The sequence below is a fragment of the Centroberyx gerrardi genome, chromosome 22 (assembly GCF_048128805.1).
Source record: "Centroberyx gerrardi isolate f3 chromosome 22, fCenGer3.hap1.cur.20231027, whole genome shotgun sequence".
In the NCBI taxonomy this organism is placed as follows: domain Eukaryota; kingdom Metazoa; phylum Chordata; class Actinopteri; order Beryciformes; family Berycidae; genus Centroberyx; species Centroberyx gerrardi.
Window position 1 is genome coordinate 12,016,401 of NC_136018.1, and position 60,948 is coordinate 12,077,348.

General features: G+C 44.4%; 1 protein-coding gene across 3 annotated transcripts; it reads right to left on the bottom strand.

Annotated features, from left to right (window-relative positions):
* Nucleotides 1-26,677: 26,677 nt before the first annotated feature.
* On the bottom strand, nt 26,678-60,578 carry eya1 (EYA transcriptional coactivator and phosphatase 1). 3 transcript variants are annotated; one of them, XM_071923972.2, is made up of 16 exons: nt 60,439-60,578; nt 58,001-58,078; nt 55,838-55,904; nt 55,314-55,456; nt 54,283-54,405; nt 49,671-49,753; nt 48,856-49,042; nt 48,051-48,193; nt 47,209-47,292; nt 43,463-43,552; nt 33,156-33,214; nt 32,848-33,008; nt 32,503-32,617; nt 32,039-32,160; nt 31,056-31,156; nt 26,678-29,030 (listed from the first exon to the last, which is right to left on the bottom strand). In XM_071923972.2, the coding sequence occupies exons 1-16, from the start codon at nt 60,560-60,562 to the stop codon at nt 28,950-28,952; spliced, it is 1,761 nt and encodes a 586-aa protein (XP_071780073.1). In that variant the 5' UTR covers nt 60,563-60,578; the 3' UTR covers nt 26,678-28,949. The 3 variants fall into 3 exon arrangements, with proteins under 3 accessions (XP_071780073.1, XP_071780072.1, XP_071780077.2); XM_071923971.2 differs by having other exon boundaries at nt 55,314-55,459; XM_071923976.2 differs by lacking the exon at nt 58,001-58,078 and having other exon boundaries at nt 55,314-55,459.
* Between the last annotated feature and the right edge of the window lie 370 nt (nt 60,579-60,948).

Below are 60,948 nucleotides of genomic sequence, written 5' to 3' on the forward strand. Positions count from 1 at the left end.
CTCTTCTGAGATGGACAAAATGACAGGGCCGATCAATTGCGGAAAATATTTCGGGAACTTTGGAATAAGTGTGAGCGCCTGTGGCCCACGGGGCCGTTCAACAAAAGATTCAAGGCCTTATTGTTGTTGCGCGGCATTATGGTGGCAGCGCATAGCGTGACAGCGCCCTGACAGCAGCTCCTTTCAGATTTAATGCTGAGCGACGTATTGCTGATAATCATGAACAGATTGAGATCGTCCATGTTGCTCATATTAGAGAATACTGCAGTTGGCATGGGAGATAGACAAGGAAACGTACTGCTTTATGGAAAATCACTGGTATTATGATTTTCATTCCTACAGTGCTTGATTTAGTTGATGGGAAGCGCCCTCCCCTAAAATGAAATATTGCTGTCTGTTTTAACCAGAATGAGCTTGTTTCAATAACACTGGTAGGAGCAGTTTTGGATGTGGATCTTTTACTGTGTGTTGACTTCAAATGAGTTTCCTATAAAAACATACAACTGTGTCACAGTAAACCAAGAATTCCCTGGCTGATGGACTATGTTTGACTCAGGACCTCAAGTCATTAGAAAATAATGTATTTCCTGAAATTCCCAAGTGAATATAATCAATGTTACAGAAAAAACATGCCAGTCCACAGTTTACTTGTTATGTGTCAGTGTACGTATTTGGCACCCGCTCTCCCTAACATTCTGCCCTGTCGGTGAAGCGTGCCCATGGATCTCTTTCCTCATTGTTATTAAGTGCCTCGTATCCTTTCCCTGGTCTTAACCGTGATGACAATGCTTTCCAAATCCCAATCATTTAGAATCCTGTAAACAGACCACCGCTTTCATGTGAGCACAAACTACACAGTGAATACCCTCTAATAGCGCATATCAATTGCTATTAGGACCAGAGGAAAAAAAAAAAAAGAAGAAGAAAAAAACAGGGGGGTCCGATTATCCCCGAGTCTCTAACAGGCCAAATAAATAGTACCATGTGAGTGATTTGGCCCAGATGGACACTCGAGTCCCTGGGAGTTAGAGCGGTCCAAAAAACCATCAGGGTTTAGGAGGGAAGTCGGGGTACCTGCCCTACCTCAGCATCCCCTCATCATTAAGAGCTTAGTGTCCCAAATGGATTTTACAGTCGCTGCTCCGGGACGCGCGCCGGCATGGAGGCCAGGAGCTGCTCTAGGCTGCACATTCCCAATGAAAAACACTTGTGGAGTCAGTGGTGAACATATAGGCAGAACATATAGCCTGCACACTGCCTTTTGAATGCGGGACAGCGCTGGTGGTGTATTACATCACTATCCTTTGAAGAGGTGGGCGATGCCAGTTTGAAGTTCAGCGTAAACACAATATTCCATTGAAACATCCAGCAGAATGATTTGTGCTGTAGAATGCAGCTCCTGGCAAGCTTCCCATCAGGGCAACGTCTGTCCCTACTGTCTGCCTCATTTGTGTGTGTAAATAAGCCTGAGCCACCACACTGGGCTCTGGCACAGCAGCCAGTGGCCATGGAAATGAGCCACAGTGTGTCAACAGAGTCTCAGAGCAGTTTAGATCGACTTGCTCGTCCCGGTTCATTTGGGATTTGTTGTGCCATGGTGACAATGCTTCCGACCCCCTGACTTGACGGGTTGTTGTTGTAACATTTATCTGTCCGTCTGTCTTGTCAGTTTGCCTGCCTGCCTCTCTCTCTCTCAATTCAATTCAATTCAATTCAAGGTGCTTTATTGGCATGACAGTTCACAAACAAACAATATTGCCAAAGCATGTAACAAGAGATTAATCATCAATAAAATTATTAAATAACAAAAATAAATACATAAATAAATGATAAAATAAAAAATAAAAACAAAAAAAAAAAAAAAAAAAAAAAAAAAAAAAAAAGATAATAATTAAGTAACAGAAAAATAATTATATCCCCTCCTATTTATTATTGTGTGTGTGTGTGTGTGTGTGTGTGTGTGTGTGTGTGTGTGTGTGTGTGTGTAGGTCAGTGTGCTAGCTTGGAGCTTCTTGGAATTCACTAAAATGTATCATCAGCCAGCAAGCAAGCAGCCCACGTCTTTCTGCCCGTCAGTCACGGTGACCTCTAAACATGAAATTTATGTAATTTGATATCATATACAGAAGAAGCAGTGACCCCACTTAGCCACCGGCCTTCTGTCACAGTGTAGCAGGGAGTGTAGAGAAGCCAAGTGAGTCCAGAGAAACTGTGCCCTGCTTCCTATTCATGGGCCTGTATGTCTAAATGCAGCAGCACATGGAAATGGTTGCAGTGGAGCTGACCCCAAGCTGCCCAGTCGGTCCTGTTTGTGAGAGATGGAGCCTGTCTTTTATCAGTCCCCATTAGAGGGGACAGGGGTCCGGTGTGTGTGTGTGTGTGTGCGCGTGTGTGTGTGTGTGTGTCTTGTTTGAGCAGCCACATTAATCTCCATGAGTGAACGCTAGCAGGTGTTAACCTATGTCACTCCTAATCGCCATGGCAACAGAGTCATGGCACCTGGAGGTGTCCGTTGAAGCAGTGACATGTTTTGGTCATCACCTCACCCACCCCCGCAACACACACACACACACACACACACACACACACACACACACACACACACACACATATTTATGACAACAGGCGGACACTGGAAGATGTAAGTAAAACATGGAGGATATGAGTATGTGTGTAGATGTGTGTGTGTGTGTGTGTGTGTGTGTGTATACAGACAGACAGATGATTATGTGTGTCTGTGATTACATGAGGCACTGGTAATTCATTTTTATTAGTGACATCTTAATAAGCCTGCATTTATTGAATATTACGCAAGTATTTATTAAGTAAAAGAACAAAGCTATCAGATTGAAGCGGGCTTCTCTTAAAATAATAAGCAACTAAATACAAGAACAGCATCATTTTCTTCAAGGGCACCATCTATTTATCCCCTGTAGGCCCTTAAGCACAAGATGAGACTATCTTTTGGGATCAACTTCAACATGTCTTCCTTACAGTGTAATCATTTCAGCTGAGGTCAAGTACTGATGGTTTTCGGGGAGAGCTCGCTTAATGCACCCTTAAGTCCTCTGGCTCTTTGACTACGTTCGTCTGGCAGACAGAAGAAAGCGATGGCTTTTGGAGGAAATGCTTGAGGATGACTTTGGGGCTGGAATGCAGTGCGCCGCGCTCCCAGAAGGCCGTGGTGCAGAGGCCCCGGCGCGGGTGCCACACGCCGTGATTGCCAGTGGTCACCGCTGAGCCCCGACCCTACAGCTCCAGACTCTATGCATTATTCTGGGTTCAGATGTCAGAATATTTGGCCCTCTCCATCAGCCAACCCCCCTGCACCTCCACCCCCTCATCCCCTTCTCTCACCATTCTGTTTGGAGAGAGATTAGAAGACGTAGAAGGGTGTAGGCAAGTGAAAGTCAGATAAGCACATTCAGATCAGAGAGAGAAAATGAAAAAATAAGAGAGAGAGTATGACGAAAAGTGATCTTGCAAGTTAAACCGCCCTAGACTGAGAGCCGTGTTGCAGCAGTGTTGTTTACCCTCTGAAGGAGGTGATGGTGAAGCAAAACGCAGCTAGCTAATGCTGGGTGGCAGCTCTCTGAGGCCGGGCCCCCTGGGCTTTCTGTTGGCTGGCCCAGCTGTCATCTTTCTAATGATTTCTTTATTTTGCAGGAAGAGCTTGTCGCCAGGGGAAACGCGCCACTTCCGGCATGGGGAAACCCGACGCTGGGCCAGGCTGACGCTGGAACCCGCTACGTCTGCAGCCACATCGCTAGGGACCCGCACACCCTTTCATCCCGCCTGTGTTTCTTTGCTTTCTTTCTCCCTCTATCCACACAGTCATCAGTATCACCCTTTCTTTTAGAGCTCACCCTTGTCCTCAGGGGGGTTAACTTTACTTCTTAATAGAAATAGTTTTCTTTTGACTTCTAAATGATTATTTAGCATTTCTGTTAGTAGCACATAATTGTGACTGTGCAAATATGTCTCTGATACACTGATAAGATGTAATTACTCTCTAGAAATGTTCCCATAATTTAGCCCAAATTTTCTTCAGCTAGGGATATATTCTGGGTACTATACATTTAATGAGTTAGGAGTATGTTCAAACTTTAAGTAATGGAGTATGTCATCACACTGGACAATCTGCATGCCTCCACTTTAAAAATTCCTGGGGGGAAATAACCATAAATTGATTTGTTAGAAAATCAACAGAATAAAAGACTGAATGATCAAAGAATGATTTCTTTATTTTGCACATGTATGATTGCTGAAAAGGAATATCTCCGTCTTGACAAATTCAAATATATGATTAACCATGACTGAATTGTTTTTCCCCCTTTTGTGGAGGGGGTTGTTGTGAGTTCATGGCAGATACACATACCAATTTCTCTCATAATCGGCTACATTAAAACGTCAGTATGTTATTGACCACATTTGAACTTTATGATTGATTTTGTAATGTATCTGAAATCCATTAGTGAGTTCGGTCTGGCCGGTGGAATCGGGGTGAGCGGGGTTACGGGCCCGCAATGACTGATCTCACCCTAGTGAAGCTCCTCTCTCCGGGGCGGGGAGGGGGGGGGGGCACATGCGGATCCCCTGAGCGCTCGCTCTCCCCAGCCCTCCGTCAGAAACCTTGAGAGGGCCTTGAAGAAAAGAAAATCAGCCCTCCTCCCTCCTCCTCCCACCCTCCTCCCTCCTCCTAGCCGAGCATAATCAGCCCCAGCCTCCCAATCATGAAACCCAAGTTGAGCGCGACTTACAGCCGTTCCCTGTGTTTCTCTCCAGGCCCCTGCTGCTGATTGTTCCAGAAACAACAGATGGAAATTGTGAGCGTAAACATGTAAATATTGCAGGAGTCATGGCTGAGAGCAGCGCGGAGCAGAGGTCTTCTCCGCCATCACAGGGAAGCTATTACAACATGAAACGGAGCAAAGCCTTCAGAAAACAACCACTTTGTGTCAGAAATGATAGCTGTCAGGATCCAACACACAGAAGCATAAACACACACACACACAAACACACATAGTCCAACCAAACCAACATAAAAGAGAGATTGAAATCAAGCCTATGTGGATGGTTTTGGCTGAGTCAGTTTTTGGTTGATTGAATCTGATGAACTTCTATGACTAAATGGTACAATTGCGTTGCGAACTAGACAATGATATTAAAAGTGAAACTATGGGGATGAGTAATTCAAAATCAGCAGAAAGAGTCTGATAATATATTTCTCAATTAAAAACATTATCAGAACAAAAAAAACATGGTTTAATGTATCTTAAAACAATTAACTGTAATGCGTACAAACTCCATCTAACAGAAAAACAACGACATAAGCTAACACAAAGGCAACAGATCTATCTTCTAGTGTGTCTGTGTGGTGTGTGTGTGTGTGCTCATGTGCATGTGTGTGTGTCCTGTATTTAAAATTACTTGTATTTTGATAGATCTTAATTGTGGTATAACAATCTATATAGGAGCACCTGAAAGTCAAAGCATGCAGCACAGTTGAAATGTAAACATTTTGTGAGACTGATTGGTATCCAAACCACAGGACCGTTACCTGTCAAGACTGAGCAGTACTTACTAACTTGATGAGACGTGTGTGTGTGTGTGTGTGTGTGTATATGTGTGTGTGTGTGTGTGTGTGTGTATGTGTGTCTGAATTTGTGTGTATGTACATGATTATATATGGTTGAAACAGAGGCCTGCTCGAGACACTGAAAAGCTCTGGTTAAAATCAGAGAGTGTGCACTGCTGCAGACTGACAATACCATCAGACAATCTAAACTCCTTGATTTGATTTCTGACAACACAGACAAAAGCAGTGTTGCAGTCACAGAGAGTAAGCTTCGATGAACCAGACAAATGTTTTTTCAACTTCATGTGATCATGAACTTGGCATTTGAACCTGAAACCGATACGTATATGTATATATAAAATGTCTTGCCATTTAAATATCCATGTGCATGCGTATATATCTCCTATTTTAAAGTGCAGAAAATCTACATTCATAATTTGTAAAATGTGTAATCATAAAAAGTCACATAAATTCATACGAATTATAAATTCCTAATTTTTTGGGTGCACTCTATTTATATATCTCCCAGTTAAGTGCAAAAGCTATTATGCAGAGAGGTTTGGAAAGCGGTCCTCCATATTAACAAACAGCACAGCATCAACAGCCTAATTTGTAGTGTTATTGGAATGTAATTGAGGTTTTTATGTCAATAACATGAGTCTATTGCAGATTTGGAATCCAGAAATCTTACTGGGTAGCTTGCCAAACCTTATCCAGCTAACTCCCTTATTTTTTGGTGAGGCTGAAATCTCCTCCTATCTGTATGGAGCTTGCTAGATAGCATTGATATTGTGTGGATTGGGAGCTGGGAGGCCTGCCCCAGGTCCACCATTAAAGCCCAATGATTGACAGCTGGGCCCAGCCTGGTAACTCTGCTGGGGGCTCAACACCATGGGGAGGCTGCCATTGATACCCGTTGTGTAATTTTCTATTGGCAGGTGGGTGATGGCTGTGATTAAATCTGGGCTTTAGCCCCTGCCATCAGCATTATTGTGTCGGGATTCCCCGAGTCCCTGCTCTCCGGATCCTCTGTCACATTCTGTCATGCCAGCTTTGGGCCCTGCCAGCTGGCCCCGTGGCATGGCATAACACAGACTTAGCTAGCCCCAGAAGGGCCCCCGGCTATGCTATTCTCTATCTCTCTCTATCTCTCTCTATCTCTATCTCTCTCTTTCTCTGTCTCTCTCTCTCTCTCACACACACACACAATCTCTCTCTCCCCTTCTCACTTTCTTTCTCTCTCTCCTCCTTCCTTCCCATCCTCCGTCCCCCTCTATCCCACCCACCATTCGGAGCCCCACGCTGTCATCCAACAACTCAGTTTTGTTTATTTTAGCCTTTCTACCGTTCCTATGTGCTCCGGATCTGTCCATCATGCCTTGCAGATCAGCTGGGTACAGCCACTGCTGGCGGAGGAGGGTCAGACCAGGTTTACGATGCAATACGTGTGGGTGAGCTATGTGGGTGTTAGTGATTACTGCTAAATGTCTGGGACATTCAGGCTTGGTCTGGGGAGGCACTTGGTAGGCAGAGAGCGGGACAGCGGCTAAAGGTCAGACGTGCTAAAACAGAGAAGTTTCCTATTGGTGTCTGACTGGTGTGTTTGTTTTAGGGCAAGGAGACAGAAGAGCCATAACTGCTCTCATCGGCTTTTTGCTGAGGCCACTTTAGCTCACACACATAATTGGGAGGTTTCAGTGTGAGTTTGAATCATCTTTGGGCCGCCAACATAATAATTACCCTATTTGCCCTCCAAACACTGACAAATTATTCTGAGGTAATCTGACCTTTTTTGAAAGTGCAAACATGGCCCATTCAGTGATCAAATATACTCACCATGACAGAAATTTGAATACAAAATAAGCACAACAATCAATACTTATGGGCACTTGTGGGGTACAGCCAACTTTCTAGTAATCCTACCAGTCTCTCTTAATGCCTGTTAGCATTATAGTGTTATTATGATTTTATAGTCTGCTCACAGTGTCGAAAGCCAAAATGTCAAAATTGACATGGCTTACATTATAGGAACTTCAGCTTACTCTACTGTTACAGAGTCGCTTTAGATGTGAGCATGAGCTAAATGCCTGAAATGTAAATGTAAAGGAACAACACCACAAGCTAACAAAAATACAAAATAGATGATTAAATTTGGTTCACCAGTGACCTAAAAACATGTGGCTTGGATGGGAATCTATCTGCTGAGGATGAATATATATCCTGCTAGTGTGTTTTTTCCTGTTTTCATTTTCACTTCTCCATGTGTATCCATAAACCAAACATCTCTCAGAAGAAGAAGAAGAAGAGAATCTCAGGTATCTGACCAGACCGCCATAGCAAATATAATATGCACTCTTACAGTAAAACATAAACATGCACATATACATGCACGCACATGTGCATATTCCAAAATATATTTGAATATTCAATTTTGGCTTTTTTAAACAGTATTATTAACATGAATGTACATATTAATAAATATATCCATTTCATAAATATATTTAAGGATATATTTACATATAAGCTTTACTTCTTGGTATTTATCAGACTAATGTGCACTAATATGCGCGTACATATGCGTGCATGTGTGTGTGTTATTTCTTAAATTTACGTTAGGATATTATATTTCTGCACGGGTCAGCTTTCTTTCATTTTGTCTCGTGACAGTGGTAGTTTACCGATTCAAAATTAGCCTCCGACACATGTCAGGTGCGTACAGTATATCATCATGCAGCGACCTCTTGAATAACACGCCTCATGCTGCGAATGTGTCAATATTATGAAGTGCTGTCATCTGATCTAATGGGGTCTATGTCAGGGGACAAACCCAGACAGACCCTGTCACCCTGCCTATTCCTGGCTATTGTTTTAACAAAAATGTTTACCCATGTGCAATTTGTTCAATGCCTTATTTGTGACCGGAGATATATCTGATTACATCTTTCCTACCATAGGAATGTGGCTTAGTTGAGCGCTCTAGCTCTGTTGACAGGAGCATTTTCCTTCATTTTTGTACATTCAAAGAGGGCGATCTTATTCTGTCAACTCAAAGTCAAGGCCACAGAGTGAAATGTATTATAAGCCTTGCCAATCTATCCCGCGCCTGTCTTCTGAGCAACATGTAATGCAATGAGTGGTCTTGGAACGCAGCGTCTCTGGCAGAATTTGGGAAAATTGGTCTGCAACCAAGAAGTGTGTGTGTGCTTGTGTGTGTGCATCCACGCCCTTTATGGCTGTGTACAGTGCATTTTCATTTATGTGTGCACGTGTGTGTACACCGCTGTGACGCCTGTGAAAAGCAACAAATGCCAAAACACACAAGAGACATTGGATGTGTGCTTGGAGAGGGCCTGCCTGCCTAATTTCAACACTGCCGACGTTTACAAAGGCTTGGAAAAATAGATGTTGAAAATCATCATTATTACCACTTGTTTTTATTTCATCTGCTGCAGTACAGTATCTGCCATTGATGTTGCCTACATCTGACTCTCTTCGTTGTTTACCTTTAGTATCTATATCTGTTTACCTTGGGTGTGGGGGATTCCTTTGGGTGCTTATAATGATTTAGCCGATGACCTCATCCAGTATACACACTTGTCATTTGAACTGAGAAGTAAGCTTTGAATTGGTTCTAAGAGCACATTTTGGTAGACGTTTCTTTTTTAAGTGGATGTAAATGATATATTTTCTCACATAGTTGAAAAGTCTCGGAGCAAGGCGAGTTGTCACAGAGGTAGCCAGCTCAGCGGTCGGCCCCGCTGGTAGACATGCACACTGGCACTGCGCTCATCGCAGAAGGTAATATTGTCAAGTGGAAGGGTCTATGTGTGCCACATGAGCATACCGATGATGTGACACACGCTTCGCCCATGATCTTCACGACAACTGACACTAATCCAGACGCATCAGACAATCCGATTCATCATTTATTTAACTGGTGCAATAGCGCTGTTCAATATCCTATCCGCGTGCGATTCACATACTAACACACGCAGACTCACACACCGGCTGTGTCTGGGACTCAGCGTATCCCTATGGTATAAGCCACATTAAAGGTGAGTGTTGTTATTCTGCCTTCAGTCCTGCTAGACTCATCAGTTATCCTCTATGGCCTCCAGGACGTCTGCCATCCCCTCCCTCCCCCTGTTTGTTTTAGGAAAAATCCCACTCTGAAAGTGGGAGTACGGTGTGGGTGCGACTGACAAAAAAGTAAAAACACATCTTTCATGTCTAAATAAATCTGACAAAGAAATGCTTTATGAACTGCCACCTAAAGGTAGTCCTAAAAGCCGTGGTGAGCAAAGTGGCCATAACGTTTAATCCAATTGGCTTCCTAGCTCCAAAACCGTCTTAGCAGATGGTAGGCTGTAATATGAAAGTTATTCACCCACTCACTACGGCGGTGCGTCTGTTATATCACCATGTCCTGTTATTCTTTATGGCTTCCATAGGCACTAAAGAGGAGAGAAGTTATTTTCTTTTCATTACTTCTCTCTCTTGGGGGACTGGGAGACTTGGTCCAGCTCTTCCCCTTCAGTCCAGAAATTCTTTTCAATTAAAGGCCTATCCTACCAGATGGTAGAGACATTAGGCCAGCGCTCTGTGGATGGGCCGCCCCTGCAACCAGTGGACAGCCATTTCATTTACCAGGCAGTAAATCTTAAGGCACCTAATGCCCCACAGCACAGGCCGCCAGCACCCCACAACACACACCAGCCAAGGCGAAGTGTTGTGCGTTATGCTGAACTTTTACCGTCGCGCTGCCTCGCTCTCTCTGTCACACATGTATTGTCTTTTTCCACGGAAGGGGGCCGATCAATTAAAAGGATGAGGTCTAAAAAAAGGGCCATTTGTAAAATGGACGTCCTCTAAGAACCTGGGCCGAAACAGCGGCAGAGAGCATTGGAAGCGTGAATAATTTATCCCGAAACCCTATCACAGCGTTTGTATCAGTTTCCATCATAAAGCTTGGCGAGGGAGAGGGGGTGGAGGAGAATACATCAGCCTGTGTGACAGGCTCTGCAGGGAGGGTACAGTAGAGGGTCTCCTGGGCAGCCACATACACATAAATCCACTCTCTGTCATAGGGGAGGAGGGAGGAGGAGGAGGAGGAGGAGGAGGAGGAGGAGAGGAACTGGCACAATCAGAGTGTGGCACAAGGACCTGGGTGGGTCCAGACCTCAATATGCCTTCTGCTATTCGGTCACAACCTCGTACCTTCAGAAAGACACATTTACAGGAATTAAGAAAAACGATCTTCCTTCACATAGACAGCGATGGATTTTTTGGATGGGTTTCACGACTGCTGGGGTCATAAAACTTGCTCAATGTATAAAAGACCACATAAAATTTCAATTCTACCAAAAGCATGAAGATCATCAAAATTTACACACTTTTTTACATGACAGCAACAATTTACAGTGTAGTCTATTTGACTTTATGGTGGCATTTGAAAGCACAAGAGCAACCAGGTAATGGCAATTATAGTATTTTGGTGCTGAAAATATCTTGGTTTGATTAATTGGGATCATTGTAAAAAGCATAATAACTTCCCAGAAGCTACTAGCAAAAATATGCACACTGACACTTAGCATGCAGGCGAAATAAAAAAAGCTCCTGGGATCATGATTCATTCATTTCGGTCTTAATCTAGACTTTGTGGATGGTACAGTACTTCAGCTGTATAAAAGGAGTTCATAGACACCACATACTTTCCTCAGTCTGGGGAATTGGGATGAACTTCAGCGTCATGAGCTACATGCAGGGCGGAGGAGGGCGTCTCTCATTGCTCTCTCTGTTTCCCTTTGTGTTTTCACTGACATGATGAAAAGATCGTTTTCCATTTGGGAGCGAATCTGCTCTGGAGCAACGTCTGATTCCATAATACATATACCAGACACTGATTGCTTATCAAAGGAAATTGCCCAGCATGTTAAATTTCGCATATGTTTTTCTCTATTACTTTAGCTTGTTTGAAATACGAGTGTATGATGAGAACCAGAGATGCTCCATGGGCAGAAGTGCAGAAAGACAAGGGAGGCATGTGCACAGAAACACATGAGAAACACATGGATGTGTTCTTTAATAACAAAACAAACACAAAACTCCCACACCTTCTCCTCCTTCACCTGTCAGACGCGGGACAAAGGGGAAAAGGCAAAGAAAGATGGGAAACGGGAGAGAGTTTTGACCCTAAAGGAAAATAGTGATCTATTGTGAGGAAAAGATGTAGAGGTATATTGTTTCTTGTAGCCTGTACACCTGATTTTATGGTAATGTGTGTGAAGGCCAGCTATTGTGTAAATACTGTCTCCACTGTTTCCTGTACATAAATGCAGATTTGATATTCGATATCTGATATCTGACAAATATAGATGGGCTCTCCTGTGTGTTGAAACACATTTACATGCTACTTTCGGTGATTTATATCTTTCTATATATCTATTATAGGTCTGCATTGGAACACAGGGAAAATTGAAATTATATAATATATTTACTTTGGGAAAACAGATTTAATTTTTTATTTTTATTTTGATGAAGGACATCATAGCCCATTTGCTACCTATTTCCCGTCCCGTTTTGAGCCTTGTAAAAGCAGAGCTCCTGGTGAGTGAGTGAGTGAAAAGCAGCTAGTCGGCGCTCACCTCGCCTCTGTGCTGGCCAGTAATCACAGCCCATAACTCCCACTGTTCCCAGCTGCTGGGGAAGAGGAGCTGGGGACCGACTGGCTGCTACCGCCAGCAGGCTCACCGCTCACCGCTCACCGCTCACCGCGTCTGAACCCCGGGCCAAACCTCCCCCTGTCCCAGCGGAAGGTGCCATTTTCTGCAAGAGTGAGTGAACGTCTCGTTTCGGGCTGAGAAGGCAGCTTGTTAGGCTGCTCTCTCTTTACCCCGGCCGCTCCCCGTCCAACTGGAACTCGGGGATATTGGAGGAAATCCCGCAGAGTTGAAATGAGACTCAGTCAAAACAAAGGCTCCTGTCAGGGCCGGAGCACACAACTATTTTCACACATTGTTCTACCTGGTGAAGGTGTTCTACAAATTTACATTCAGTTTAGTTATTACATAGATGGGTGGATGGGGACTAAGTTAGTTTGAAGAAACAATCTACAACATTTTTATAAATAAATGTCTGTTTTGCTACTCTGTATCACCGACTGATATAACATAATAGTGATTCAACCGGTATCAAGTTCATAAAAGCTTTTACATTTGCTGCTCTAAACTCTCAGTGTCTGGTAGGTCTTTCCGGGAAAAATCCTCTGGCGCACAGGAAGCGATGCGTTTTCCATTCCCGACAACAGCGGTTTGTTTGGATTAAATAGAAGAATAACTGGGTAGTTAGCTTGAGCAGCGATAGCCACCATGACTGAACAGACAAAGAAAAGAGCGACACCTACAGAAACCCAAACTTCATCAACAGGAAATCCAAGGAAAAAGACGTCACAGTACTGGACACACTGTTTGATTGACAGGTGATTTCTGAGAAGTGCAGTGCAGAAACACCACAGCAGTGAGCGCTTAACACCAAAGATGTTGCCAAAATAAAAACAAAGTATCTTGCAGATTATTACTTGAAGTTTAAAAGAAAGCACTGAATTACATATTTGTTAATCTAGCATCATCTCCTTGTTTTTCTCATCATAAAATCCTATATAATGCCATATAAAACAGAGCTACTGTATGAGACTCTCATTTTGTGGATCACTGGCTCGTATTCATCCCGGTCAGTGCAGGAACACCAGGTTTGTTACATCAGGCATGGCTACTGTATGACTCCTGCTTTGTCCATCGCTTGTCCCAATCTGTCCTGGTCGATGTAACATATGAGAATGGTCTTTTTTTTTTCTTTCAGACAGAGGGGTTTGAGGGTGAAGTGTCATTTTACTCAGCATCCATAAATAGAACGTGTGGAGCATATCCCCCGTGGAGGTGAATGCATATCATGTTAGCAGGGCTGAGTAGGTGCTAACCTGCTGCTGGCAACCTCCACACTAAACAATACTTGTTACAGAGAAACACAGAAATTGGATCACTGTTGTGTGAAAAGTGAACTAATGTTATGTGGAGTAAAACACTAGAAAGTGTAACGCAATCTAAGGCGTATTGTTGTTAAGTGCTGGTTCCCTTGACAGAATTACATTTCAAGTAATTGAATAACAGAAGAAATGCTAAGATGTCTTTAGATTGTATAATGCAATATATAAATGATTAAAAATTAGGTAAAATACTCACCCTAGATGATGTGAAAAACAGCAAAACATGTTATCTGTCAATTCAAATTCCTTAGGCAAGATTTTCACCAACTTTAAATTGAATGAATATGTTGTGATGGTTTTGTGCTTTCATATATTTTTCATCAGCGGTGGAGTTGCCAAGATCTACAGTAAATCTCGAGTTGGGTTTGGGCGTGCCTGGCACACACAGCGCGCCATCTAGATTCAATTTTTGATGCCGTATTAGCTACAGTTGTGTGTTCAAAATGCTAATATGGGGCAACATTTTTGTGTTCTGGAGTGACAGTTTCCCTGGAAGATTAGGGTTCAATAGAAGGAGGTTGGTTGAAAGAGAATTAAAAGGTAAACGTCTTTGTGGTAACTAAATCTTACAAATGCACTAAAGCAGTGCCAAGGTTAAATCTGTTACAAATTATCTGATCCGGTCTCTCCTTAACAGGCTTAATCATCAGACCCTCGACTGGAGAACGGGCGATGTGGTGACGTGTTTTACAATGTGTAACAATAGGGCGCATTAAGACCATGTCAATTACAGAAACCTCAACGTAGCTATTAACACGGAGCAGACACGCCACCATTTTAAGGCCTGACACCATGCACGCCCTCGACTTCACCTGCGCTGGCATCGGAAAATCTGTGCAAAACCCAAAAAATATCCCGGGGCATCGAACAAGCCGCCTGAGAAACCACTAACAAGTCTGCTTCCTTCCGAAACACCCTCCTCCGCCCAGTAAAAGTCTCCGAGCCGTGCCAGCGACATAAAGAAGACGTGATAGCTAATATAGTCTTGGCTACCTCGGCGTGCCCTGCAGCCACAGGCCTATTGTTGTCGTGCTCTTTTGAAGCCTGGGAAAAATATCAAAGTGTTACAGGCTGACAGAGCTTTGAACAGTTAGATTTTGGCTCGGTGACAAGAAAACCTTAGACAACAAGCGAGAGGTGGAGTGAGGGAGGGAGAGAAAGAGAGAGAGTCTGACAGACAGAGAGATAGGGGGAATGAGAGAAAGATAGCGGAGTGTGTGTGTGTGTGTGTGTGTTGGGTGATTTTGGCTTTCCCAACCTGTGACTGGTGGGGCGAGGAGCAGTGAGGGGAGAGACTTGGACCTACAGGCCCCAGGTATTACTGTCCTGAAACATGACAGCTTGACAAGGCAGCTTCCATTTAAAGCTTTACAGGAAGGAGCAGGCTGCTCACAAGTCCTGGCACATGAGTGCACTGCTGGAGAGATACACATGCAAACATGCTGTGTAGACACACACACACACACAGGGGCACAACACACACACACACACACACACACACACGGACACACGCTCAGGAATGTGCGTCAGTCTGAAAAGCGCAGCGTTAGAAGGTGGATTCGGACTCAGTGTGTAGAACAACGGAGCAGACAGGATGCCAAAGACTTCCAATCATCCCATTTCCACAAGGAATGAGCCTGTCAAACTGGTATCCTCTATCTGACAGACGGAGAGAGAGAGGGAGAGGAAGAGAGAGAGAGAGAGAGAGAGAGAGAGAGAGAGAGAGAGAGAGAGGGAGAGAGAATGTCTGGCCTAGCTGCAGCCTGTGCTGCTCCCCTGTTCCCAGCCAATGCAGGAAATGAAGAAATAGGATCACATCAAAATATGCAAGCCCTATCATCCCCAGCACACCTTTCCAAAGCCCATAGACAAGCCAACATAGGATTTAGGAGATTAACCTTTTGCCAGATGAAACAATTCTATGGAGTTTATTAAGAAATGTGTTTTAAAGATGAGCAAAAAATGCACTGATGATTAAAGCAAAACAAGTCATATTTTTAGAGCTGTCTGTCTGGAAGACTTGCCAGCCAATACAAACGTCCCCTTACAAGGAATTATGAAGCGATAATTAAACTATCAAGCCACAGAAGAGCTGGTGCACACACTGTGTATTGTTTTTTATGGTTTCAGAGCATAAATATTGTACATCACAAGCAATGGATGCAGTGCAGGTACCAATGCATGTGATGCCATACATGGAATTTCTATTATACTGTAGCTACAATCACTAAATAGTCTGTTTACTGTCTGAATGCAGGCTAAAAACACATTGAACTATATTATTGAAGTCTAAAAAATATAGAATTCTGTTTCAAAGGAGTAAAATGTGAAATTTACCCATCTGAGCTTAAGAGAAAATGCCGGTGTTTTTCCAGATTGTTTTCCAATGTGAAAACTTTGAAACTTCAAACTCACTTCACCTTCGTCTACTCATTGGATCCCAAATATTTTGTTCAAAACTCCATCAAGTGTCTTGCTGACAAACATCCTCAACAAGTAGAAGTGATAATCCATCCTTACACAATCTTTGGTGTCGCTGTATGCAGAGAATATAAGAAATATAAGAAATAGCTTTTCAAGAATACGTAGTGTTTGAGTCAAAGTGTACTGCAGGAACAGTATGGTTTGCATTGGGCATGATAGTTGTAATAACCTTCATTTCACACATCTGCAGACGTGACCGCATGTGACTGCACTTACTTGTTCCTTCCTCTTGTTGCCAGTACTGACAAAAACAACATAACAGCCAAGTTTCCTTGAAAATGTGGACAATGTTTAGTAAACAAAGGACAGTGGTAGGAACATTTTTGTGACACATCAAAGGAAAAGCTTGCATGCATCTGAATTAAGCGACAATTCTAGACAGCTGATCTCATGTCAGCTCACTGGGAAATAATTTACAGCAGCCTAAGTTGCTGCTGACTAATGATGGAGGGATGAAATAATGGGATGTCCTGACAAAAAAACAATGCAACGGGAGATGGCCTGTGGATAGAAAATAAGATGCAAAGGGGCCATTTGTGAATTCTCATTGAGTGTAATGATATAATATTCCGAGGCAGAGGACAAGACATGGACAAAGCAAGAGAGAGAGAGAGAGAGAGAGAGAGAGAGAGAGAGAGGTGCTGGGTGGGCGGCAGAGAGATATAAGAAGAAAGAGAGAAAATTGTGAGAAGAGGAAGCTTGCATGCGGTGGTTTTGGAGCAGGTGGGGCTGCTTCCCTCCTAGTGGGCAGTGATTACTCTTGGCTGAGGTCCACCCACCCTGCAGCTAGCAAAACATTATCTGTGGCTCGGTAAATTCCCTTTTATTTGAATTTTCTTGTTTTTTTCCAGGCCCAGAGTCGCTGTGGTTCCGTGACAGGAACCCTTAGTGCGCGCACACTTCGAAGGCCCGACAGTTTAAAACATGTCTTCATAAATCCTGCTGTGGTTTATAAGTTTGAGTGCGTTGTATGATGTTATGGAGGGGAAAGTACATTTCCACAGTGTAAACATATGTGTGATGTTGTAGATCATCCGTGTTATAATCAAGGAGCAAAACACCGGCCCCTGATTAATTTACTGCTCAATAACAAACACACTGCTCTAAACATTGGCTCGATATTATTAGTCAGTCCACACACACACACACACACACACACACACACACACACACACAGAACATTTATCATTATGCATAAATGTTCTCTCTCACTCTAAATGAATTGTTAATTTTTTGAGCCACAGTGTCCCAAACCTTTTTTAATAGTCTTGCTAAAAAAGACTTGAGCATTATTCATGCCTTTTTTTTTTTTATTTTTTTTTTTACCATAACTATTTAGAAACGACCATTGCTCCTGGCATATACTTTCAAAGGGGAAAACAAAAGAAAACACAGACATGGGTATCAGCTGGGGTTGATTCCTCTCCTCTTTTTTTTTTTCCTCTTTTCCCTTCCCTCTCTTCATAGAGACGTGCAGAGCTCATAAAGAGGCCGAGAGAGAGGATCTGGGTGATGTAATTTGCTCTTCGCGTCAGCGAGGAGCAGCCCGGTGATTTAGAGGGAGTGCGCTGAAGACATGACAGAGACTAATTGCTTTCATTAATCACGTTTTGCAGGGCCCATTCCGAGGTAAACTAATTGAAATCCTCTTACCTGTCAGGGCGCCAACCATTGTGCACTGGCAGGAGTCACGCAGGGAGGGAGGGGGGTGGGGGTGGGGGGGCTGGGGGGGGGGGTGTAAAGGTGCAGGGGGAGAGTGCAGGAGAAGGAACAGGCAGGAAATGAAGCTTTAACTACAAATAAACCATGTCTTTGTCTAGACAAATCTCTTTTCAAGCCGTAATGCTCTCTGAAATGTGTTAATGTCATGTAAAGTCTTTCAGGGGGCTGCGGAGCTGAGGAGAAGCCAAGCGCAAATGTGGCTTGGGAAGAAAGGCTCTTTTCCGGCATAAAATACCAAATCAAATTATTCCCCTGGCCCAGCTGCCAGTGGCGTCGGGGAGAGAGGGGCTTTAGGCCTTAATACCTTTGTGTGTGACAGGGGCCATTACTGAGGCCCCTTTATGGTGGAGCACAACAGAGACATCAGAACAGACAGACGGGGGGAAGAGAGAGGGAGACAGGCAGAGGGAGACAGACAGGCAGGCAGGCAGGCAGCGGAGAGGCTAGTGGCTTCACTGGAGAGCATGTGAAGCAGATTGTATGAATCGATCACTCCAACCTGGAGCGGATGGGAAGGAAGCCTGCTCACTGTACTGCAGCTACAGTAAGAGCAGTGATACTGATAGCAAAGAGACTTAAACAACTTGTGAATATAGATTATGGAATATGTTATGATACGGTAGGTATGATTTATTCCACCTTCTATCCCATTCTCTGTCTCATTTCTGTATCACAAAAAAGACAGACAACTTTAACCCGAAAATAATCTAAAATCTTTACTCTGGCCTATGATTGATTTCTCTCTGTCTCTCTTTCTCTTTGTCTTTCTTTTTTCTTTTTTCCCCCCTTTGCTCACTCTGTCATTTGGTCATTTGGTGTATAGGTCTTTTATATTTGCTCATTCTAAAGCACTTGCGCTACTTTTGTGGAACGGTCGGTGGTATGAAAGTGAATGGTTATTATAATAGAGTTATATAGGTTTGTGATTATAGTGAGTGGCGTTCTTTACACTACTTGAAAAGGCGAGGGGAAGATCAGCATTCAGCAACACTATAATTACATGACCTGGGAGTCACATATAATCCACACATACCTTTCCACCTCAGATATATACCTCACTGCTAATCAGCCAGGATTTAGATTTAAAGAAGTGGTCTTTTTTGTAGTCTCACCTGCATATACATACACACACACACACACACACACACAGACACACACACACCTCTTTTTGGCAGTGGTATTCAGGAGTTGCATAGGGGACAAATCCAAAAGTGATTGCCGTGTGAAAGGCCCTCCTCCTGCCTTGAGAGTGCGTCTCCAGTTACGAGGTCACAGACAATTAGAGAGAGAGGATCAGACAGCCCCACTGTTGTCATGGTGCTGCGGAGTGACTCTCTGTCTCTACACACACACACACACACACACACACACACACACATACACACACACACATGCATACATGCACAAATAAACTCAGTGATACAGTACAGGAAACATACACTGACATCCCATTCATTATCACACATACACTCCTCATTCACATGCGTACAAACACACACAAGCATATGCACTTGCTGACAGGCACACACATGCACATCTGCACACACACACACACACACACACACACACATACACAGACACACACATAAAGACAACTCACTGCCTGGGATTGCCGTCAGCTAACACCTTGCACTTCCTCTTCCCTCCTCCCTCCAAGTCAGACAAACACTGCCTCGGGCTTCGAAAGCAGACATTTTCGGGGAGGCGAAAATGTAATTTAAGGTTCAGGAATGAATTTATTTGCCAGAAAAATATTATCTGTCGATCTGCAGGGTGTTCACTGCTTCCTGAACACCACTTGTCACTGCAGTGCCTTCCCTTGTGGTATAGTGAGGAGAAGGGCCTGCAGGGACACAGGCCGACTCCAGATCTTATCGCCGCTACCATCCCATATTAGGTTACATCCATTTTTTAATTTAGCATACTGGGAGACAAGTCAGCATTCACAATGAGCCTTTTATGATCCGTGTCAACTCGGTGCCAGAGACGAGTATTTCGCTTCATCGCTCCGCGCATTAACGAACAAACAGCGGTCCAATCCCCTCCGCTTAGTTTAATCAGACCAGGTCTGACCAGTGGCCACCGGTCACGTTTGATATGAATGAGGCATCTTAGTTGCCAAAAAAAAGAATAAAAGTCACTGCGGCAAAAGTGACTGGCCTTGATGAATTGTAGGGGAATATACTGTATAGTGTATAGTCTTTGAGTTTATTGTGATTTCTTTACCAGGAGCTCATTTCATCCCATTATAACTTCAGCCTGGCTTCAGAAAATAAGCAATGTCAATCAGTGGAGTTTTATATCATGATAGTTTGGCATACAGAATGTGTGTGTTTGTCTAATGTGATTACAGATTCAGTGGAGCCACAACAGATCACCTGAGTTTTCGCTGAAATGGACTGAAGAGAATTATTATGACTGCCTCCTCTCTGCCCTGTGGCATTATGTGACACCAAAGGATATGGATATATTTAAAGAAGAATTGTTCAATATTGATACATTGATTTCCTGATATTACCTCGCTTATTTGTGAGCAGGTCAGTCTTAATGTACTGATCATGTTTGATGCTCCAGTCAGACTTGTGTGAACTCTAAATCTCAATGTTTTGAACTTTTCACTTCGTCACACATGCACACTATGCGTTACACTTCTGAACTCTCTCTCTCTCTCTCTCTCTCTCTCTCTCTCTCTCTCTCTCTCTCTCTCTCTCTCTCTCTCTCTCTCTCCATACAGTAACAGTAATAGGCCTAGTAGCTTTTTGTCAGGAATAATATCCTTCTGGTAGGCTAAGTGCTGATGTGAATTGGCATGGGCTGTGTAGCTAAGTCCTGAACAGCTCATGAACTAGCTGAAACAATTAACATAGTGAACTCTGTCAATGCTCTAATTCTCTGGGCTGGTGATTCGGGGAAAGAATCATGAATTATGGATTGAGGTCCCCCCCCCCCCCTCCCACCCTCCTTCATGTGGCCTATAGCATACAGGCCCTTGGATTATGCATGGCTAGCTTTGCACATTCAAATCTGGGCTAAGCTACGGCAGCTCTTGGCCGGGGTGTAACTCAAAGCATTCCCTTTTATTTGAATGAGGGATTATAAAACAACACAGTTCACATATTCAACCTTCCTTTGATATAGTGAGAAGATTAGAAGCCAATGTCCCCTTATCAACCTTACCACGGGACCCGCCGGTGACTCTGTTCCTGCATTATTGTGTGTGTATGTGTGTGAGTTTAGAATGCCATACTGTACAACATGCCCATTCAGGGGAGAGGCAGGGCGGAGGTACGAGCGATCGAGGGGCAGAGAGCGAGCAGGGGGTGGCGAAGGAGAGAGGGCATAGCAGGGGGGGGTGCAGGGGAAGGGGAAGGGGGGGAGGTGGGGGAGGAGGGAAGAGGTGGGGGGGGGGGAAGCCTCGGTTTCCTGTTCCCCAAATTCCCAGCTCCTGTCTGCGGAGCAGGTACACAAAGCCTCCCTTGAAGGGTCTGGAGAGGGGCGGCAGGATGAAACGCAGCCACTGATGGTTAACAGATCTGTCCCCCTGGACCCCCCCCCCACCCCCTCCCTCCCTTCCCCTCCCGCACTGCTAGCCAACGCCGCGTTTGTTTACACTCTCCCAAGCCTTTTTAGCATTTTCTGGCCGGGCCGGGGACTTGGCGGGGCTCCACGCTGCTGATTGCCATATTCCCAGACCAGAAATGTCACTTACCACTTTGCTTTCCTTCATCCGCCAGTTAAACCCTTTGTAATCCCCCAGAAGAGCGGAGTCACCCAGGATATAGAATATTTTCTCCTGTCCCAGTGGCTCCTCGCCTCGCGCTGCCCCTCCATCCCCTCTGTGTCCCCGGCCTAGACAGAGGCAGAGCACAGAAACCGTTTCAGCCAACTGGAACGGGACATTAACATTCCTACTAGGGCAGGGTTGTGTGCCGGGAGAAAGAGAAGAGAGAGAGACCATAGGAGATAACAAGGGAGAGAGAGAAAGGCAGCAAAAACAACCCTCAGGTGCTTCTGCTCCGTCTCCAAGACAATGTCTCCATGCCTTGGTTCCTGTGTTGTGTTAGAAGTAGGATGTTGCATTATTTGTTTTTCCCCACCTTTATTTATCCAGGAAAGGTTTGCTTAGCATACATGCTCTTTTTCAGCTGCACCTTAACTCATACAGAAACATTCACAGTACAGTCTTATACAGTTGGCTACTGAGCAGCTCCAATGGACCAATTGGGGGTTCAGTGCTTTGCCCAAAGACACTTCAACTGTAGTTATTAAGGGAAGTGAGTGTTACTCATCACCCAGATTCCCCAAATTGATGTATAGATATGGGTCGAAAACTAAATGTCCTTGAATTCTACAAATGTGCATTTACTGTAACTTGAGGTGAACATGAACTTAGATCAGAAATGTTGACTGAATAATTTGTGTTGTCATGACACCCACACCCTTTTTCTTCTTGAATTTGAGGTTTCTTTGTGTAGATGGTCATAGATGGATATTGTAATTTAGATGTAAGTGAATACTGCAATACAGGTGGTCATAGCTTAAGTCATCATTACCATATATTCTGGCAAGCTTCAAATGATTAAGAAGCTTTACTACACCTTATGAGTGACAGATTAATCTCCGCTGGGGGATTCAGGACAAGAACAGAGGCAGTACAGAAGGACTGGGGAGAAAAAAAATCAAATGAGTAAAAAGTTTTTGCTTAGCTACAGAACATATAGCCCACCAACGACACAGGGTTCACTTTTCTGACTTTTCTACTTATAGAAAAATGAGTGGAGAAAAAAAACAAAAACTCACCCATGACTTATCGAGCAAAAACAAGCCAAGGTGGGACGCGAGGCTGTTTTATTAACCGGATGACATTGAGTTTATTAAACTGGCTGAGAGGCTCCTTCTCCTGCCAGAGGAGAGGGGGCTTGGCCCGGGTCCGAGACCTAACGGGGCAGAGCCGGCCCAATTAACACCAGAGAGGGAGGTCCGAGGAACGGCCTGACACACACACACACACACACACACACACACACACACACACACACACACACACACACATGCATGCACACATGCGTTCTGAACACACCCAAACACATATGCATGCAAACACACATGCACCAACACACGTAAACACACAGATATGCGCACGTGCACACACACACACACACCCACACACACACACATACACACACACAGCAGACAGGGAGGTCTGAGGGGGCCACAGCAGCCAAATAAACCCTCAGGGACCCAGTAGCTCACAGCTCTGAGCTAGGTAAGTAGTCATGCATGTGGTTATCATACACACTTACACACACACACACACACACTCGTAGGGTGGCCAAACGAGGCCTCAGCTTGCCATATAAATCTCTGCCACTCACCTTCAAATGGAGTGGTGCGGTGGGCCCAGTAAATATGAGGGCCTGTGTGTGTTTGACCACAGATGCAGGTGGAGCCTCAGTGTGGCTGGGAGTTAGAGACAGTAAGCATCGTTTGCAGTGTCGCCTGGCAACACCGCTCACTCTCATAATGACTCAATCACTGCGAACTTGCAATGGTTATGAGGCATGCTGAGGAGTTTGTGAAAGCTGCTAAAATTGCTCAATGAATGAGCCTGGCTACCTGCTGATCTATGCACATTTAGCCGTTGTAGAAGCATCACTCTTTGCAGCAGGCACGGCATACAGCAGTGAATTGCTGCTATAATATTGCTTCAACCCCAGAAGAAAGAAAGAGAAAAGAAATTGTTTAGAAAGTTCAAATTTTGTTCTGTCGCCAGAAGACACAAGGAATCATCCGGCATCTAGTTGACTGGCAGACATACGTTTTAAGTTACAAAATGTTTTTACTTCATGACATTTAATCAAGAATGGATTGCAGCGACCACTGCTGTGCTGGTGTAGATAGATACATGATGAGAGACTCCTACAATGGCTACCACTGTAACTCTTGTCTAAACGCTTTATTAAAGCAGTATGTGGTTTGTCAATACAACTACATCTGGTAAAATTACATATAATTTGCAATGCTCCAAGCCAGAGAAGCCTAATACAATACATTGCAAAAACAATCAATCCCTCCCTCATTTTGTATGTGTGTGTGTGTGTGTGTGCGCATGTGTGCATTTTTGTTGCTAACCCCCATTGACCTCCACAAGGTACAACCCGCCATGCAAGTCCATTAACACCCAGCACCGAATCTTTTTTAGACCAATCGGACACAAACCCTCCACCAACATACATGTATGGTGATGTCACAGTCTAGACCCACTTGGGAATGCCTTGTCTGCGTGGGACGGGCATAGCTGAGGACGCCTGGCCCCTCTGAGTTGACACTCCTGGCCGGGGTCCCTGGCATCCGCAGCTTCCTGATTACCAGCTGTCCCTGCCCCACTCTGCCTGTCAAATCCCAGTAACTGAGAAATAAACAAACGGTAAACAAAGGGCCTAGTTTAGCACCAGCGCTCGCCACAGCATGACAACAGGTCTGTCACTCTCTCTCCCTGCCAGGGGTAAAGAGTGTGCAGGCTGAGCAGAGAAGAGTTCAGCCCTTGTCATCTCAAAACCACTGAAGGAAGAGCTGCGATCGCTGACAATGGTTTTGTCTATCCTGCCTCAAGACAAACAGCGAAGCCAAGAATAAGGACAGACTATAACAACCTCATGGTGTTTTGTTCTGGTTCTTCGATTCAGCGCCGACTCCTTATTGCTCAGCTCAGGATGGAGGCCTTGTGTCTACTTCTCTGTTTCTCCCTCCCTCTCCCTCACTGTCTCAATCCGTGGACATCTGCTTGCTACAGAGACAAATTCCCCTAACTTGAGACACATTAGCCACCAAGAAGAGAACACAGGCCTATTAATAGGCTTCCTGCTCGTAAAAGAGATGTGGCAGATCAGGTTTTTTGGGGGGAGTTTGATACGTATGTAATACAATATTAGTTCAATTGTGATGCACCGTCAGAGGCCCCCTCTATGGAAATCTGCATGAAATCACTGTCTGGGCAAGGTCGTAAATCACCGATGGCATTGTTTATTATTGCAGTACAGTTTTATGGGAGGCGGGCGCTTTGCTGGGACGTCCCGGCGAGGAATGCCCAACAGAAGACCCGCTAGGTAATGGCCCTCTTTATTTTTAGGGGGGTTGATGGGAGTTCAGAGGAGATCAGGCCACAGGAGAATTGCACAGTTACTGTAAAGCCTGATTAAAGCACAGGAACACAACTACAACTCCCAATAGCAATCACATGACATGTTCACTCACCGGCCACTGGATCTACAACACATAATGACCGGATGATGAATCTCACAGAAAACGAAAGTTGTGAGCAGATGAGAGTGCGTGTCAGGTGAATGACAATCCACTTGTGTCTGACTACCTTTCATTCCCTTCTCTTTTTTAAGAGCAGTCAGAATGGCTGGCCTGCGAGCCGCGACACCCACTTTTTCTTTCACAAGCTGAAGAATATGTCTGGTCTGGTTGTGTCTGGGTCCAGAGTCGGCCGTTTACGCCAGGTTTCTGAGCACAGGGAAAACTTATCAAAGAGAACAGACCTCCATTCTCTGCGGCAGAGAGAGCCCACTCTTCCCTCAGAAAGACAGCCAGTCAGGACCTCAGACACTACTTAGTCTTTCAGCTGTTCGGAAGTGGGAAAAGCACATTAGAGGTCATTGTGCTGCTGCATTCCGTAGGTAGCAGCCCAATTGCTTTGTCCAGCAGCGCCGGGCCTGGCAGACGCAGATGCCTCTCCCCGGCCATCACTCCCACTCCATCTGAAAACATAATTGATTTGGATATTAAATGGGTCGTGCGGCTCTAAATAAAATTCCATGCATGCTTAATTCTCCAACGTGGTTTTGGACGCCGGACCCTTTCTTCCCTGTCCAGGCTAGTGTTACATGCTGGACTGTCTTAGCTTTGACCACCTCATAAAATCAGCCTCATAAATATTTTTCATGTGTTATTTAAACTAACTCAACTCTCTATGGCTTGGGGTGGTTTGGTATTTTCAAAGTATGCATGGAGGCTCCTACAGACGTTCACTATATGGGTAGGACTGCTATTATAAATGTGGGGCTGAGCCATGGCTTGGCTTCAAAAGAGACTTGGCTTCATGAGCCTCAAAATGTACAGTGCATCTAATTTATTATCAAGGAAAATCCGCTATTGTCTCACAGGAATTAATGAAAAGTTGCCAGCTTCATGGGACACTTGATGAATGGAATTGCAGCCACATAAATATAAAGAGACTTTGCTTTATCTGAGGCTATTAAAGAGTTTCACGAAAGTCATTTTAGTTAGTTATTCCAAAATAGTGACATAACCATGCCCGTAATTCAGGAATAGCCATTATGGCAGAAGTACTTTATAGCAGCTATTGTGTGGATTTATGATATGTGATTAGCATGTGGGCATGTGGTGTTGTTTGGTCTAGACTTGCACCAGCTCCAGTTTCTATTTGCTTCCTGGACAGGATTAGTGGCTGAGGCTGGTAACATCACTGTGAGTGTCGGTCCATGGGACACTGGAGGCAGACATTCATACTAACACACAACAGCACAGAACATATAGTGGGCTTGAAAAAAAAAACAAAACGTATCAAAGTAGACCTCAACATAAAAAAAATAAAATTCCAGTTTTAAAATCTGTGTTTTACATCTAAATATGTACGTAGATATTTTTGTTTACACATTATTTCATTCCACAAATAACTAACTAGTCCACTAGTTCCACAAATGGAAGTACCATTAGTATTTCTATGTATTTACATTAAAATAAGTAGGTTTTTTTTTAACTAATCATTATTTTGTCTGAGGTATTACACAGGACACATTTAAATAAAAAAAGTGGAAAGCATAATGTAACAGTTCACAAATCAATTTTTATTAATTTAAACACAATCAAATAATAATGTCAAAAACATCTGTACACATCTTTTTGCAGACACAACAATCTTTTGCGTTTCACAATGAGGCCCATGTAGTGTAAAGTATTTCCAGTTTGCATTTATGATTGCAACATAATAAAAAAGCGTGCTGTATGAATCTATAAAACATTTCCTCTATTTACCTACCATTACCTTGATCTAGCAGCAATATGTAGATACCCCGGAGTACGGGGGAGAAGTTGCTTTGAGAAGAGCAAGATCACAAAATGTGGTGAGAGGGGGTCTGCCGGGGAGAGAGGGATCCTAATTGAAATGTACAGGATAACAGTGATCATGTGCAAAGGAGGGAAAATTAGAAACACAATGAGTTGGTTTCCGTTTAAGAAATTCACAGTCGATAGCACATGTCCTGTCTGTTCTCAAACCCTTTTAAGTTAGTGGCTTTTCTCTTATAACTACGGTTTCCCCATCCACAGTTGCAGAAGCACTATCAAAAGGGCTTCACCAATTTCAACTACAGCCGTTTCAAAGTGGGACACAGAACGTATTTTCAAAGTCAAAATAAAAACACTACTTCATACAAAATTACGCTTGCTGTACAAGAGTTTTGTTATAGCGCTTGTATAAAAGATAATAAAACCTATTTAAGCTTGCTTTTTTTTCCGCTTGAAAACTGAAATCTTAGATTTATTCAAATTGTCATTAAAATGGCTCTCAGGAGGCATGAAAAGTGTGAAGTTTTGAAACTTCCCCACTCGATTCCACGCCATATCAGAAACCCTTATCAAGTTATATGGTATCACAATTATGTTTGCTTCCAAATACATGGGGTTAGGGCTGCAAGCTGGTGAAATGCCGTAGGGACACGAGTTGTGAGCTACCTTTCCAAATAACTAAAAAAAACAAATACCTCTTTCCTTTTGAAATATGAATCTAAAAAGAACTTGCAGTAGAGGAGACCTGTTATGTTATATAAAGATGTGAATGAAGTTTTCTGTACTGTAAGGAAGAGTCTGGAGGAGGAGAAACATCACAGAATAAAATGAAAGATCATTGACACTTGACATCCATGCTTTTGGTCTTGACAAAACGATTTATCACAAAATCCCATTATCTACATATTTGTTTACTGAACAAAACCTTGAACACATCAACACTTTCAGGCGTCGCACAAGCTTATGTGCTATAGGATGCCTTATTTTACTTCAATGAAAAAGCATTGCCACCTTTCAAGAGCATGTACCTAAATGAATATAGGAAGGAATAGTCCAGTGATTACAAATTTACACACACAAAAAGATTTCCTCTGTACACGATTGTCTCAGCATTGTAAATAAAGTTTTTTGTAATTTTCTTAAATTATTAGAAAACCCCTTTTTTTGTTGTTTCTTCCATAAACGTCTTCCTCTCGCTGTGGTGGAAATCAAAAGTACTTTGTCATGTGAAAAAGGCACGAGTCTTTTGTCGTCGAGGTACCTTCTTAGTGGCGCGGCGCCACTCACAAAGTCTCCGTTCATAAATAAGAAGCACGGGAGCTCCCAGACAAAGGAGTTAGTCCCTCTGTCTTTCTGTCCCACGACGGAGGGGAGACCAAGGAGAGACTGAAAAGGTAGGCAGGGGGGGGGGGAGAGGAGAGAAGAGAAGGAACAGAAAGAGAGGGGAGGAGAGGCAGAGAGGGAAAAGAGCTTAAGAGGGACAGAGAAATGTCACCACCAGTAGTTGTGGGCCTGTGGTTTACTGTAGCTGAGTTCTGTGGCGAGGTGAGGTGAGGCAGGCGAGGCCATCAGTAGCTCTGCTCCCCTCACAGGTGTGAACCCTGACAGAGTCCCGGCACAAACAGGAGGCCGTAAAACACTTTGACGGCTTCAGAGAGCAGCCAATTCACAGTAACCAGGGCAAGCAGCTGCAGCGCCGTAAATTCACTTTTCTCTCCTTCGCTTCCCACAAAAAAAAAAAAAAAAAAAAAAGGTTTAGGGTTAAGACGAATTGTGACCGTATGTCAGCACGCTGACTGTGACGCTCAGCCTCTCTCTCTCTCTCTCTCTCTCTTTCTCTCTCTCCCTTTTTTTTTTCTCCTCTTCTTCTTTTTCTTCCTGTGTAGTTGGAAGACAGACGGCAGGCAGCACAGGGGGCCTTTTCTGGGCTGTGGGGTGTGTGCGGCGAGCGCGGGACGGGGCTGGAGGGCGAAGGTGAAAGGTTGCGGGGTGTGCCGGAGCGGAGCAGGGCGGTGTGACGGTGGTGCAGTGCTACAAGTACTCCAGGTCCAGAGCGTGGTGGAGGGCCATGAGGTCTGAATGGCTGGAGATCCTCCAGAAGGGCATGTTGTGCTGAGGGAGGAAAGCGGGGAAAAAAACACTCAGATAAGGTGGCATCATATCTCAAGTTTGCCAAGTTTTTTCTTTACATTCCACAAAAATCTGCAATTTTCTTTTTTAAAACTGTGAGAAATAGTAAGAAGTGCTAAGAAGATTTTATGTTTTATAGCTAATAAACACAATGAAGTGAGTCTAGTCCATTCACCAGGAAAAGCAATCATATCAGTAACACGCCCCTGACAGCTACTCTCTCCCTTGTGTATACTTCTATGCAGCGCTGCACGATGCCAAACAGTACAGCTATACCTCTAACTAATTCAACTGGTGCACCAAGTTGTAGTCTCATACCACCAAACTAATCCAGTAGCTATCCTCAACCGCAGCAGGAATGAACTGGCCCACAGTGTCTTTTGAGCGAACCTCCTGCCTGCCAGTGTGTGTTTAGGACAGTGCAAATGAGCTGTTGTTCCCAAGCAGAGGCCGGGGGAGAAACCCGAGTCGCAGAGAATGAAAGGGGCTTGTCAGGTAGAGTCCTCAGCCCCTCAGTGTGTGGAGCCCATTACCCTCCCCTTATCAAAGGTATGGCCTCTCCCAGGCATATGTTCCGCTTAGGAGAGCCTGCACTGACCCTTAAAAAGCTCTTTGCTTTTTGTTTTGTAAATTGTCTTTGCTTTTAAGTTTAAAAGCTGGAGATGTTATCTCCCCCTCCTCTCCCTGGCAATGGTAATAACTGAAGGCAGAATTGTTTCAGGGATTGTGGATTTTTTTTTTTTTTTGTAGGATAGGGTGGAGGAATGGGGGCTGGAGAACTTTTTAGACGTTTGCTTTTGTAGTTCCACACAGTGTCACGTCTGATATGCGCCTCCTGACGGGTGAAATTGTTGTGTTATTTCACGTCCTCTCTGATGTTGACACAGAAACCTTTTACCGCATGGCGTGTCATGGGACTCACACCACTCAGATGGGGGAAAAAAACGCCTTATCCTTCCATCAATGTCACACTCCAACAACTCAAGACTGAGTAAAAATATTTGCATCTTTTTTTCCGCAAATCATCCCAGAAGACCGTATTGCCGTGCCGCGTTAGCCTTTCATGAGCCAGAGCTATTGGTTTACACAGACATTTAAAGGGTGAAGGTAGAAGAAAGTCTGTATTTCTTCTTAACCATTGCCTAATCATTCCCTCATCCTTCCTCGCCCTTCCACTCATTGTTTACTGAGAAACAGGTGAAAAAGGAGCTGGAGGCTTTTCAAAGGGAAACTCCATGTCCTCACCCTGACAGTGCGGTTCACCACGACTGTCAGTGAAATATGCTCCTGCACCACTGATTAATTAGCTAATGAATATTTTGCTGCGTGCGGCTTGCATTTGGCATTCGGTTTACATCCAAACTTGGCAGAAAGCTGAATACACAACTCTTGGAGCAAGAGCCAACAGGTAACATAAATCTTCTGAAGTCAGATGTCAGAATCATCTGAACAGATACCGTCATGTTTCTGGAAAGGCTGTGAGAGACGTCGCCCATCGGCCTTTCTTGTTCTGTCTCCTGCTAACAGGCTTGTCATTGCAGTAAATATTCTAATTTCATCAACAAAGATTTAAGTCTCCTCAATGCGCGCTCTATTTACGGTGTGCCTCCGACATGCCTGAAAGGGCCTGTCTAGCATTACACATACAGTATTCACGCTGCTCAGGGCACCGAGCAGGAATATATAATTATGCCATCTCTCCCCTCCCCTGCTCTGTAAACCTGAGATGGCGGAGGAGGAGGGCTGATTACATACTACGGGCTTTCTCTCTTGTACTTGCACGACCTATAAGAGGATAAACGGATGAAAGTAAAGTAAGACGTTTGAGGAGGAGAGCTGCAGCACCTAGTCCTTTCTTTGCGAAGGTATGGCAGGCATGTTTTGTGTTCTGCAAGCATTCATAATGAACTCCTGACCTTACAGAAACCAACCAAACATTAAATGTTCTCCGAGCTCCATGCATTTCCGATGAATGAATCTATTCTTCCCGCATCCAAGGCCTCTTACCTTTTTTGAGCCTTGCTCCTCTTCCACACCATCTCCAACAACAACGTAAACAACTTTCCTCCCGAACCTTTGAATTACTCTCTCGAAACAGCTCTCCTTCCCTGTGGAGGGGAAGACAGGGGTGTGTGTGTTAGCAGAGTTGTGCGTGGAAACACAGACAGGGCACATACACACACACAAGCACACTCGTACAGACACACACAGGCACATGGAACCAGCCATCAAGTTGATGCAGAGGCACAGGGTGACGAGAGCCCCTTTAAAAACACCACGCACACAAAATAGGACAGAGTGTAAACACTTTGGGCTCAGCGAGGGGACGTGATAAGATCAGCCCCCAGATAAAGGCAATCTGAAAGGCATTAACTGTGTCCTTCTCCTCCCCGAACCTGGGACAAATGGACTTAAACCAGCTAAATCAGTCTCGCATGCTACAGGGCCTGGTTAGGGGAACCAGTAGGCTTAACGCTCCGAGGATCCCTAAGCTACGCTCGCCTCCGACTCCACGCTGATGGGCCCGAAAATGGTGCAGAAGGGAAGCTTGATGTTTATTTTGCATTTGAAACAGTGAAGGAGGGGAAGGATTGGAGGAAAGGAGGGGTGGGGGGGGGGGGGGGGGTCTGTTGCTGTGGAATGACATAAATGTGCAGAAGTGGTTTCATATGCAGAGCCGGAGCAGGGGAGGCCTGGGGAGGCCCAGCACAGGCCCAGCTCCAGGAAAATAATCCCAGGCTGATTAGGCCTCTTCCTTCGTAGAAGAACATCAACCCTCTCCGGTGTCCCAATCTCCCACCCCATCCACGCCTCTGTCCCATCACACAGATAGTATGTGTGTCTTAATGTTTACACACATATCGTCACCGCTGCTAAATTCACGAGCATCCACGCCAAAACATGGTAACAGAGAAACAGCACGAAACACTGGAAAAGCACATTCAAATCGCACTAACATTTCAGTATGACATGCAAAAGTCAGTATTTACCTATTTTGGTTGCGCTATAAATATTCTCGATAGGAAAGACTATGCCCAAGCCATAGAGCAGGACCTTAGCCAGGGCAGGGATGAGCTGCGTGGTGGTCACCAGGATATTCACACAGTTTGACCTGCAGGAGAGGGGGAGGAAAGGGATGACATCACTCTACATCACTCCGAGGGAGGACAAAAGAAAAACACGGTGCACACAAATTAGAGACACTGTGATTTATCAATTGTCAGCTGTCCTGCAATGAGGGATTGGATCTCAGCCCCCTTTTAAATGTTTAAGTCAGCTCTCTTAGCACGCTATCTTTCAAAATCAAAAGACAGAGCCTATCCAAAAGACAAATACTGAACTTGGGTGTTTTCTTTAATGGCTCGGGAGTATGGAGTTGACTTATTTACACCACATGCTAGTTTATATATGTGCGGTATGGGACTGGGTACAATTTTCCTCAGTGGAGTCCTACCTTGAGTGGATTAATGTTAGTGCTTTCAGTGCCAGTGTTAACCAGGAGTCCGTCAAGGCTTCAATTTCTGCTCGCAATTGCAACCAGGCTTCCCTTTTGGCTGGGCCCAGCAGACCTGAAACGCAGGGTAACATTGTTTGGGTTGGACCAGCCCTCCAAATACCAGCGAAATTTTCAAAATTTACCCTGACCAAGTGGTGTGGCATGTGTGCTTTTAAAACACGCATGTGAGCACGCGCATGAGCACACACACACGCGCGCGCGCTTCCACACAATGAGGGCATGTATGTCTGCATACTCTTTTCTACTCAACAGTGTCGCACAGTGCTGTATATTGGGGATTACCTCCGACGTTATTTTTGTAGGTGGTGTAGATTTCTTTTACTCGTCTGTAGCGGAAGGCCAGTTTTCTCATCCAGTCCACGCCTCCCCTCACGCCTGTGGCCAGACACAGGTTGGCACTGGTCGCTGCCGCGTGGAAACCGTCAGAGCTGAAGTTATACGTACTGAGAGAACAAGAGAGAGGGAGAGAGAGAGCGAGAGAGAGAGAAATGGGGAATCTGTAAGCACAAACTGCTCCACTGCTGATGGAAGCATATGGCACTTTTTTTGCTGACCGATGAAACAAGAATCAGAGAGTACTGAGGTTGTACCTTAGATCCTGGCCGTTGTCATCGGAGGACACATCGTCGATATGTACCTGGTCACATTCCTGGAACACACAAAACATAAATTATGAATAAGGGCGGCTTCACATTCCCTTAAAGAAACATTAAACGGCCACTTTGTTTTGGGGATTTTAGAGAGGTTTTTTTTTTGCTAGGGAGAAAAGCGACACTCCCCACATGCTCCAGGTCATTTCTAATCACTGGAAAAAAAAAATCATTTACTCAGGAATTTGTGCTTTGGCTGGACACCTCAATCTTAATCCCCCTCTCCCTGTCTTGCTCTGCCTCTCTTTCCCTCCATCCCTTTAAATCAGCTCTCCACCCGTTTCCTCCCCTGAGCCCCCACCTGCTCTCTCCTAACAACAATAAACCTCATCATTAGTGTGGATGGACCAGTGGCCCACAAAGCCCCTACCACTAGGGGGGTCTAAAGACATGCACATCCCCAGACATAACCAATTAAGCCCCAATCCAGCAGCTCTAAACACTCTCCAGGTTGGCATTTGAATAGCTATGTCTGGGAGTAGAGATATATACATACAGTACAGTATAAGAGGGTATGGAGGCTAGTGAAATGAACAAAGAGCCTTGGCACTAATGCTCTGTGCATGTGTGTGTGTCTGTGTGTGTGAATGTGTGTGCATCTCCAAACATATGTGCACACTTCCCTTCCCCTTTGGGGTGCCTGGCTCCTCTTGGAGAGGTAGAGGGATTCTGCAGCTCTGCACTGATTCCACCGGTACACAGTAACACAATCCAGACTTTCTGGTAAATGTAACCTACTAGAAAAATTGAACCTGATGCTAACCGCCAATGAAATTATGACCTCTGATTGCTGCTGCGCCACACACCAACACAGCCCCGGGGCCAGTCAGCCAGCCAGCCGGCAAAAGAGCGCAGGAGAAAGCAGACTGAAAATCTGTTATTAGTTTTCCATTTATAGGAGCGCTCTAGTGCCTCCCCCTTCCTCCCCTCTCTCCACCCCCTCGGCCAGCTCGAAATGTGAGGGAGTCCTGCCTTGGCATCCAGATCAACACATTTCACATGGGGCAGAGGAGAGACAGGCTGGCTCATGGCTCACTTCTGCCTAGCCAAAAATTAGGGTGGCTAGCAATTTAGGCTGTATGGCATACAGAGGGTTGAGGAATAGTCTTGTAAAGAGGCAAAAAGGCTTTTGTAATGAATATGAAGTCACCTCTCATGTTATTTTATTCGGGCCTAAACTAGAACGAATAACAAAGGGAGCATTTGACCTCTATATGAAGTAATTTAAAGGATTTCTGTGTGTGGGTACAGGTTTTAAATTTGGTTGGTTATTCTCACCTGTTTAGAGTTATATTAAATAATTTCTCAATGGAAGTTGAAACTTGAGGGAAAGAATTCCTCCGGTTTAGAGTATGAAAAATCCCTTCTCGTTTTTTTAAGCTTTTTAATTAAGTTTCATCCGGCTGTTAAGACACCCAAACACAGAAAGGACTTCCTTGTTTTAAGTCAATCTAACCGGGGCCAAATGCTGACGTTATTGCATTCCTCTCTAATGCTAGAGCAGGGTAAGGGTAAGGGCTTTGGACCGTAAACCTTTTTTATTTTACTGGTTCCCCTCTGAACAAATTTTTCATCTCCCTGGATTTGTGGGGAGAGGGAGGGGAGAGCGACGTGAGGAGAAACTCAAACCAGCTGTTCTTTAACAGAATTAAAATCTTGACCCCCAACCCCTGCTCTAATGCAGCCATTCTCTCGCCAAGCCTCTCCCAGCAAGCCTCGAGATCCAAAGAGGAAAAGACTTTGACCCCGTGACCCCCCTCCCCTCCTCTCCGGGGCTCCAGCACCCCGATAAGGGGGTGGAAGGGGTAGAGAGGTGGGGATGGGGGAGAGCAGCGGGTAGAGGCTGGGGGAGAGAGAGTCCAAAGTGACCTCACATGGAGCGAGCGCTGAGCCCCGCGTTCCAGAAGATGGACTGCCAATTGGAGACGGGGTGCAGGCGGGGCCTCCTGGCTCTGTTAGCCTGATCTGTTTCCAGACGCTCACCAGCCGATCTTTAATAGTTGGAGAAAGCAGCAATTTGTCCCAGTGCAGGGATCTGCTCCCAACTAACTTACAGACCCAAAGTTAATTTATGTTCTCTCACAGAGATACACATTTTTTCCAAAAATCTTGAAGAACTTTCTCAAAACAGAACTGAAGACAGAAAAGTAAAGGTGTGCTTAATTCCTTAATCAATGGAGGCATGTCTGTTTGGTTAGGAAAACAAAAACAGCACACTGGGTTAAGCACCTCATAAAGCCTCCATTCAAAGACTTCCCTTTCTGGGGTAAGTGACTGGAATGCTTCTATTATCTACCAATTACCTGCTGATGAATTAGACACAATCAGCCAACTGCAAAAGCCCCTGGCACCTCTTTCACTGTGGCACAGGACCATTCAGCTCCACTCATTTGGTATATTACTGCCTAATTGTATGCTGTCTCTCAGTACCTTGTTGGACAACAATGGCCCGCATGTTTGTTCTACCCATGTAATGTGTTTCTTTCAGAGTCTGACAGCCAGCGTGGACCAAAACAGATATCTGAGAACAATATTACTCAGCATGCTGATTAGGGGCCTACTTTAGATGCCAGACCCAAAACGCAAACATGACCTGACACGCATAAATATGTCTCAGTAATTAGGCCTAATTGAGGTTATTATAATAACTGCTGCCTGAGCATGAATGATTTTTCACGGACTTGACCAAATCCTCAAAGCCAATAAACAATACAAACCTCAATGAATGTACAAGGTATTAAGAACACAAAAAGCCAAGTAAAACACAGGGGTTTGGGTTCTTGTCACCCAGCTGCCGTTTTGTAGCGTGAATGCATGTGTGTTTTCCATGCCCTTTCCCTTTCCTTGTCTTTTGCTCCATGTTTACATAGGCTTTTAATTCGGTGGATATTACGACACTCAATTAACAGCTGAGAGGGGCTTGGGACCTCCAGAAAGAGGTTTGGTGTGTGTGTGCGTGGGTGCGTGTGTGGAAGAATGTACAGACTCCGACAATTACTGCTCCCAGCTGGGGTTGGCATAAACCTCTGCACTGGCTCCCTGGGAGGACTGAAGCTAATGGAGGAGGTGGCTGTGGGTAATGTCTTACAGTAACCCTCACACACACTCATTAGGAGCCACTTCTGAAGGCCTCGTAAACACCATGCAGCCTAAAGAACAGCGATGGGGCAGATTGAAGCCGGTTAAGTACAGTAGTACGGTCGTATTGGACTGGATGGAAAGAAACGGGGCGGGGCAGTGAATGTTACTGACTGACTGACTCACTAACGGACTCACTGGCAGGCATAGAGGCCACCATCATTTTATATCAGGCTGTGAAAGATACATACTAGGTATACAGGAATATAGTCATGTGAAACTAGTTGAAGAGCACTAGACATGATTTTAATGCCACGTCTATGCTTTAGCTCTCATATAGCCTAGGATCTTTTTGGCTATGTATAGACCAAGCAGTAAATATATTATTACAAGCACAAACAGCTGTAAATATCAAAAATATGCACCAGAGAAGTCCATATGTATAAGATCATGCTTTATTTTTGTCATATACCCCAGAAGACGTAGTCTAAGACATAGAAGTCTACTAAACTTTCACTTTTAAACCCTATGTAGCCTCATTTTAGCATTTTAGATGTCTATAACCATTTAAATGTCTTTTAAATGGCTTATCAATGTAAAATTGCTCAGAGGGACAGGATGGGATAAATTGTTATATTGTTACAATTATGACAGACGTTGAATATGTAGAAAACGTAACTCATTTCACAGGCATACAGGACTGGGTGCAAAGAATGCAGAGGCATGGAGAGTTACTGACTGATTGACTGGTTGGCAGGCTAAAAAGAAAAACAACAACACATGCTGCCATTAATTCATTTATACAACAATAACAATAAAATGACAAGCTTCCAAGATGGTGGCACATCGCGGGGCAATCTGAGAATTTCCTAGAACTTTTCGAACATCTCTTTTCCATTGAATCCTCCCATTCCCTCCTCACCAAGCAAACAGTGGTCTCTGTAAAACCTACAATCACCACTAACTCACACCAGATGTTCCTACTGTACTCAGGAGTGAAGACCCTCCACCAGAAGCTATCGCAATTACTCCTTATGCAAACACCATGTCTTTCTGTTAAATTCATCAGCAACTTTTTTTTTCTTTCATCTGAGTTCATTAAGCTGTCAAACACTTCTTATCTGCAAGGCAGAGGAAGACAACAAAACAAAGCAGAACAATGAAAGACGGGACGCTTCTGTGCGCAATGAACAGATGAACTTCAGAAAATAAACTAGTTTTGAATCACGCTACTTCCATCTCTTTATCATTCAGTCTCTCTCTCCCTCTCCCTGCCTCTGTCTTTCCCCTGGCCTGCTAAAAACTTTTTGTTTGAGAGGAAGCTATCAGAGCCCTCTTTGTTCCCTTGGCATCTGTCATTAAGCAATCAGCGATGACGGCCTGAGTCTTCCTGTAGCCCTGGGAAGGGCTCAGAGTGGTGACTGCAACGGCCAGAGGCGGGGAGAAGGAAGAGGGGGTGTTCAGCAATACACATGACCAAAACATAGAAATCACTGTGCTATCTGATAAATTAACTCTTAGTCCGGTTATTGCCACGTTGGTCAAAGTCACTGCCACACAGATGGTGTCCACTTTTTGGGTACAAGCTCCCTAAAGCCTCGCCCCCCCCTCTCTCACTCTCTCTCTCTCATCCACTCTACAGGTGAGCTGTGTGTGTGTGTTGGGTGGGGGTGGGGGGTCAAAACCACAGTGTGAGCGATAACAGCCGTCATCACAGCATTCCTTGTGACCCTACAGGCTAATGCCATGTGAAAAAGGCTCATCCATGGTTCGCAGGTTCTCAATGCCGCCACTCCACCGGCAGAGGCTGTCATCCCCCCCTCCTCCACCCCCGTGGTCCGTGACCCCCAGCAACTTCCCTCTCTGTTCCCACCACAGGCACCCCTGTCTGGGGGAAGGAGGAGGGTGGAGAAGGGAGGGGGCCACGATTACCTGGGGGTCAGACACAGGATGTGGGGAACAAAAGGAGAGTTCTTCGAACCCACTTCATTCCAATCCACAATCTGTGCTTGAACAGTCACGGAATTCAAACAGCGGCGCCAAACAAAGCACAGGTAGAGAGAAGCCCATGCTGGTTTTACACAAATTCACACGATCAGGAGAATGAGGGGGAGCCAGGGAGAGCTAGCTCAGAGGCTGACAGAAGAAAATTTCACGAAGTGGTCTGTAAAGCCCTCTTGTAATAGCTGGAAACATTTCAAAGAAAGAAACATCCCACAGGTAGGGAGTGAAAACAATCTAAAAGCATAAATTAGATATCTGTGATGGATGAGCTGCCTCTCATTATTTCCTATTTTTGCAAGTCCAAACCAAACCTCAAGGAGAGCAACATTAAATGCAATATCAAATCTCAGACATTTCAGCATTTTTTTTCCCTCTCAACAAACCTATCCATAGAGAAACTATTTATTTCTGCCAAGTAGACTGTTGTCTAGACAAATCCCTGCAAGTTTCTGTTCTTTTCCTGCACAGACCGTACTGGGCAGGTGCTGTTCTCCCTTTTTAATGCAGGACAAGAAATCTATTCTTAATACCATCATTTGTCACCAGACAGTTAGTAATGTTATATTTTCCATGCACCCTCAACCCCTATTGGTGCATGAATCTGCTGGGCCAGGCCAGCGGGTAGGGGGTGGGGGTTAGGAGGAGCTCTGCTGAGCGAAGATAGACAGGGTGGCTTTGAAACCTCCACTTTCTCTCTTTAGTCTTTCCAAAACACATCAGCGGTCCCGCCTTGGGACTTGACGGAGCTATGTCGAGCAGCATGGCAGAACTACTGCATCGGTGGCCAAGCAAATGATGAAAAATAGCCACATCAATCCGCACAGACATAAAGTAGCTCATGTGACTGAATATACCAAATATAAAAATGGCCTTCTTAATTCACTGTTGCAGTTTGTTTTCTGCAGAGTGCATTGAAAAAACTAAGCTAAAGTCATGAGACGGAGGAGTGAATGTCTGTCCTGCTGTTGCACTTCATTCAGATAAATCGGTGCTACAGAACCATAGAACTGTGAACTGATTCATTAACTCAATTTGATAATTCAAAGAAAAGCAATATATGCAGTGTATTGCTCCTCACCGGGGACCATATCACAAAAAAAACTATTCTTCAAAAACTATGAAGGAGAACACAATAAAGCTACCAAACTTATTGAACGGGCGAGAGCAGGATCTGACTTTCTACAGTGGGACATAAAACTAACAGAACGGCTCCACACTAAGAGGCTCTGGAGGGCCATTCCAGCCGCTAGGTAAACGTAACCGTGCGTTTCATAGCATCTCTCATTAACAGGCAGCCCCTGGGTGAGAGTGACAGAGGAGGTTTCAACCCTGGGACTGCAGGCTGGGAGCTATAAAAGGCAGTCAGTTTGCAGTGTCACAGGGTTGCTCCACAGGTATGTGTGTGTGTGTGTGTGTACTTGTGTGAGTATGCATGTGTAGAAAGAGAAAGAGAGAGAGAGAGAATGGGTGAGTGAAAGATTGTGCTCATATATGTGTGTGTGTATGTGTGACTAAAGACTATGCAGCACAATATGTTGAGAGTGTGTGTGCATGTGTGTGTGCGGCAGAGTGTTGCACGCAGCATGGAGGCATCACTGGACTAATTTAAAATGTTCCCACCTTCGGAGGCCTCTCTCTCCCTCACTCTCTGTGAGTGGTTTGCCCCCATGCCCTTTATCCTCCAGACAGGGAGGGTTGTTTTCTCACCCGTGGAGGGGGGAGACGGCAGCCCCCGTACCCCACTGAGAGGGGAGCACAGGGGGCTCGGCCAGCTAGAGAGAGGCCCCTGGTTCCCACATACCGCTCAGCGTTACCGTTTGGGCTGCGGCGGTGCACCTACAGTAAACTCACACCCCGAGTCACAGCAGAGCTGTCAGTCTTCCCAGTGAGCTCAGCCTCAGAGGGCTTCATTATACACATCACTTCAGACCATCAATTAACTCCACGTTCAACCCCGTGTCACTTCAAATAAATAAGCACCGCAGAGAAAAAAATGCATTCAAGCAAATTTACTATATTTCAAATATAAGCTATATGGAAAAGGAATATTCTTAGCAACTAATTCTGAAATTCAGAGTAATTCTGAAAATAAAATAAAATAATTAGTTAAATTATTGGTATTAACTATTCATATTGCTGTTAATTCACAAATAATCAAAATTGTTGACTTTGTATTAAGTTTTGAAATAGATTCATCACATGAATAACATCTCTGATTATATTTTTATGTCTTATATATAGCCATTGAAATACAACTTCTTCCATCAGGCAAATTAATACAGTGGGGATCAGATCAATAGAGATCATATTGCCTTGAATTACTTTCGTAATACATCCTTCAGTGAGAGAGCATTTTTGATGATAAAAACAGATTGTGCTGTACATACAATACTACACCCCTCCTGTACAGGCTTATCTGTGACACTGAGCGGCAAATGGTTTGAGCAGGACGATCGATAGAGAGGGCCGTGTGTGGACTGGGAGGGAAAAGTCTTGTGGGGAGGTGCAGCGTTTCTAGGGCCCACCTTCAACTGTATCTAACATTTAACCAGGGAGCGAATGAAAAAGAGAGAGGTGGTACAAAAAAAGGAAGAGAGAGAGAAAAAAATGAGAGGGAGAGAGGGAGAGAGAGAGAGACAGAGTGAGAGAGAGAGAGAGAGAGAGAGAGAGAGAGAGGGTGAAACTGATCCCTGTTGACCCCTTCGGCATGCCCTCTTTCTTTTTATGACTTTCCTCTGAATCGTCACTCACCAGCTCTATCAACACGGCCCAACCTCCATTCACACACACACACACACACACTTGAATGCACACACACACACACACACACACAAGCCAACCCCAGAAACTAGCCTTCTCTCTGGCTTGGCCGGGCCGAGCACAATATCATGCTTGATTATGATGTTTAGAGGCCTTGTAAACAACCCTAGTGCATTTAAACTGTTTGGTCCAGATTAATTTAGCTTGAAAATCTACAGTCTCATAAAAGAAAATGAGTCAAGGGCAGCATGCGCAGCAAAGTTGTAAAGAAGTAGGGTGTGTATTTAATGTACTTGTGCAGAGGCTAGCGGGAAAACAGAGTGTTAAGACCTAGATGGCCCACTCACACACCGTTAGGCCACTAACTCTGCACCTGTGTTTCTGCACAGCCTCTGGGGTCTCCCTTTATGGCTTAGACTAAATTAGATGGACCATATGCATTTCTGCACATGCTTAAATACATAACTGCTGCTGGCTCTGGTATTTATAGTTGGACTCTATTTAGCTCTATCTGAGATGGAGGACTGTAAATCAGCCGAGAGGAAACACAACTGGTTAGGCGTCGCTGAGAACTTGCACTTAACACTCACCCGGGCCCAGCTCAGCTAAAGAGGAGCGATCGATACGCTTGCAAGAGGCTGTCACTCCCCCTCTGGTATGATGCTTAATGACAATCAGGGCAGTTTTTGGAGGGAGGTCTTTACATTGGACATTCTAAAAAGCATTCTTGCAGCAGACCACAGATTGCTATTTTAGTCAGCATACTATTCTAGTTTTAGCTGGAAAAAAATGGCAGGCTTTTAAGTGTCAAAACGAAATGTAATAATTTCGTTACTGAGATAGAGCAGAAGAAAAATATGCATTGCACGTTCAAATAATTTTATAAGCAGTCTGAGCTGCCAATTCATCTGTGAACAGTTTCATCACACATGAAAAGAAATCAAAACACAGGACAGATGTTGAGCAAAACCACATTTAAGCGTTGTCACAAACTGCCATTTTTTCAAATGATTGGGGCACATCTATTAAATAAAGTGCAGCTACACTGGATTCTACGTGGCCAGGGCATAAGGAAATATTTAACCAGCCAATTGCAGCCAATTAACTTTGATCACGATGACTGCGTTTGGAATCTCAGTCACCCGTCTGTCTGGTGGAGCACCAACATTTTCTTTCTCTTTCTCTCGCCCATTTTTCCTCCTCTTTGGGTTTGCTTCATGCGAAGAAGCAGAACATGGTGGTGACTAATGAGACTTGGCAGACTGGCCACAGCTCTCTTCACACTTAAGTATCAAACAAAACATTTCCTCTCCTGTGAGGTCAGCCTAAAGCAGGACACCGAGGAAAAAGCACTGGGTCAGTGGGATCAGATTCACTGGGAGAAAGAGAGAGGGAGCGGGAGATGGAGAAGAGACAGAAACGGAGGAATGAATGCTGAATAAAAAGGAGGTTAGGAAGAGAATTTGAGGAGAGCTCGGATTAGGGGAAAGAACATGGAGATAACTTGCTTTGTTTGCTGCTAAAATGTGACGTGTGCTGATAGGGTCTGGGCAGCGGGTAACGTGTGTGTCTGCGTGTGTGTGTGTGTGTGTGTGGGTGAGTGCGCATGCATATGTGTACGCATGTGGCGCATACATATCCGAGCATACAGCCTGAGCCTATAGGCATCCCTGACCCCTCTGGTCTTTGCTTCACCTCTCCCCAGGGTGGAGCAGACACTCAGACACTCAGTCAGACACCACAGCCCCCCACCACCACGACACACACACACACACACACACACACACACCTCCCTACCCCTGATCCCTCTATTCCAGTGCCCCAGGGGCAGATTTTACACTAGCCGTACATGAATCAGGGGAGCGGAGAGGCGTGGGAGGGGAGACGGTGGGTGATTTCACGGCGTGACGGCAAGGGTCTGTGGTGTAGGTGGACAGCGACACCAAGCACACAGCATGACACACACAGACAGACGGGACGGCCGCAGAAACACTAGAGCCTGACAAATTGCACTAGCCGCTATGGGAGTGGGGGAGGAGGGGGGGGCGGGGGAGGGGGAGGGGGCAGGGCTGGCGACCCGGGGACGACTGAGACTGACAGCACATGTAAAATTCATGGTATCCCTTGGGCTCCGAGGTAATACTTCACCACTATGGGACTGGTAACTGAGAAATAGGCTTCCCGCTATGAAACGGTTGTTGCCGCTTTTGCTAAAACTTTAATGGACTGTTCTTGCTCCTCCTGATGAAATATATACACTCTGCATCTCGGACTGGGGCCTTAAATATTACCGGAAAAAAACTCTGACCTCTAAAATCATCACGGGGTGAAGAGAAGGTATTTGTGCAGAACAGGAACACAGACTTGAGAAATCTTAAAAAGAGAGAAAACACACACAGACGTACCTCTAAGTCGTTAAAGAATAAGTGTGTGTCGGCCAGGTTGAAGATCATCTCTTCCATCCTCAGGCCTAGTGATACAGACGTCGGCGGATCCTGGAAAATAGGAGACAGCGACAATTATCAAACAATAAAACAGCACATCATTTTTTTTCAGAGTCTCTTTCACAGAGATAACGAATAATACAGTAAGCAGTGATGAAAGTCACTCAATTAGCAACGCTCGGGGAATTCTCTTAAATTCCTGAGCGCACTACTCCCATAAAAGAGGACATTAGACAGACTTGAAAGAAAGTTTCAGCCTTTGTTTACGAGCCTCCAAAAGGGACCAGAATAGTCATCAGAAATGCCACAGACTTTAATGAATGCCGTAAAAGCATGTCTCTTCTCAGGAGGGGTGGTCGATTTAGAAGAGTTGGGGTCACAGCCCGAATCGTAAATAGCCCATTCTCCACATACTTGTGCTGATGCATCATCCAACTGCTCTCTAGGTGATATCAGGGGAAAAAATCTCCCCCTGAAGTTTCCCAAGATCATCAGCGGCCACTTTGAGGTGTTTCCTAATATAATTATAAAGTAATTCCATCACCTCCGAAAATTCAAAATTATTCCGGGGCAAAATGAGTATTGATGATTCCCCGCATTAAGCGCAACTGCAATTTTTCTTTAAATCATGATCTCTGTCAGTAACGTGACACGTGCTGTAATGGTGATATGGTCGCACTGTCTGTAAGATAATACCCAGAGACGAGTGAACTACACTGTAAATAGTTAATGAACCTGCGACAATGTGTGCTTTTTTCCCTTTAAAAAAGCAAGCGGAGAGGCAAAAAGTCTTCAGTTGAAATTTAGTTCACTAAAATTCACTTGCCCGTTCTAGTTCTGTTCAGATATAAAACAACATAAAAACAGGATATAAGCAGAATTCCCTGCTTTCATTTTCCTTGCAAAAATTCAATTTCTTCTGGTCTTAAATTTCTAATCAGCAGATTGTCTTTAGCAGGCGAGGGATGAGAGAGACAATAGCGGGCTGTGGGAGAGGATTTTGTGCGGCTGGGTGAGGCTGTATTAAAGCTAGGCCAGGCAGCACCAGAAGGAGGGATTACAGAGTTAAACCACCTGAAGACACACCTGAGCTATCTACTGATTAGCTGTCACACTCCACAATGCTTATGTTTTCACTAAAATGACAGAGGACAAACCACACAAGTAGAACTCAATCTCCACTTCTGGCGGCTGTCTTTCTTTCCTTCCCTTTTTCTCCCCCCCTCCCGCCTCTTTCTCTTAACCTCCCAGTTCGAATCAATCTTTCAGTCAGAATTCATCAAAAATAATTAGCCCCCCCACATCAACAGGCCACCAGCTCCCTCTCTTCCAACCCAACCTCTGGCGCGGTTGAGCTGATTTAGCGTACGGGGTGGTTTGGTGGGAAAAGGCGGCATAAAGTGCTGCTCTCCGCTGCAAGTGAATCCTTTTCCAATTAAATCTAAACAATCAGTCAGTGAGGGAGTTAAGAATACAAGCAGGCCAGAAGGCCAAAGGGCTGCTGCTGTCACTGCTCCAGCACCACCTGTCCCGGGATGTCAGTGCCATCCACAGGGGCGCCAAGTTCCCCCCCCCCCGCCCCAAACCCTCTCTCTCCCCCTCCCTCTCAACCCCTTACCACTGACTCCCCAACCCCCCCTACCCCCTTTAAGCTCTAGCCCTGGCCAGCCCAATAGTAGCACAGCTGGCCTCAGCCATCAGCTTTATGGGGGCGAGCTGCCTTGATGCCAATTAAGAGAGCTGATAAGAACGGCAGTGTGTGTGCGTGCGTGTGTGAGAAAGAGGGAGAGAGAGAGAGAGAGAGAGAGAGAGAGAGAGCGAGGGGAAGGGGGGGTACACAGAGTGAGAGAAAGTGTGGATGTGCACTCACTCAGATACACATCTATTTATAGTAAGCTCAGAGCGGCTAGGAGGGAAAAACACACTGTTTTGTAACTTTTTGTTTATGCCACTGAGACGGGGATGACATGTATGACAGACGGGAAGGAGAAGGGAAGAGAGATGGGGTGGTGGGTGGTGGGTGGTGGGGGGTGGTGGTGGTGGTTGGGGAGGTGGGGGGTGGGGTGGTCTGCTTGGCTTTCTTTTCTGAGGTAGTTTACAGATCTGTGTTTCTGATAGGCTTTGGGGGAGAGCGCTCTGTGGTTGGCGGGTGTAATCGTGTCTCCCTCTCATAATATTGCTTTGGTGGGATAGTGTCAGCAGGTTGGAGCTCGACAGGAAGAGAAAACGGGGGAAAGAGAGACTGAGATGGGTGGAGGAAAGAGAAAGAGAGGGAACAAGAGGGAAAAAGAGAGAGTGAGAGAGAGACTTTAGCGGCTGTCACGTCCTATATGAGCTCTGACGGAACGGGCCCTTATGGAGTCAGGAGTGTTTCCTGTTTCAGAGGAGCACACTGGAGACCCTGTGTATGCATGTGTGTGTGTGTGTGTGTGTGTGTGTGTGTGTGTGGCTGGAGAGGCCCTCATCACCGAGCCACAGCTCCCTAAGCCTTAGCTCTCTCTTTACCCAGCATGCAGGGCTAAGGATAAAGTAAATAAACAGTGGAGGGTCGCGGGGCAGCCCTCTTTCACCCCAAAAACAAAACACTGCCCCCATCAAACACCCCCTCATACCAGAACAAAGGCACAGAGCACGGGCCACAGACGCTAAGCTCTCTGACATATGAGAAGCAATATGTCATTTTCTACTTCAAAAAGAGAAAACTCCATACCCAAAACAACCAGTGATAGGAAATTCTGTCCTCAGACAAAATAAAATTAATCCAGATCATTTTGAAATTATAGAAAGTGTAGGAAATATTCTATAAATCATAAATCGTGATGAATTAAAGTCAAGATCCTACAGCCATAATTATTCATCCATACTGTATCTCAATGGGAAAAGTAGTAGTAGCACATTGAGAGTTACATAGAACCTATGACCTCAACGAAGCCATGAGAATAGGAGTTTGCCTTATTTCCCAAATTGTTTGTTTTGAAAGTTTAAATTTAGAGAGGCAATTTATATGGAATAACAAATAGCAAAGCCTGGAAAAGTAAACTCTTCTCATCTTGAAATGAGCATACACAATGACATGGGATGGAAAATGACCTTCCCAATACTATAATAATATATGTTGGTTAAGATTATATATATATACTGTACTTTTGCATGTCAACGACAAGACACTGCCATCCTTCATAATGAAATAAGTGTGATTTAATTTAACCCTTATCAAGAAAGGACTTAAGCTCTCCGCTCTAGTTTAAGTTTTGACCGAATTACATTTGGTGGTCTCAATCTCCTGCCAAGTTCTCCTGGGAAATCCTTCCCTGAAAAGGATGGATTGAGAAGCACTTAATTAAACTAACAATGTGGCATTTCTGAAGGAGAAAGGAACACTTAAGATGTGTCAATAGACATCCAGAGTGCAACTGTTGTGAGCCCCTGCAGCCGAGCCCCGACCAGCCCTGCATAGCTCCAACAGCTGCAAAGAGCAGCCAAATACTTGCCAGGCCTCATTGGACCTATTAAAAAAAGAAACAATTATCTGTACATTGAGTTCTGCTCTATCCCCTCACTATGGACTCAAGGCACGGTGAAATCTATCCTCTACTCGGTGGCTATTTTACCCCACTCCGTTACTTTTTTTTTTTTTTTTGCCTTTTAATATTTATGTGTTTTGCTGATAAAGTGCACCGCTACTGCCACAGTCTGATGTCACTCACCCGTCCATATCTGTTGGCGTAAGACCCCGTGAGCAAGGAATGGAAAACGATGATTGTTTCATCCAGGTCCCAGATGAAAACTCGCTGGAGAGATGGGGGGTATGGGGGAGGAGGAAGAAAGAAACAAAGAAAAACAGAGAGAAAAGAGGCAAAATCAATGGTGCACTCTGTAGGGCTGCAAGGTGATCCCCCTGGTCAATAGGCCAGGAGCGTGTATTTGTGTGCCACAGGGACCGGGATCCATTTGCTTGGGTTGGTCACCGCAACACTCCTCCCATCACCCCACCACATGCTATCCATCCCTTGCCCTTTACATTAGAGCAATCAATAGTGACAAACTAATTAACTAGATATGTTAACATGCCATGATGTCAGCGCTATAATGGGTGCTATTAACCTCTTTGAAATTCATATCATATTAATGAAGAGCCCCCTGAATCATCAAGGGTTTATTTTGACATATGGCCACATTTGACATACCAAAGTGTTTTATGGCACATGGTGCAACAGCGCTATTGTTAGACACTGCTAGTGACCAGCCTCAGAAGACTATATACATTATTCACTCCATTACCGACTCACCTCGAATAGACTGTTAATCACATGCCCTATCGTTTATTTATGAGGTATACATGAGAACTTTATATAAGATATTTATTTAGTGATGTCACATGATCCAAAATGCATGAATAACCCATTTATAGTTAAGGAATCAAATGTTTAAGAATTAATGCCCATCAAGTGTTAGAGCTGGTGTGGCAGCCATATAGTAAGTGGATTAGTGTGCGTGTGCCTCAGACAGGGCGAGGCTGTCTGTCGCCAAGGTAGCGGGCTCACCCTACCTCAAGGTCGGAGTCGGGCGGCGGTGATGGGTTGTTGTTCCTTCTTCCCCGGCCACGTGACTTTCCATCCGAGGCCCGGCGCAATCGATCCGAATCTGAATCTTTAATGGGGGTTGATGGACTGTGGATGGTACTGTACTCTGCTGAAAGGAAGGAAAGAAGGAAGAAGGAGAGTATAAAAAGAGTGCATCGAAGATAGGATATTATTTGCTTTTAGCAAAGAAGTTTAGGTGACCATTTGTCTTGATGCAGGACGGACAGTTTCCTGGGATATTATTTAGTGATTATGCAGGCCTATAAGTAACATTCAAACATAATGTAACTCCGCAGTAAAACACATGCTAAAAGCTATTGCGCTCCATACTGATTTAAAAAACAAAAGGCAACACGGTACGCTTCAACTAGAAATAGTAAATATGTCATTTAACTTAAAATTGAATGACTGTGTTTGAAATTGTGTTTATTTGAAGCCTGATGTCTTTGGTGTTGACTGATGACAATTTCAAATGCAGTCATAAAATTTTGACTGACTTATAAATGATATCATCAGTGCACTTTTGCCAGATGATGCATTAATGTCACATCCAGTTATGGGGAAAGTCTTCAGTTCTGTATTCAGTTTACACTTTATTCTTTCTGCTTACCACACTGCAGTATATTCGACTTTATGGCAGAAATGATTTCCTGCAGCTATGTATTGTTTTCGAGCACATGCATGAATCTGGGTTAGTACATTTAAAGTTACATTTTAGGAATTTAGTTGACGATCTAATTCAAAACGACTTACAATGAGTTTGTTTCGTACCTGCAGGGTTTTCTGTGATGGCCTGGCTGGTGATGCCAGTGGGGGGCTCCTGGAGGGTGTAGGTGGCGGTGGTGGACGGCGTGCTGGGGCTGGTGTTGTTACTTGTCATGTAGGGCGAGGTGTAGGGCGAGCTGTTATAATACTGAGCATACTGGCCCTGGCCAAAGGCTGGGTAAGTGGGGTAGTCCTGCAGAGGGAGAGAAAGAGAGAGAGAGAGAGAGAGGGACAGGGAGGGAGGCAAGTGGTCAGAGAGCGGTAGGGAGAAGTAGGGTACAATTGGATAAAGATAAGGTAAGTAGAGACAGAGTATGGAGAGAGTGCAGAGAGATAAAGGAAGGAGAGGTACAATAGGGTGAGAGAGGGAAGATTTAGAGGGAGGAGGTGGAGGCAAAGAGAGACAAAAGGTAGCAGAGTGGAGGGAGAGAAGTAGGCGGTTGGGCAGAGTAATGTGAGATATGCCCTGCACCAGTGTTGCTACTTTACAGTGCAGATTCCAAAACATAAATGCAAACACATGTCTGTTCTGTCCTACATCTGGACAACGATCTGTCTTGTTTTTTTTTCCTCCTTTTCCTCTGTGGCATAATACATATGTGTTGGGGGAGGCAGATAATCCCTGCGTACAAAGCTTCTGACATCCTGAGTGATTCATGTTTGAATGTGTCACGGATGAAATGTAACATATTGAGTATGCATGTTTCATAAAGATTTCCAGGTTAGGAAGAAGTCTATGATTTAATGTTATATAGACTGATAGCTGCATATCTATACCAGATCATAGGAACAGAATGAAAAGGTAGAGAGGGCACAGCTACCTGTTGTGTGCTGTTGAAGCCAGTAGAGTTTGTCAGAGAGTTGCTTCCTGCATACAATCCTGATGTTGTTGTGAAAGTACCACCTGTAGAGGAAAAAAATAATATAATTTTGAGTTATGTAAAAACATAATGTGCTTTTATACTGTATTATATCAAAATAAATCATTTCAGCTGCAGTATTGGAAAGCAATTCAGTGACTGAAATGAAACGGCACATTGTCAGGGGGAAAAAGAAAAGGTTAGTCTTTTGTGAAACAAATATTTGGGGTGGTGAACAGAGGGAGGCCTGAGGGAGAGCCTCCAACAGCGGCCTTATCTTCCTCCTCTTCCTACCTTATCAGTGATTGGATCTGCCCCGATGAATGACAGGGGGGGAAAGAGAGAGAGAGAGGAGGGGGGGCAGGACCTGCTCCCCAAGCTGTCCAAAGCCCTCACAATGCGAGGAACACAAGAGGCTGTTGTGTGTGAGCTACTGAAGGGTGGAGCGGGTGGGAGGGGTGATGGTGGTGGTGGTGGTGGTGGAGGGGGGGTTAGTGAGAGAGAGATATATACTGAAGGAGAGCTGAGGTCGGAGTGAGTTGTTATTGGCTGGGGGGGGCGGGTGGGTGCTGTGCTGACATTATGCCCCAATGAATATGTATGTTCCTCTTTTCACTACCTCAAAAGAAGCACCTCTGGGGTAATTAAATCATTCAAAGGGGCTGATAGCATCTAATGGCTTAATAATATACATGACATGAGTTATAGAGGCTTGGATAGAGGAGAGGGGCGGCGGCCCCCGGGGGCACGACTCCTCTCTGCAGCAGCCGTCCACCTGTACTCTCATGTCAGGCGGGAGAGCAGCAGGAGGAGCCGCTCAAAGGGGATCACAGGCAGGCGGAGAGACAGCAGGGCGACAGGCAGAGGAAGACAAGAGACTGGAGGGCTCGCAGAAAAAAAAAAAAAAAAAAAAAAAAAAAAAGGTGTGATTTTATGTGTTTTTGTGTGCGTGTGCCCGCATGCTAATGTTTGGCTGTAACACAAAAAAAAACGAGTTGAGTTCAGACCCGTCGGTTGATTTTCTCATCAAACTGCGTGTGATACCAGGTAACAAAGCGTCTTGAGTAACTTTTAACAATGCCAATGCCAAGAATATATCAAAACCAGGGTAAAATCGCACTGAAGTGTCTATAGGCCAGTTCTTACAAGCTTTACAAATATGACCCCTGGGCTTCATTATTCGTTTCTGTCCATACAAAGACGTATCGCTTCTCCATACATCCACAGGGGACATTAATGAGAGCTACCGTTGCGATCTTTTAAACGGCTTCTTCACTTATCACCACAATGACTCTCCCATAGCCACAAAAATATCCCGTAGCTTCAATGAAAACGAAGGGGGAGATAAATTTACTGTTCCTAAATGGGGGCGTAATTACACCTTTGTTCCCAGAGACAAACAGAGGGAGTTCCTTTCATCCTCTGGTCATTGGCCCCATCAAGAGGGCCCTCCCACACCGTGACAAACGTGAAGCAGCTTTCAGAAAGGGGGGGGGGGGGATGAGGGAAGTGGGGAGGCCAAGGAGGGTAGCGCATGGAAGACGGCAAGGAAGAGAGAAGACGCCGTCCAGTGTTCAGCCTACTCACTTAGCCAAGTATCCAGAACTGTGGCTAAAAAACGTTCGGAGAAACAAAACACCTCCCAAGATCCCAAGATTACCAAAATCCACCAATTATTTGTGTAGTTTCTCACTCCCTGCTCCCAGCAATCACATGTAGACACAGCAGATTTTTACCTTGTTTTCCATCCTGGACTCTACCAGCTCTTTTCACCAGAACTGTTCTCTCCTTTGTTGTTTTGTTTGATATTTCAAGGCCTGTGGTGGGAGAACTTTTAAACTTCTGGGTTCTTCGCGGAAAGTTCGACATCAAGTGAAAGTCCAACAAAACAATAGGAGAGAGACAAGGGGGAGTGAGGCTTTGAACGACAACAAATTAGCCTAATGCGCAGTTCAAAAAGTCAAAAAAGCTCTCACTCGCAGGGTTAGAGGGTTACTCTGCGGAGAACAAGGACCCACATAAAAGCCAAGGGGACCCCTGCTAGCCCAGTGAGAATGGGCTCATGCTGTTGGGGGTGGTGGTGCTGGTTATGGTATGGGGGGAAAGAGGGGGCCTTGTGGTTCCCCGGGGGGCATGTTTTCTCTCCCTCCCCCCCCTGTCCTGCTCCAGTTAGCTCACTCACTCAAGACCAGACATCATCCCTCCCTCCTCTCCTCCTTCCCTCCTGCCTTCTGGCTCCGCAATTGGAAGTCCATTTGCTTTGCTTGATCAGTCCCCTTGCCATGGGCTATGTCTATCATCAGTGCACAATATTTGTAGCAGAAGTTTGTATGCCCCACTTGGGAATAGGCTATCAAGTCCAGATGGGGCTCTGCTTTTAAAAGGCAGCCCAGGCTTCAGCTTCTTCAACTCGCACTGCCACTGGGACAGAACGCTGGAACCCAATTATTCACCTAATTAGCATCTGCTAGGTCCCACCATCAGCACAGCCTCACCTCAGATATGTTTAAAGAGAAAGACTAGGCAAACAGGGCTTATCTGACAATCCAAAACGATGCATTACACAAACTGCCACGAGGGATCGCAACATCGAAGCACATAAAAATGCCTTTGTCCCCCTTACAGTTTGGTATCACGACTTTAGCGCCCACACAAAGCTCCATGGCATTGGACATGAAAGCAAGGGGCAAAAACATTAATCTAATCGTCCTCCGCCTTGACAGCTGGCCACAGGCTGGTGGCAGGGACACCGTCAGAGAGGGGGAGTATCAGATGTGGAAAAAGCGTCTTCGGTCGGGACACCCAGGCCTAAGGCACCTCTCCCAGGCAGATCAATAGGCCAGAGAGAATAATGATGATGGTGTGGCTGAGGGCCAGAGCCACAGTTAGACAACCCAGGGCCAGAATAGTGGTCAATCTGTCATCTAACATGGCTGTCAATTACTAACGCACTTAACGCTGCGTAGGGGCATCCGATAGCCAGAGATAGCAGGGAAGAAGAGAGAGGGAGAGAGAGAGAGAGATAGAGAGAGAAAGACGGAGGGAGAGAGAGAGAGAGTAAGAGCATAATACTCCGAAGATGAATGTGCACATAATACTGTCATCGTGAGTTAAACCACCAAGGGCAGGAAAGCAGCTTGTGCATTCTGCCTCGCATGCTCTGTCTCTTGTTCTCTTTCTGTCTCTCTCTGTCTCTCCCTCACTCTCGCTCTCTCTCTCTCTCTCTCTCTCCTTTTTCAGGCTCTCGGCAGCCTGCTGGAGAGGGCTGCAGATCTCCGGCTGTGGCCGACTGTATTTGGTTAAGAGGCGTGGAAAAGAGGCTTCCCCGCGCCACATCTGCTGCTGAGCTGGCGTTATTTATTGTGAGATGCTCTGGAGGCTTTTCAGCAACATGTGGAGATGTTTCTACTGTCACACATTAGACATTACAGGAGAAAACACAAGGACCAGGGTAGCAGTCAGCTAGCTGCCCTTGTCTAGCGCAGGTGCTGCCGAGGAACGGAGGTTTTTGAACCAAGACAGAGAGAGAGAGTGAGAGAGAGAGAAAGAGTAATAGAAACATTACATGGCAGCAGGCCTGATCTACTTTTAAACTGACTTGACAGAGAGAGAAAGAGAGACAGAGAGAGAGAGAGAGAGACAGAGAGAGAGAGAGAGAGAGAGAGAGAGAGAGAGAGGGAGAGAGACAGAGAGAGCAACAACTCATCTTTATCGGTTTCAAGGCCATAAATCTCCACGGTCTCAGCTCTTAAACAAATACAAATATGATCACAGGGAGAGAAAAAACAAAGGCCGGGGAGGGAGGGAGGTGGGGGGGGGCGACATGGCTGGTGCCTCCTAAGTGCCTGCCATTTTTCCATCTGTGTTGATTCGTTTTAAGAGGAGAGGGAGCCGTCGTAGAGGCTGCACATAACGGCCGCCTGGATGCAACCATCTGCCGGGGGGGAGAGGGTGAGGGCCGCGCTGTGAATCGGCCTGTCTCTGCATGCCATTAAATCAGGGACAGAGAACTATTACTCTAATCGGTTTTAAAGAGAATAAAATAAAACTTGTTTGGATCGGGCGAGCAGAGGGAACACGCGGCGGAATGCTAAAATAGTTGGACGGAGGAATGAGACGCGAGGACGAGCCAGAAGAGAAACGAAGTGATAAGCGGTATTGGCAAAACAATGGAAACGAGGGAACAGAAAAAGAAGTCACGCAAGGTAGACAATGAGGATCAAAGGATAGAAGTAGGAACACAGAGAGAGGCGGGTGTAAGTGAGGAAAAAAAAAGAACACAGGAAAAAACATACCAGCAGGATACACACTCACCACCCTGCTCACAGATTCCCATCCAAGATATATTTTTAGATCACTGGTGAATCAAATCTAAAAATCTGCTTAACCTGCCATGATGTTAGCCATGCCAACTTACATATTTTGCTTTTAAATTACTTTATCATGCTAACAGGTATAAGAGAGACTGATGGCATCTCTGGCAGTTTTTTCTGTACCCCAAAAGTACCTAGAGTGTGTGAATCTATGGAGAAAGAGATGGAGATGAAGGAGAGATTGGGCATGACGTCCTCACCTTGCATCTGGTAGCTGTACGGGGCCTGTCCCGTCTGTGGCGTGGTGAAGCCGGAGCTGTAGCTCAGGAAGCCCGTCTGTCCCGGGGACTGGGCCTGGCTCAGACCCCCCTCCGTCTTTATGCCTGCCCACAATGGACCTAAATCAGTTAGTGACACCAGATCGGTTTGATGCACAAGCAACAGTCAACACACAGGTTTCAGTTACACTGGACACAGCAAAGGGACACGTAGCCAGTCGCGGTGTGTTAGCGTAACACACTAATCACAATGGATAATCACTGATTATCTGATTACTGATGATCACTATCGTCAGTTGTTTAGAATATTAGCTTGCTCTGGGTTAAGGAACTGTACTTGCCGCTTCAACCAAAAAGTATGTACTGTATGTCCATTGATTTAGTAATTTAGCATTATTATTATTACTTAAGTTAGGCCATCTGTGGAAAAAATGCACAAGTAATAAAAAGTTAGATTTGCTAGTGTTTGTTAGTTAAACTGGCCACTGGTTAGATTGAATCGGTCCCAACACACTGTCTATGCAACAGTAGGTTTGTTAGCAGTTTGCCACCACTCAAACAAACACAGTAAATTCCTCCACATACTGGAGGGTCTTTTGGGGTCAAAACACTCCAAAGACTTTGGACAAATAAAGCACACTGTTAGCCATGTTCTCTATGCTTCGCTCTTGCGATGCCAGAGGAAACCAGTTTTTGTTTTGAAATTTATATCAGTAATCTTTCAGATCTCTCTGAACAGCACGATAAGCAAATTCAGTTTTATCGCATTAAAGGACAATATGCAGGCACTAAACAGTGACTCAGCAGCTCTCCTGCTCTTTCTTTGGAGGGGGAATTGTGGGAAAACAGGGCAAAGACTTTGTCCTGACTTTTAAGGAGGGGGAAAACATTTTATTTTTATTTTCTCCTCCTATCTGTGCATACAACATAAAGACTACTGAACAATGAGGATATCAACAGGCATCTTTTAGCTGGAAAAGAAGAGGATATTATGTGTGTTAGTGAAATCTTACCATAGGCTGGGATGCCATAGGGCTGGCCAGGCTGGGGGTAGCTAGCATAAGCTGCGGCCTGCTGCATTCCTGTGGTGTACTGCGTCTGCCCATACGCAGCCATATTTTGGGATGAAGGGGTAGGAAGAATATGTGGATATGTTCTGCTATTTGAGAAAAGAAACAAAAGACAAAAGTGAGAAAGGAAGGCAGGAAGAAAGAGGACCATATTTTACCCCCGAAACCGAAACACAAACTTTGCTCACTGACAAATTCTTTGTGATTGTGCTACTTAATTTGAAATACCGAGCCAAGCTGTAAGACAGATAGCATCGAATAGCTGATATACATGGCGAAAGAATAATAAATGGCAAAGGAAATTTTTGCAAGATAGTAATTACAACAGATTTCGGAGTGCACAAGCTGCAGACATCCAGGCAAACAAAGCCGGTCGAAAACCCCCGATCTAGCAGAAGGATCTAATTAAAGATCCAAATGAAGTTGGATGCTGCTTATTTTTTAAAGAAAAATAAAAGAAGCCTTACTTGGAAGGGTAAATCTGCGGAGAGAACTGGTGAGTTTGTCTTGGGCTGAAGCCACTGGTTCCAATAGCTGAGGAGAGTTAAAAAGAAAAGAGGCAAGCACATATTTAAACATTAAGGAATAAGGTAAATATTATCTTTTGCCAACAGAACTTCTGGATTCCAAGGAAACAGTAATTACATTGCATTACTCTATTTATTTCGGTAACCTTATTTAAGGTTGAAAACCGGAGAGCAATAATGAAGTAAAATAATCAGGTAAAAACGTCAGGTTTTTCTGCTGACCCGCGTATCTGTGAGATACTTCTGGGCTGCCATGACGACCGCTGGTATAAACACACACAGGATGGTCTGAATCAGTCTCGGCCTGTGGCTTGGGTTGCCTCGGGCCTTTAAAGCCACAACCACATTGGAAGTGACATCACTGATTGCAGGTAATGAGCGCTACTGCATAATCATTCCTTCATTAAACGTACGACTCATCTGTGTGGTTCCACAGCACCGTTAACTTGTGAAAACTCACTTTTACCCACAAATAACTCAGAGAAATACACTTGGTTTGAATCTGCAGTGACAATTATATTGTACACACGGTGGCTTTTTTCAATCATCGGTGTAAGGTTTTTCAAGTGACACCTCAAATAAACTCTTAATAATGAGAACATATGAATTAACAGCAGATTAGGAAGATTAACTGAAGACCAAAATGTTATATATCAATTTTCAAGAAAAAAATACAAACTAAAAAAAACATTTATAAAAATCACTGTAAAATGTATTATTTAACATTCCTAACAATACAAAAGATCCAGCCCGCAAAAGTGTTATCATTTTGTCAACTATCTTGAAACTTGTACATAAGATTAGATTTAAATTTTAACCATCATTTTGTAATAGTAGGTGTCATTTTTTAGAAATAAATTGTTGAATGTATAAATAAGAACGTAACAAGCTGGGTAGGTAGACAGCTACAGTTTATCAGTCCTGTGTTGGTTAGTCAACAGATATCAACTCAAACAGGCAGCAATCACAGTTCTGCCACGGGCGCTAACATGCCGACTGCAGCGGTGTGGCACAGTTCTGAAACATCTGTCTAATTGGTCGTGACATGTAAAATAAGGGATTTGGTTGCGGGGGAGCACTAACTGTATGTAACTGTATGCTGTAACCCCTCACACACGTTATTAATATTGAACACTTTTCCCACATCAGCAGCACCTGCCACTGGACAAAACCTGCTCTTCTCAACAGAGCTTTGGGTTTCCCCGCCGAGGATACGGGGGTATAAGATTACTAAATTTCATTAATATTGTCAAAGACAAAAGTCATAGCAGTGATTTATGTGCTTCTAGCGTTAAGGTATCAAGTACTTAGTTAAACAGTTAAGGAAATAGGGGAAAATTAGCAGCAAGATAATACCAGGCACAGTTGTTTCAGAGAGAGAGGGTTGATGGATGCGGAGCTAATAATACACGTGTATAGAAATCATGAGACAGCGCTGCAGTTTGACACAGATACTGGTGAGGGCAGAAAAAAAGAAATAACCTCAAAAACATACATTAGCTACTTATTTCGTTTGCATTGCCTTCAGTGCTTATTATTCTCGGGGGCTTTGGTTTTATTTAGCGATGCCCCGTCTGTATCTATGTGTGTGTGTGTGTGTGTGAGTGAGAGCAGGGTGTGAAAGCCCTGGCTCTGACAGGGCGATAGGGTAACAGCCCGTGGAGAGCGAGGGCCACTGGGACGCCATGTCACTCCACTGGACAGACAGGCTCAGTGCATTACAGGTCATAATTCAGTCCTCACTGGCATGGGAACTAGCAGAGTCAACACACACACACACATACACACACACACACACACGCAAGCAAGCAAGCACAGCACATAAATATGCTGACAAAGGTAAGGTAGAGTCTCTCGTTCTTAAACACTCACTCACACACACACATATATATATATATATATATATATACACACACACAGACGCAGACACACACACACACACACACTATGTTGGCGTTTTAGCTGCAGGGACACTTCCTGGGGCCGAGCTTATCAGTCACCCATCTCTGGGCTCATCTCTCACTAATCAGTTCTGCAGCTGTGTGTGAGAAGCAGCCAGACACACACACACACACACACACAAAACAGTGCCCCCCCCCTCACCTGATCCTGAGAAGCTGTCTAGAGAGGTGTCTGCTACTGAGGTGGCGATTTCGCTGCTGCTCATTGGCTCTGTTTTAACTGCAAACAAAGAAGCCACACCGTCACCAAAGGCACCAAATCAAAGTCTGAAAAAAAAAAAAAAAAAAAAAAAGTCTAACTAAGGTCTAACTACTCCAGGCTCTCACATTCACTGACGTTTGTTTTGAAAATACAGCAAAAGTTACTCCATGTAAAATAAAAACAGAGCTAGGGAAAATGTACAGGGCGGAGGGAGTAGTCAAACAACTTTCCACTACAGTTTTCATAATAATGTTGGCACATTTCAATGTGTTATAAAATATTACATCTATATCAGTTAAAGATCAGAGGTTTTTGATTTCTATTATTTTTTTATTTCTGGGATTTATCAGATGATCAGGCTCACACAACAATCACTGATCCCTGTCATTCAACCTGGAGAAAAACTATGAATGCTGTTACTTTTAGAAATATGCTGGAGCCATTTCCCAGTGTAAAGTTTACTCATGCACTTCAAAAACTTTTAACAATTTAACAAGAGCAATGTAAGCCAAACTTTAGCCTGACAACACATTTTGCCAACCAACAAATTACTACAGTGTTTGATCTTATAATTTATACTTAACTATGATTTAATGGCTTACCCGTATTTAAATGTAGCATCAGGGAGAAATAAACAAATATAAGTCAGAATCACTGATAAAAAGGAGCCCTGCATGGACGTGCAAGTACGATTGAAATGTCAAGACAATGTATGGTGTATAAAATCTTTTTAAGAGTGTAGCGAACGCTGTTTGACCTTGGCTCCTTTAAACAGCTACAGCGATAGATCTGCAAAGACAATTTCACAGCTATCTGACAGCTCAGGAATCTTTGAAATCAATCCATTTCACTTCAGGCGGGCTGGGGGATTTTTTTTTTTTTTTTTTTTGGCAAAACAAATTCACAATGTGGGCAGGGGAGTCATGCTCAGTGGAATCCCTCATGGTTGAAGAAGCCATTTGCTGTCATGTTTTACATGTTTCCGCTATGCTCGTTCTGCGCAGAAACATATGTTGACGGGGAGCAATTCTTTTGAACAACACACCGATGAAAAAATAGTGGTAAAGTGCATGCATAAACTAGCACACACTCAGGTCACAGAGCACACAATAACCACTGTATTCAGGAAACAGCATGGAACGTCCAAATGAAAACTAAAATGCACAGTATGCGACTTCACAATCTGACCATTCATTAACAATGGACTCAAATCCATCCAGTGTCAAACCATGCTTGAAACAGAATAACACAACAATTAAATGCCAAAGAGTTTCTGAATGAAAGGCACAATAGTTGAAGCAATGTTTAATTTTGCAACAGGTAAAGTATGTCTTTGAGGGGGATTTCATTTTTTTTATTTTTTTTTATCACAAATTAAATTTCTTGAACATTGAAATCTCATGAAGCTAAGCAGAGAGATCAAAAAAGGTAAACTACAAAGAGTGCTTTCTTTCTCGCTCTCTTTCTTTTCTTTCAGTGGAGTTGAAGAGAACACCAAGTATTGTCCTTTCATTGTGTCACCAAGAGTAGACAAACCTGCAGCGGACTGTGAGTTAGAACCTAACAACCAGTCTGCAGTGGTAAGCATTGTGATGTTATCACCTATGGGAAAGAAAGAACGGCAAAGGACACATGACAGTCTGCACCACGTCTACGGGTCCTTTGTCAAGAATATAGGAAAATAAATACACCCAGAGCTCAAAGCACAGACTAACTTTCCTGCGAAGATTACATGATACTCTATGACGTTTTGAATGACTCGTGTTGGTTTGTGACATGGGCACGACTGCTTGACTAAACAAAGGCTCAGCTTTTAGCACAGGGCGAATCACCTGAGTAAATAACTATGGATAGTACAAACCTCATGCAAAACACCCTCCTTTTCATGCTGTGGGCTTTTGAATAATTACATGGTTACTTAAATAAACAGCTAATAATCTCTGGAGAAAAAAACACTATTAGCATTGAATTATATAAACTGTAAATGGTAGGGAAGCAGGTACTGTAACACTGTAAAGTCCAAAATAATCTACATTGCAAAGCTGCAAATATCTGATTTGAATGAGTGCATTTCCTCTTTTGCCTCACTGGTCGTTTAACACTATATTACTGCAAATGTGTATTGTTAATACACCTTTAGAAAAAGATAAAAAACAGATGACATTTTCCACCTGCATTAGTTTTTATTGCTATTCAAGACTCGCGACTTAACACATGCATAAACGCTACACAGGATTCACCTGAAGGTTAAAAAGTCTCGCTCTGTTTCACATTTGAGAACTACTGTACAGTATCCATCACCCTTTTCAGCCTTTTTCGTATTTAGAATAGCATGAGAGAGAGAGAGTCACTAAAGAGAAGCAGCCCTGCGCACATACCTTCAGTGCCATTGGGTGTCATGGAATTGTTATTGATGTGGGAGTTGTCGAGGTTGGGACCATTAGGAGATTCGCTGCTTCCACTTACTCGGCTGTGAGGACTGGCTAGATCCTGCATTTCCATAGACCTGACGAGAGACAGAAGCACACACACACACACACACACACACACACATACACACACCAAATTAAATTACACATATCACACCGGATCCAGGGAAGACATACGGCTGGACACACTATGCAATGTACACAATATGCACATAATGCAGTATTATACATTTAGTAAAGTAAGTAAAATGGTAATGTTACTACAAAGTGAAAAACAAATTATTATATGTAGATTACTGATCAGGGGCTGAGTAAGACAGAAAAAAAAATGTCAACAATATTATATTTGCAACTACAATTTTACAATAAATTTAGTTACGAATCAATAAAATACTGATGTGAAACAAAATAATTAGGAAAAAATAAGATTATAACTTGCTGAAAATTTCAAAACATGAG

Bases quoted from the DNA above. Each gene is read 5' to 3' on its own strand.
- eya1 (XM_071923971.2), bottom strand. From the start codon at position 60,562: ATGGAAATGCAGGATCTAGCCAGTCCTCACAGCCGAGTAAGTGGAAGC. The intron at 33,009-33,155 runs GTACAACCTCAG...TTGTTCTCTCAG, and splicing joins GACAACGGCCAGGATCTAAG to TACGTATAACTTCAGCTCTG. The intron at 32,618-32,847 runs GTAATCCCCAAT...CCTGCGTTTCAG, and splicing joins CTACAAAAATAACGTCGGAG to GTCTGCTGGGCCCAGCCAAA.